We start from the raw sequence: 72,089 nt of genomic DNA, 5'->3' as shown, positions 1-72,089 counted from the left end.
CTCATTTGCGTGAGTGTCTTTATCTGTACTACCTGTTGGATTTATTATTAAACTCTGCATTTGAACTTTATTCCTGATCCGTCTTTCTGATCCATCTGTCTGTCTGAACCTTGCTAACAATACATCTGTGACCTTGTCTATCTAGTGTTAGGGATTAGTTTAATTGGACAGAAGTTTAAATTATTGAATTCAAACCTAAAATGTAGAATTATTTATAAATATTTAATATTTTGGTCGCAGTTTATTTTAGGGTCCAATTCTCACTATTAACTAACTATTACCTATGACTTTTGCTTCAATAAACCTATAATTACTGCTTGTTAATAGTTAGTAAGGTAGTTTAGGTATTGGGTGGATTAAGGGATGTAGAATATGGTAATGCAGAATATGTGCTTTATAAGTACTAATAAACAGCCAATATTCCAGTAATGTGCATGATAATAAGCAACTAGTTAATAGTGAGAGGTGGACCCTTAACTAAAGTTTTACTCATTTTTTTATTTAAAAATACAAACTCAATCAAAACTGTGCAATAGGTAAAGCCCTCAAACAATTAACCCCAGACTGTAATTTTAAAATTAGCCCAGTTTCCACAAACAAAAATGCAAAAATAAGCTTTTCTATGTTCCATCTAGAAAAACAGTCTGACCGGCTAAACGGTTTGACTATTTTGTGTGCGGAGAGACAGATGTGGCGTTTTCATGGGAGAACTGAAATATACATGCTGTTTAATTACATCTGATATGGTACTGTTTCCGATTTTGGCCATTACAGCATACGAGGTCTGACCACAATAAAGCACTGAGCAGCGTTTAGTGGTTCTGACTGAGACTCTGGTGTTTTGCTGTTGTCTGACCACTCAACCATGACCCACCCCTCCGTCTCCCCACCGGCCGTCCTGCCCAGAGAGCGAGGGGGCACGCTGTGGGCCCAAACCTTTCAATTTGTCTTCCACTGGCTTGTAGTTGCGCTAATGAATCAGACTTGCGAAACCCCAAACCGTTGGGGGGAAAAAAGAAGGACGTCACCACATTTGGCCCGGTTTATGTGAGCGTGGGAGAGAGAATTTTTAGATGATGAGTTTAGTTAGGGTGCACACACGACCAGAGGGCAATTTGCCTATTAAAAGTAACTTCCAATAAATACCAGGGAAAAAACAACACATTTGTAAAAAAAAAAGAGAGAGAGTATCTCGGGTTCCTGGATGAAAATGACAGGGTGAACGGAACAATCGTGTCCCCACGTCTGACTCGTTCACGTCACGTTTCCACTTTCTCCTGTCGCTCCCAGAAAGGTCTGGAAAGCGGGAAATATTGTCTACCGAAGCCAGGCATTTGGAAAACTGATTTTGTGGGGTAATGCCACATCACAATTCAGACATGTCAAAGGATAGACACACTTCTCTTAAAGTCTTACAGAGCTGACATCACAAGCTTAAAGATCTTGAAATATAGGACACTGACAGGGAGAGGAGAATGAGTGATTGCGCAAATATAAAAATGAAGGGTGTGTGTTATAAGATGTAGGCTAAGATACCCCATTTGTAGAGACACCCAGAGACATACAGTCTGGCCCCTAATGCTCCCAATGATGAGGGAGATGTGCCTGACCTCAAAGGCAGCTCGGAGCCAAAGCCATATGTAACATTACATTTTAGGCTGCTGGCTTTGCGGTGGGGGCTCCTCTCGTGCTCATGACATCACTTTCCCTGCCGCCTGTGCACATACTCTCACAAATATAATGAAATTATACGTCTGGTTCATAGCGCAAACATGTTGCGATTCAGTGAGGCATTTCGCCCTATTCCAGACGTGTGCTTTCGTGGGAGTTGCAAACTCTTACACTCACCACTGAAAGGTTGGTTGAGAAGATGAGGGCAGAGGTCATTTCGAGTGGTATGACGTGAAAATAAATCGGAGCTCTGGTACAGCTGCTCCAGATGTGGGCAGCCTCATTATCATGAGGTGAATTACAGTAAAACATTACCAATCTCTAGCCTGTAATGAGCTTTACAGATGTGGCTCAAACTCGTGGTCTTGTTTCCCTACTGAGCACTCATTCCGAAAGCTCATTTTACCTGGTTAACATGCCCCTCGGGCTCAGGCAGGGACAGGACAGCGAGGGAAACCCTCAACAATGGCATGCATGCATTGCTTCAGAGAAATATGGGCTCTGATTAATGCAACTAAGTCATGTTGCTTTAAATATCATTGTACTTATATTCATCGACAGTTTGTCTGAAATAAGTGAAATCACATTCAAAGAGTTCACATGCACAGCCAGCGGTATCGCTTGTGGTCGGTGCCATTTCTGAAGATGATTGTTCAGTTTTAGACTTATTTGTGAGTTCAGTTTCATCTCAAAGGTCACTGTCACCAGAGTTTTCACAGAAACTGATTGGCTGGATAATCCCTGGAATGTCACTTGTGGCACTTAATCTGTGACCTTCAATTTAATCTTCCTGGAAACTGGGTCTATTTAATTTAATTATTTTCCAGTAAACGTACAGACATCTACAGTATCAACTGCATTTAAGTTCCATATCATTTTGCCAAATTATTTCAGTTAATTCAAAGGTCCTTACAATTTGCAACAGCAAATTAAGCAAAAACCACAAAGAGATTGACCAAGCAAACAATGTTTTGAGGTGTGGACACTTCATGCTGTGGCCTTGGAATTATTGGTAACACTTTATTTTACAGTGTCCTTGTAACACGTTACATGTACTTACTGTACTATAGCAATAATATACTATAACTAGCAACTTACCCTAAACCAAAACTTAATCCTAACCCATAACCGTAAGTGCATGTTGTTAATTAATATTACTCAGTACTTTACTGTATAATTACACTATAACAAGGACACTTTAAAATAAAGTAACCAAATTACTTTTCAATAATTCAAAGGCCCGTTGTCAGTTTTTCCTTATAATTTACAGCGTCTGGCTGGCTTGCAATGCTCAGATCTGAATGCCCATTAATATCAACCTTACCCGGCTATTTATTGAGTGGCAGTCCAGCTTAAATGGCACATGCATTAGTGGACCCTCGTCATCTGGGTTATAATATGTCATATTTGGTGGACTGAGAATGATAACCAAGATAATAGGATTCAGCTAGGATAACCTGGATTTAGGATTGCAGATCAATCTGCTTCTAGACACAGAGGCCAGAGCTGCTCTCAGAGAGTGGGGCTCTGGCACATCCACACCAATTTTTCAAGTTCAATGACAGAGGATGTAACCAAATATGCATTAGGGGAACCAAAAGTAAAATGTTGTGAATTGGCTATTGAAAAACATAATAATCTATACCAATACAGTTTATGGAAGTTACCAAGGGGTAACAGTTTGGCTAGTTATAATGGTCTAGTTAGCCCTGAAGGTAGATGGGATGTGAGGCTGCGCCAGCCAAGCAGCTGCTATTGAGATGAATGGGAATGCTAGCTTTCTCCAGGAATTATTAACCTCATTGGAGGTTCTAGCCTTGGCCAAAGGTCCTCATCTGAATCAATTGGATCTGATTTGAAACTGTGATCCCTTCAACCTTGTGTCTTGATTCCATATACATTCACTGACATTATCTATGTACCTATGTGATGATGCCCTTGCATATTGCTTCATTTTTAGTGTTTTCACACTCAGTTGTACACTTAGAAGTCTTCGTATCGACATCAAACTCTCATATTTGTTATGTGCAGTTTCCACTTTACTCTTTTGAAAGCTTGTAAGGACTTTGTTATATGTTTACAGGCACGCATGGTTGGTCACACCCTTCCTATATTACATTAGTAAAGATGTCAGTAATCATCTCTCAACATATGAAATGCATTAAATAGCTTTTCACGTTAAAATGGCTTAAACAACTGCTCCCTGTTAAGAATGTATTACATAACAGTTCAAGTTTTTATGACACTTCTATAAATAAAGCAAAAATAAAAAAGAAAATGCTCTGGTAAAACCATCAGTGGTCTCATAAACAACACACCCCTGAACGCCCTGTGAATCTGGCTCTGAACGTCACAGCCCATAGAACCTGGCAAAGACGGCCTATCAAAAATCCATGACAAATACAAGAACAGTCTGTCTGTAATGCAATGCTGTGTGTCAACCACTGGCTGGATTCAGACTGCTGGAATGCTCTCTAGAATGTCTACAACTATTGGCCAGATCACTTGTGCTATTAGTCAGGCATTATATGATTGGCTAAAGACATTATCCCAGCAGCACTTTGTATTTTTAACTCATTCTCAATAGGAGTGGCATTTCACAAATCTCCATGTGGTGTATCCTACTGTCTAATCTTTCACTGTTCTTTCATTAATCAAGTCAAGTCAAGTCACATTTATTTATATAGTGCTTGTCAGGGTTTGACATTAACACCCGCCAACCCGCCAAAATACGGGTGAATTTCAGCATTGGCGTGTAAGGCAGTCACTCCTACTAGCCACTTCGGCGTCTGAAATAATAAACTAAGTGCAATGTATCGTTGTCACAAATATAGATTTTTCAATATATATTAATACTGAAATATCTGAAATGCTTCCAATACTCATTTCCCGCAGAATAGATCCACGATACCAGCTGCTTTCTCGCTCTCTCATCTTTCCAGCAGCGAGTTACACATAAACTCGCCTTCCCTCACAATTTTTTTTTGCTCCAGATGAATATTTCTGGTGTTACAAGCTCGGATTTCTGCGTGGGATTGCACGTATTGCGCATAATTGTACTCATTCCCACAGATGTTGCGCTCACACCCAAAGTGTGCGCACATAAAGCCGCCTCTCAGGACTAAATTGAGTTCTTTTTCACTGCTTATTGTGCTTAAACAGTCAAATACACACAAAATAATGTCAAAATGCTGGTCTTGGCAAGTATTCATGTAAATACAGTCAGTTTAGGTTAGCTTAGGTTTTAAGTGATCAGTTGAGAAAGACAATGCATGTGTAAAAGTATAATGGATCCGTGCGTCAGGTCTTAAAGTGACAGCAGCCTAATAAACCTGATGCCAAATTATGAGATAATATAAAAAATATCTATATTGCATTTTTTCCCTATGGTATCAATATCAAAATTGTGGCCAGTGAAAATGCTGAGTGGCCAGTAACTTTGGAAAAACAAAAGCCACAGTGGCTGGTGAGCAAAACAGTTATGTCAACCTCCTAAGTGCTTTATACCGGTGGTGGTGTCAAATATTATTTGTCCGATAATGTGCAGGTAAATCAATAATATTACTGAATATTAATTGTCTTTTAAATCGAGCAAACTGAGCAAGCCAATGGCGACAGTGGCAAGGAACCAAAACTCCATCAGGTGACAGTAATCAATGGAAAAACATATTGCGGGGAAAGTTAAGGTAGAATTACAGAGTGCACCGTACCCATTGTGTAAATTCAAGGCTATAAAAAAGGCTTGCCCGCATGACTTCACCTTACATTGGCAGCGAGATCAGAAGAATGTTTGTGTCGAGGTGCGAGGGGTGTGATCTTACTCAGCCATATATTTAGGTTAGAAATGCACATTGGAAAGGGAAAATAGTGCATGTGAGCTACAGATAAACAAAAAACGGAGTGTTAAAAGAAAACAAGTGGAGTTAAATGAATGGCCGTATAGCTGAATGTGTGCACCACATCAAAGCCTCGCTGGATTTGGTTGTGCGGCATATGATCGCGCTGGCTTTGTATTATACCACAGACCTTAAATGGGGAAGGCCATCTATAGCATCTCTGAACACAGTGCAGGCACTGTCTCATGATAGCACAGACTGTAGAAAAATATGTGTTTTGGAGGAGTGCCCACAGTTAAAGAACCTCCTTCAGGCACTAATGGAAACGTTTGGGGACTTCTACCATCTCATTGTGTCTGAAATAGACACGCAGAGGGATTGTCTTCCATGAATTTCATGATAACATGTTGAGAAATGAAGTGGGCCATCCTGAGGCCAGTGGTGTATGTTTCAGGTGGGTCCAGCCGATGTGCAAGTGTAGTGCAGAGCAAAGTAAGTTTTACATTAAGACAAGGCAATGACCAATTGGCAATTGGCTGTTGTATAAGTTGGGGCTTACTTTACTAGAGCTGTCACATTAGACATTCCAATTTCTGCCATTTCTTGTAATACCATTGGTCCGTTTCAGCAATAGGTCAATACAGTCTACTGATGTATTCGTCCCAAAATGTTGTTCACATTTTAAATTTGTGCTGTTGCAATTTTTATATTTCAAATTCATCTCAACGATGGTCTTGAATTGCAAAAGAAAACTGCACACTGTTTTAGAATACCACCTAATGGGGTAGTTGACTTTGTTATCCTTTATTGTACTTCAGTGTTATTGAAAAACTCATCAATGAAATGGGGGAAAACACTCAATTATAAGCCACCAGCCATTGTTGTAGTCAAGACCAGCTCATTCGAGTACGAGTCCAGGCCGAGACCTGAACAGGTTGAGTTTGAGTCAAGACTGAGATAAGAAAAGGGTTCGAGTCCGAGTCTTGAGTTCAACTTTGAGCGATTCACACAGTGTAAATATGCTTTGCTTTCTATTAGGGTGAATGAAGCCTGGTGTTGCGCAAATGTCATGTGAACATATTCAGTGTTAGAGTCATGTCTCAAGTATCGAACCCTGTTCATGACATGCGGGGAAAAAACGAATTATTGCGGCCAGGAATTAAGGATTTGTTCCCATGTCTTAATTTATTCAAGTCAAGTCACATTTATTTATATAGTTCATTATACAATGAAGATGGTTTCAAAGCAGCTAGATTCACAATAATAAACAAGAACATGTTAATGTTGTAAAATTCATCAATTATGAACCAAAATCAATTTCAGCTGTCAAGAAGACAATAGTGTCATTATTCAGCTCAATTCATCTGATAGTGTCAGTGCAGACAAATCAATAATATTATTGAATATTAATTGTCTTTTAAACTCAACTGAGCAAACCAAAGTTGACACGGTGACCTCATTTTAAGTAAATCATGACCACGTTGTGTTAATTCATTTCCTCAGTTTAGTTCAATCACAGCCATACATTTAAAACAAAGGACAACAAATGAGTACAACATGGCCCCAAATTAATAGGTAATAAATTCTTAATTCATGGATGCAAATCTCATTTTTGTTGCAAGGCTCTGTACAGTAGTCCAAATGCCTCCGAATCCTCTGTAAATGTCATGAATGTCATTAGCTCAGAAGTTTACTTTTAATTTACCTGAGCTGAAACCATAATTTCAAGAAATTTGAAGTTCATTTAGATTCAGAAATGACAGAAAGTGCCGATGTCCGACTGGCACTGGACAGTGTTACTAGAAAAAGGAGTGTTTTACACACAATTTGATCTCATATTTAATCATTTTTGTTGTGTTATATTTTTGTAATGTTGATTATTATCACCTCAGAATCCTACTATGAAGTCAATGCCTCCTCCCGCCTGAGGCCTGCTGTAGGGCACTACATTAAAAGTAATGTGTTTAGCCATTTGATCATGCTTTGAAATGTTAATCGAGTGACATTTGAATGTGATCCGTCTTCAACATAAGCAGCTTCGGGCAGCATGTATTGTGATTGGAGAGAGAAGTGTTTACCCTTGTGCTAAGCCACAGTCTCTGCAAGCAAGAGGTTTTCTCTGGCAGCGATGGCCCCACGCAGCCCAAATAAAGCGGCGGATGAATAAAAAAAAAAAGGTTGAGTAAGTTTCTGTCACCCTGAGTGCTCCAGCTGCCTGGCCCCAAAACACCGAATGAAAACATGAGCGCCCTCACGGGGCTCTGAGTCAATATTGCCTCCTTCCGCTGGCGGACGCTCGCAGCTGCTTTTGTAATCACAGGGAAAACTATCAGCAGAGCTCTACGTGAACCAACAGTCACAAACACATACACATACTCCATAATGCACAATATTATCAGAGTTGGAGAGTAACTAACTAAAGGTGGAGACACTGTCAACTGAACCACTTTATTCAGTGGTTTGACCATTAAGCTTTTCCAACAGTTAACTATTTTTTCCAAGTGAGCCATTTGAGGCATAATCAAATATTGAGGCAATAATCAAACATTGTTCAGTCAATGTCTAGACTGTGTCTCTCTGTTGGGAAGTCTGATTCATTTTTACTGAGTTGATTTGTTTGGGTGGTTCATTTGAATGAACTGGTTAAAAAAAAGCAACTCATTTGAATCATCACTCCTGTTGTGCTCCTGGAAATCCTTGTGGTGCATTAAATGAATATGTAAATATGTAATATATGTTTTTGATTCAGCTATATAGTGTTGGTGGAAATGCTTTACAATGTGAGTTACGTAATTAGATTACTATGTTCAAGTAATGAGTAAAGTCAGGCATAATGAGTCATGCACAAAACGGCAGTCTTAGTTAACATTTAGGGGTAAACGAAGGCCACATCCACAGAGCCAGACCCCCTTAAATCAATCAGGCTTCATAAGCATAAACTTTCAATGAAACATGTAAAATGCCCCAAATCTTCAGTGGTGGTGGTTGAACATGGTCATCCACACACACAGTAAGTGTAGGCCTACACTCAGACACACACACACACACACACACACACACACACACACACACACACACACACTCTCTCTCTCTCTCTCATATACTTTCCACCGCCACGCTGAAAAGAATTCCTCATTTGCATTTAGAAAGGGGCTGTAAGGGGGCAGGTATAAAAGTGTGAAATGGTTATGGTTGTTGAACCAATCTCGGACCAGAGCAGCCCGGTGGAAACTAACATTATCCCCAATGACAACAAGCCTGGGCTGCTCTGGTCTGTCCTGCACAACCACATGTAGTGCATCTAGAAATGCAACGATCTGTCCTGTATTGCAGGGACCTAGAGTGGCATAGTGATGCAGGACTACTCGGACACTAATGGCAGCACACAAGCTGATATTTCCCCCACGCTGCCCAGGGACATTTACAACAGCCCTTTGTCCAACTACAATGTCTATATTTTCACACAAGTAGGGGCTGGGTGGGGTCAGTATAGACAAAAACTACAAGCTACAGGCAGGGCAGGTGGCAGCATAAACCCTCATTCCCACATCACAATATATATTATGTAAATACCTGCACATAATCATGGTGCAGATCCTTGACCCTGACACTGTTCCTCTGCACCATGTACAGCTGCTTCATTCTGAAGTTATGTTTCTGTAGGATGCGACTTAGTGTAGAAATGCTGACCCTCTTGATATTGTTGAATACATTTCTATTTGCAATTATGCGTTTGTTGCAACTCACAAAGTCGGATTGCATTATTTTCTCGCACCATTTCAATGATGGCAAGCTCTTGTTGTTGAGTGAAGTGCTGTTCCCTTCCACCTTGAGGAGGTCGTCCAACCGTTCTGTAGAAAATGCCACCACAAGATGTCATTGGTTAGGTTCTTTTTCACATACTGTACTTTCAAACTGTACACAGTACTGTAACATCACAATGGTATTCCTTTACATATAATTCACAGCACTACCCATTTTTGTATAGTACAGTAATACTATAATATGATACAGAATCATGTGACACATACAGTAGGTATAGTCTGGAGTATAAACTTGAAGATATACCTGTTCTCCAGTCGGAATATCCTTATTATCGATGCTACTGTGTAGCGACTGAGGTTCGGGTGGACTCTTTGCCCAGCCTCCCTCATGGACAGGCCATGATTTATCACATGGTCCACCAGAGTAGCCCTGATGTCATCTGATACACGTCTCCACAATGGTCCTCGTCTTTGTCCTCGTCCTCCTCCACGTCCGACTCCTCTCCCACTTTGTCCTCCTCTTACTCTGACTTTCATTGCCTCCATGTTCTCAAAATAGCTTACCTGAGGCCTATTTGTAGTGCTAAGGCTCATACCGATTGGTGTTCTGCTTTCTGTGCAAGTGTTTTCAGGTGTGTATGTAAGTGCCTACAATTGCCAGATGAGTTTTGCATTTTGAACAGAGTGTTTTCCCAATGATAACAGATGATTTCGTTTTTGAACAAAGTGTCTAATGTAAGAAAACGTGTGTAGTGTTTCGCAATAAGTGTAAAAAAGTGCAAAGTTGACAATGTGTTCAAGCTATGGTTACACTGTGTTTAAGGTATGCTACAAGAAGTTTAGGTATTGAGGCTTTGGTCTAAGCATTCGGTTTTAGTGTGTAAGCAATGGCCAAAAACTGTAATACATAGTAAATAGGAGTTTATTGAGGAAAAAGTTGTAATTAATAGTGATAATTGGACCCTAAACTAAAGTGTGACCTGATCTTGTCAAATCATACAATCTGCCAATTATAACATTGAAAAGATTTAAAGCCCCTTTATCAACTTATTGTTAATGTAATAGTGGCTCCATCTGTAACTTAAAAGTGTTGAGGCTTCTGATGTCATCCGCAATCATAAAACACACTGGTTTGTAGCGCAAATAGTTCTACCGTTTACAAAACTTTGTTATTCTTAGTTCTTTACCAACAGTGGCTAATGAATAAGTTGTATAAAAGTTGTACATACCTTTAATATATTTAATAGTTATTTACCTACAGCAGCTAATGAATAAACAAGTTGCATAGGTGTATATACCTTCAATATATTTAATCAACTTTTTTAAAAGTGTAGATTATCTACTTAAAATGAAAATGATTTTGACAAGCAATAATTTCAAAGCAGTTTCCCCAACACAAATTATTCTATAGATCACACGTGACTGGCGACTGTTGGACGACTCCGTCCACGTAGACTAACGTGAGTCATCTGGTTAAGTGTGCTCACAAATTCCCCAAACTCTCACGATGACACTCGTGTTTATACTTTCATTATTTAAAGCAGCATATTCCCTGTCTCCCAGTAAAATCCAGAAGCACTGACACAGTGAGTGATTCACAAAACTGTAATGATATCATTGAGTCTGAAAAAGGCTGCATGACTAATCTTCGTCGACACCGGTGCCATAGTGTGTGTCATCATCATCATTGTAAGAGCAGTCTGATCTGTTCAAGGTATTCACATCTTAATTCCAAAATTTTATACCATGTGTTGGCCGTCTCAAAGAAGGATGAGTGTTCTCTTGGCATGTGCAAATGTTTTCCAGATAAAAACTCACATAAACACACACAAAAATGATTGAGGGAAGAAAAACAGACAGACAGACAGACAGACAGAACATGAGTCATTTAGTCGTGACATTACCACATATGAGATATATGTGCTATATGACTAGTGAAATAGAACGGTCTCAAGGTAGATGCAAGTAAATTTGAGTGTGACATCATCATGTAAAGAACGTCTGCTACATGCTTTATCTCTGAAAGAGTTCCTGAGCTGTTCGCTCACACAGGATCTTAAGTCATAGCAGGGAATAGATTGCACTGGGTAGTTATTAGCATTAAACCGTCACAACTGATGAATGTAATCAAAACTATTAAGTTTGATCTTCATTTAGGCTCCTTTAAAGGAATACTCCGGATTAAGCTCAGTCTTCAGCATTTGTGGCATAATGTTGATTACTACAAATATATATATATATATATATATATATATATATATATATATATATATATATATATATATATATATATATATATATTTCCAAAAAAAAAAAAATACAGTGAGGCAGGAATGGAGTGAATGTGGCCACTTCATAAACATTAATATACTGACTGTTTCAATAATATATCAACAAGATTTATACAACAATATTGTAACACAAAGATGATAACTTAACGACAAACAGCTGTGGTGATTAGTAGTGTCCATGGTGACTGATCAGTGATCAGTTGCGGGAACACAAAGACAAAGAGAAACGTGATGAATGTAAACAAGCAGGAGTCAGTGAACTCAACTAAAACCTGAACATAATGGTGACAAATATTTGTTCAATAAATGCTTTTATAAAATTATAAGCAGAGTTTTTGTAGTATTATTTATATACTATCATAATATGTATTAATATGTTGAATTAGTTTTTATTTCTATATATTCAGTTTTCATTTTAGTTTAAGTAACTTTGTTGTGTTTTTGCAATTTTTATTAGTTTTTCTGGGGGTTTCTTCAATAGTTTTTTTTTTATAGATTTAGATATTTTTTTAATTGTAGTTATAGTACTTATAGTACTTCAGCTTAAACTTATTTATTTCAGTTAGTTACCATTTTAGTTAAATACATTTTTTTTCTCCAGCTTTTTTTCAATTACCGAAAATTATTTAATAGTTTTAGTTAAAGGAGTCATGACCTGTAATTTTCACTTTTCCACGAGAATCAATGTATGTTATGATTGCCTAACGATTATACACTGGCCGGGAAGCCGATATTTAAAAGTGAAGCGTTTGTTTACCCCTGGGTTCGTAAACCAGCCCACGTGCACGCGCACTCAAATACGAGATTTTAATTTCTGCCCCGACTTGACGTCGAGACGGGGCAGGATATACCATATGGACACCGCAGACCTATGCTGCAGGAAGCCCGCCCTGCCCCTCTCCCCCTCATATTCAGTCGCGAAAGATGCAGAAACGTAGTGCACACGTGAGTTGCTCTGTTGTTGACTGCCAGAATCAACATGTAACTTAAATGTGTGTTTTCTCTCCCAAGAACGGACCAAGCTGTCAGGGACCAGTGGATTAAATTCATTTTTAATGACGCGGTTCCTACAACCCTTCCCACTGGCTTAACGTTAGGTGTCTGTGCTAATCATTTTACGCCGGAATCGTTCACAAATTTGAATGTCTAAAAAACCACAACGTGAAACAAGGCAAAAACACCACATGATAGCAAACGTTGATCTCAATAACCACTGTAAGCTGATAAAAAAAAGTAGACTACATCTCCGTTAATGTAATCTACATTAAATAAAAGGTATAATGTATGTCTCAGTCAAAATGATTGTCTTTACCATTCAGAGACATCTTGATGTAGACGTCCTTCCATCGACTCTACATCTTCCCTTTCCAGCTCAGGTTCAGAGTCTGGCTCGTGCATATACGGTTGAATTCCGTAGGTCGCGGCCAGGTCGGGTTCATTCACAACTTGCGCCATGATGTCATTTTGGAATGATATGCTGAAGTTACCTGCAGTGTCAACCCCCCTCCTTCCTGACACCAATCAACGCTCCCCTCATTTGCATTATTACAATGACCGTCCACGACAGCCAAAATATGGCATCAGATCTCGCGAGACAATAATGCCTTCAGAAATAAGGGTCAGAGGAAATAACATACAGTTCTGTGTTTATTTTTTTTTCCACTTTTCTTTTTTAGAAGGGCCTGAAAGACTATAATAGAGCGTGGGTATCCAAGGTAATACTAGGTTATGACTCCTTTAAAAATAACAACACTGATTATACATTTTAAATGTATGATTTAAAATCCTCAAAAATTGGCCACTATTACTTCTATTGTAAGTGTATCACCGTGACCAGCCTTACCTTCAAGTTTTTTTTTTTTTATTGGTCAAATTTAGTTTTTTTTGTTGTAATAAGCATTAAGCCACAAATGCTGTCAACTGAGCTGAACACAAAATATCCCTTTTTAAGCGTTAGCTGACCCAGAAAATTCTGTCGTTTGCTTGTGCCTTCAATTCAGCTATCAGAAGACGTCATAAGATTTGGTTCACTAAACTTATACTATTAGGGCTTTCGCACCAGGTAGTTACAGGAACTCACCACCAGGGCGGTCACCCGAGAACTACATTTTCCTGGTTGCATTCGCACCGTCAGTAGAAACTTTGAGGTGACGTAAACCGACACTTATGTCCTACCGCTCTGGTTGTTGTGCGGGACTTTTATTTTGACGGCCCTGAGAACGACAGAACCTGAGCACACAGCGCACTCATTGGTCCATCTATCATAATTTGTCCATGTTCGTGGAGTAAATATGTAGGCTAAATGTGTGTTTACACTACTTTTTATAAATGCCGGGTGCCGGTTTTTCGCATGCGTTCGGCCAATCAACGTACACTTACGTCACTGGCAGTTTCTATAGTGCTGATTTAGACCCTACTCTGAAGTAGGAGCTAATTTAGCTCCTCCAAAAGGAGTTCCTATTAATAAAATCGTTCCCAGTTCCAAAAAGCGGGCACTTCCTCCAATAGTTCAAGGAACTATGAAAACGATCCTCCGGTATGAATGCCCCTATTGTTAGGATACCTTACAGTGCTTTTTAATCCTTTTTAGAGATTTTAGTGCACATTCTGTAGTAGTCTCCACAGAAGAAAGTAAGTCATACTGGTTGGAGAAACGATGAGGGTAAGTGAATAATGACAGAACATTTTGAGTGAACTATTCCTGTAGTATCAACATTTGGGTTTATTTTCATTGTTTCTCTCCACAGTAAAACAGAAATATTAGCTTGTTTATGTGGTTACCACTAAATGCATAATGGAACCGGCTAGTTTTTTAGAGCTTGTTAATATTGTACTCATAGTTATAAAGCCTATTCGTAAGAAACAGGAAAAGGCCAATTGAATTAGGACAATTAAGATGAGCTAAGCTAAAGCTATAATGCTCCTTAGGGAGAGGTGAAGGTGGGCGCTCGTATAGGGAGAGAAGTCAGCATGGAGGTCCACTTATGGTAGTTCTCAAATGCTCATGAGAAAGCTGGAGGTAATATGTTTTCATCATGTGCATATACTGTACTCTATAACATACCCTACGGGAACTCCCACTACATCATTTTGAGAGGCCCTGTGAGCCCACTGACAAACAGAGGTTGACAATTAAAAACATAGATGTCTTTGAGCTCAGGGGTGGCCTTCTTGTGCCAGCTGTGACTACATTGCACTGCCTTGAATATGGCAAGTCCCAGGAACATCGTACAGCTCTGCTGCGTCGGCACTCAAGACTGTAATAGCGTGAAAATGGAGCCATAATAGGAGGGCAAAGTCAGCACTGGGGGTTTGGAGTGCATGGGATCATGGGAAGAATTATGTGAGGTATAATAATTATGAGTGTAAAAAGACTACTGAAAGTTTTGTTCCCCCATAATTTCACATGTATGCATGAATTAACCACGTCAAATTTATTTGTATAGCACTTTTTACAATACACCTTGTTTCAAAGCAGCTTTGCAGCAAATCACGATTTTAATGTTTATAATATAATTTTCACACCCGGCTCATTTGGAGCGTTTGTTTCAGAACCTGGCATGTTTTCTCCCTTAGTTCGATTCGTTTAGGCATATATAAAAATGGCAAGCACACTCGAAAGTTGGATAATAGATATACAACTTTATACACAGAGTTTGCAAATAATACAGTTCACATTTTGCAATAATATAAACAATCATGTAGCTGAGATTTGCTATATACTGCTTTTTCTTGAGTAACTTTTAATATATTGTGAGGCAATAATATAGTTAACATTTTTCGACGATATAAAATCAAGGAGTTGAGATTTGCTATATAATACATACCGCTTAACGTGAGTCTACTGTATGTTTGCGGGTAAGGTTGGATACTTATAGTAGTCGAATAATTAATAATTAATCATTTATTTGTTATGTGGTGATATTGAGAATTATGAAATTTGTGAGGTTTTGTTCAATCTATAACAATTTGATGTAGTAACGAGCCTTATTACAATTTGGTGGTTTGTGTCACTGACATGGTTAACTGATGCATAGAAAAGCATACAAGAAGACTCGCCTACAAGTTGGGATGTCATGCATGAGTGTTTGTTGTTGTCTGTAGTTGTTGCATTTTGGAACTGTGGTAGAACTGGGGATGGTCAGGGCTTAAAGTCGGCGTGAAATGGAAGTTGAGATAGTCTTTTCTTCATATTGTGCCTTATATCCAAGTGAAATGGCTTCTGGAATGAGAAAAAATTTAGGGTGGGACTTGATTTGTCTTTGATTGGATGGCTGGATGGTTGTGGTTTGCTATTGGTGGATCTCAGGTGATTGACAGGTTGCCCCACCTTTCGCCTGTAAACACATCATCGGAGAAAAGAAGAGAAGAGAAGATGAGAAGATGAAGTTTTTTTGATTCAAGATTACAAGGGCATTTGAATAAAGTAAAAAAGACATAAAAAAATATGTATAATAAATAAAACATTTACAAAAAACACTGCAATATTTCATAAAAAATAGGAATTGTCAATTTTGATTTCATTGTAAACCAGATGTGTGTCAAACTAATTGAAAAACCTAGAATCGGATCTTTTGGATTTACAATACGTGAATTCAACCACCAGCGAGGTGATGTTCCACGTCCCTAAAGCCAGTTTCCGTGTCCAGAGATCGGGTCGTCAGGGCCCCCGCCTTCTGCTGGTGATCAGGTGGTGAGCCCACGGGAGGGCGGCCCCATGTCACTCCTTCAGGCTGAGCCTGGCCAGGCACCATGGGGGGAGGCCCAGCCACCAGTTGCTCGCATGCGAGCCCCAACCCCTGCGCCATGCCGGGACGTTTCGGTCATTGTTTTTATTTGCTTCATAATGGGCTTATGAACCGCTCTTAGTCTGACCCGTCACCTAGGACCTGTTTGCCTTAGGAGACCCTACCAGAGGCATATAGCCCGGGACAACATAGCTCCAAGGATTGTTCGGGTACTTAAACCCCTCCATCACGATAAAGTGGCAGTTCAAGGATGACTCAGCACCTCCAAATCAGAGGCCATGGTTCTCAGTCGGAAAAGGGTGGCTTGCCCACTTCAGGTTGGTGGAAAGTTCCTGCCTCAAGTGGAGGAGTTCAAGTATCTTGGGGTCTTGTTCATGAGTGAGGGAAGGATGGATGGAACGGGAGATTGATGGAACGGATCGGTGCAGCTTCTGCAGTAATGCGGTCGATGTACCGGTCTGTCGTGGTGAAGAAGGAGCTGAGCTGCAAGGCGAAGCTCTCGATTTACCGGTCAATCTACGTTCCTACTCTCACCTATGGTCATGAGCTGTGGGTCATGACCGAAAAGACAAGATCCCGGATAAAGGCAGCCGAAATGAGCTTCCTCCGCAGGGTGGCGGGGCGCTCCCTTAGAGATAGGGTGAGGAGCTCGGTCACTCGGGAGGAGCTCAGAGTAGAGCCGCTGCTCCTCCACATCGAGAGGAGCCAGCTGAGGTGGCTTGGGCATCTGTTCTGGATGCCTCCTGGACGCCTTCCCAGGGAGGTGTTCCGGGTGCGTCCCACCGGGAGGAGACCCCGGGGAAGACCTAGGACTGGAGGGATTATGTCTCCCGGCTGGCCTGAGAACGCCTCGGTATCCCTCCGGAAGAGCTGGAGGGAGTGTTTAGGGAGAGGGAAGTCTGGGCGTCTCAGCTTAGACTGCTGCCCCCGCGACCCGGCCCCGGATAAGCGGAAGAAGATGGATGGAATTCATCCACTTCTCCCGAAATACATGAAAGTAAGTGGCCAGTGAACTGGGAGAAGAATTGAGTAAACTTTAAAATTACTTACAAAATGTGTATCTGATATGAATAATAAGACATGTCGTCTAATTATAATGCAAAGGATTATTATTGCCGCTTCCATAGTCGTCAGTGTGTTGCTCTAAATGTATTGCTTTTTTAGTACTTATGTGAATTTAAATGTCTGAAACATAAAATAAATAGTATGTGGTTGAAAACACTGAATAGTTAATATAAATATATGACAAGTGCTGAGCGCATGCGTCCGTCTCTGGCTCAGCGCCAGCTAACACGCAAAAGCATATTTGAATTTAGCAGTTGATCACGTGATGCACTGACTGTTCTAGTCACATCAGTGTAATCGTACGTGCAAAATTCAGTGATTCCTCTGCGTACCACTAGAGGGAGCGAATCAGTGCACTAAATAAATGTTTTATTACAACTTTTATGCAAAATAAAGCTAATGTAAAAAAAAAAAATGCTTCATGCAAATGATGGAGACTTGAAGCTTGAAGCTTCGGTGAAGCTTCCTCTGTGACTTGAATCCGTTCACCAAAATGATTCATTCAGATTAGTTCACTCTTTCTTTCTCTCTCTTTTTTCTTTACGACTTATGCTGATATTGTTTGTGCCACAGTTTTGCGCAAGTGAGACATTAAATCATTAACACATCCAAGTTGTAAGAAATAGTGAGTCGACCAAAACAAGTCTTAAAACCTTCATTTCCTTTATTAAAATGTATGTGTGTACAAATCGAGACTGCAGAAAATACTGAAAATGACAACAGCTTTATTTCATTCAAATAAAGGATTTGTTCAAAACACTTTTTTGTTAATGAATGTCACGCATTCTCGTCCTAGGGCGTCATATACTGACGCTTTTGACATTTCGTCTACATCCAACGCAAATGGCACCCTTTAGCGTCAATATGACACGCACAGAGCTTTGTTCGGTTATGGGTAGGTTTAGGTCTGGGGTAGGGTTAGGGTTAGACCGCTAGGAGGCGCCTTCTGGCCCATATCTATCTGCGTCTCATATTGACGCAAAAGGGTGCCATGTGCGTTGGATGTAGACGAAATGTCAAAAGCGTCAGTATATGACGCCTTGGGATGAGATCGGGCTGCAATGTCACCTACATGAACCATCCAAACCAACTGATTCAGGTCAAACTGATTCATTGATTCCAACGAACTCTCTGCACACTTTTCTATAAAACTGCTTGTGCAAACAATGAGACAAAATCAGCGATGTAGCGTTTTGTCATACTACACTGCTGCTTGTGGTAAAAACAACCTGATCTCATAGGAAAACGTAACTATTTTTGAAATGTTGTGTGAATTTATAGGATGTGAATCGTACAAATATGTATAATATATTTATTTTGAAAGTAAGCTTTAAAAGCTAGTGTAGGCAACTTCAGAGAGGCTATAGCAATAGCAAGCTAGCTTTGAAAGCATGAGATCCCACTCTCCCCTCAGAGCGTCTACAAGGCCACGCCTCCTTCAAAACACATGAACACACAAATAACCTCATGTCTCAAAGCACATAACATTACATTAATAATGAACGTTATACCACCTGACTGCTGCAGATTCATTTCGGAGTTGATAGTGTTGACAGAAATTCAGAGTCCGAAGATGTGAACAGCTCTGGGTAGAACATCACGGGTTGTCATCTCTTAATTGCGATAATTACGACATGGTGTGAAAGCAGCATAAACTCGTTGTTTTGGTTCAAGAAGAAATGTAAAAGGTGTTTGCTCGTTTGTAGCACTCAGTATCTGTGTTTCCATTACCTTTCAAATTGCGCAATTTGAAATTGCGAATTAAAAATAAACCCAATGGAAACACGTTAATTTAGAAAAAAAATCACATATATCGCAAACAAGTTTTTATGCTCGCATGAGGTGGTTTTTCAGGCAATTCGAAAAAGGAATGTTTTGCAAAACTGGTCACCTGGCATCCGTAAAAGACACAAAACCATCCTTTAAATATCGCTACAAGAGGCCCTTTTGCATTGCACAACTCAAAAAAGGTTGATCTGTTCATCCAGAAATTCTGACTCCACAGTTCCTCTGTGAAATCGCATACTATAACCTCCCAGAAACACCTCATACTTGGCCGTTCCCAAGTATAAGGGGCTTTCCTTGCCATTAATGCTTGGATAACATGCCTATGTCTCCTTTGGTTAAAAATAATGGCTAGTGCGGTGGCTGGGATATACGTAAACGTACCAACATCCATCGCCATGATATTTGGAATGACTAATCGCGCGAGAAAAAAATTACGTTTCAATCGCATAATAGTTTTTTATCGACATTTAGAAAATATTGCAAAAGTTTAGTGCAAATCTGTAATGGAAACCAGGCTGGAGACTGGGTAGCTACAACTCTGCATAGCATGAAACGCGCTGATGATGTGCAGATCGAATGCAATGATTGGATGAAGATTTCTTGGTCCTGAAACTTAGACGGAAGATATCATTTTTGAAAAACATTGCCTACCCTACCTTTAAGGTTCAACCCAAAATCCACCCATAAACATAAACTTTGGGGTGTAAGCAGAAAAAATTAAAACATACAAATGAGATTGTATGAATTCATACAAATTAGCTACCAATTCGACCAAAAGTAAAATAGTTGCGAATTGCTATGAGATTGTTTTAGGTAAAAAGTAGCTTGTAACTGGAATACCTCTAATAATAATAATAATAATAATAATAATTAGTTACATTTATATAGTGCTTTTCTCTGCACTCAAAAAACACCTTATATTGAAGGGGGGAATCTCCTCAACCACCACCAATGTGCTGCATCTACCTGGATGATACGGCAGCAGCCATATTGCGCAAGAACGCCCACCACACACCAGCTTATTGGTGGAGACAGAGTGATGAAGCCAATGAGTATATATGGGGATGATTAGGAGGCCATGATGGACAGAGGCCAATGGGCAAATTTGGGGATTTTTAATGACATCTGGACATCTGGAGGACGGTGCTTGTTACAGTATAGTGTCCCCATCACTATACTGGGGCATTGGGACCCACAAAGACCACAGGGTGAGCACTCCCTGCTGGCCTCACTAACAGCTCTTCCAGCAGCAACCTGGTTTTCCCAGGAGGTCTCCCATCCAGGTACTAACCAGGCTCAGCCCTGCTTAGCTTCAGTGGGCAACCAGTCTTGGGCTACAGGGTGATATGGCTGCTGGCCAATATAATACATATAAAACAGTGCAGATAAGCATTACAAGATAAACACAAACACACACACACACACACACACACACACACACACACACACACACACACACACACACACACACACACACACACACACACACACAATACAAAGATAGAAGACATAGCCTCTAGGATGGATTAAAATCCAAGACAAAATAATGTATTTTATGCTTAGATCTAAAATCATGGATTGTTGTTGCTGATCTAATATAAATCAGTGTTGTTCCACAGTTTAAGCCTTAAGCCACAGTTTAAACAGTTTAATAAACTTAAGTTTATTACTAAGTATCTGATAAATTTACCATTCAGGGCTTTTAGAGTGCAAACTAAAAATTCTCCAGGGTAAAATCTGTTGACGGGTGAAGATCAGGAAACCTGGATCTCACATATTTAACATCTTCATTCAGAATCATGATCCTCCATTCCAGACTAAAGGTTTGATTAGTCACTGTCTGACAGATGATTTAGATGAAATACGGTTTGGGTTTCAAAGCTCTGGGTTTGGGAAAACACACAGTGTGATTGTATTAGCGTTCATTTGAACTGCAGATCTGGATCCTATATTGGTACAGAAGTTAAGGTCAGTTGTCCAGCAGAGCCGTGACCCTCTGATGGGGGGTGTGGCCAAAGGGCTGATCTGGGATCTGTCAACACCTCTGTTCCCCAAACCGGCTTCTCCTGCCCGGAGCCTCTGGAGCGGCACCACATGGAAAGTAAGTGCAGAGTGGAAACTGGCTGCCAAAAAGTCCAAGCTCTGCACCTCTTCCAGATTAGCATTCCTTCCATCTGACACATGTGCTGTGAAGCAGATTATCATCTAAGTGGACAAAGCACAATTTAGAGAAAGGTGGAAATCTCAAAGGCAGGGTGAGGAGGAGGTACCTTATAACAACACCATTCACTGAGGGTAATTGCACCATGGGAAAATGAAGCAGTTATGTGATTTGGGAAATGGTCACTGGGAGTTTCTGGAATGTAAATATTACACGTCATCCGAGTTGAAACTCAGGTCGGGAAGCCATTTTTTTCTGAAATACTGGAACCAAATTATTTTCATTTCCGTGAACATTTCTGGAACGTCTGCATTCTTTCACTGATGCGAACGTAACACCGTTAAAAAATATGATCCTTGTATCACAGGAGGCTGATGCCACTTTGGTTCTGGTTCTTAATAAAGATCAGTGTGCATTGTTTTGTGATTTTTCTTATGGAGTGTCTATTTACACCAAGTGCAAATAGCCCACCTTGTTGGCAGAGGCTATTTACACTAACAAAATTACAAAAGACATACCATTGACAACATGACCAGTGGCTTCGTGAGTAAGGCTTTAGCTTTTGACGCGACAACCCGAGTTTGAATCCGCCTTTTTCCGAACTCATTCTCCCTTTACCATCGCAAATCAGCTTGAAGAGGCATTGATTTTAAATAAAATGAAGAAAATATCTGAAAAGTGTAAATTAAGTCCCTAATGGGTATTTACTGTAATAGTGGTAATAAAGTGTTTATCAGGTACAGTTAGGGGTAGGTGTAGGGGAGGGATTTAGGGACAGGGACAAGTAATGTCCCAATAAGGCAGTATCCAATATGTTGTTATTATTGCATACTGTTTTACTACTGAGGTGCAAATAGTATCTGACACTACTACTTTACACTTAATGCAAAGAAAATACTGCTATTTTCATTGTGCAAATATAATTTTTTAAGTGCATAAGATGATATTGATATTATATGCTGCCTCTGTACACTGTATATCTCACAGAAAAAACTAAAACCAAATTAGAAGTTTACATGAGACAGCAGTGTTGATATATGCAATCAACAGCTTAAGGATTGGCTGGATAGCATGGACCAGTTATTTCATACTGTTAACTGTTGTAACTAAATCATTCTGTTGACAAAATGCATCTTTCTTTATTCTAAAGGATCTGTGTATTTTGACGATTTTGATAATTGTATCCATTATGTTCGAGTAGATGTTTTACCAGTGTTTGTCTCTTAAAACTGGACTTTATGAAATGGACTTTATAATCTTTGAGATCAGATGAGAAAAGCACAATATAAATAAAAAATATTATTATTATATGTCTGCTTTGTCTTTGATTTCACAGACCTCGATAGTCTCTAGTTAAACTGGATCTTCTGTAACTAGACCACTAATTCAGTCGTTCTTCTGAACTAGTTCTGTTCAATAAACCGGGTGATCCAGACTAATTTGTTTACAAATGTGACTATGAGGCAGCTCTTGAGGATGACTCATGTTCCCACTGCGGGAATATGACCATCTCGGGGTTGAGATCAAGACTCGCCTTCGTTCACGAAGGTGGAGTCCCCACTCCCATGCCCCGCTCTAGTCTTTCTTCTGGGCCAACTTCCCAGAAGAAGACTGGAGTGCCGCATGGGTTGGGTGATCTGAAGATCACAGTGAGGGGTAATCCACCCAGCAAAGCTCCCAGAGGAACGCGCTGGGGTCCCTCTGTAGTGGACCGACCAGCCATTTAATTTGGGGCCCCCTCCAGAGGACAGGATGTCCATCGCAGCATCGGAGGGAGAGCTGGGCTCTGGAGATGACGACTTGGCTCCGCTGCCTCCCTCTGGGAGACCAGTGCTGCCTGAGCCAGATCCAGAGATGGCAGCTATGCTAAAAAGGGCCGCCGATGCGGTAGGGCTCGCCTGGAATCCTCCACCGTGTCCCGAACCGTCTCGGTTGGATGTTCAGTTCCTTTCTTCCCTGAAGTGCATGAGGAGCTTACTAGGTCGTGGACGGCACCTTTCTCTGCCCGAAACCATCTTAGTAGTTCCTCCCCCCTCACTACCCTTGATGGAGGAGCGGCAAATGGTTACGAGGCTATCCCTCCAGAGGAGCGGTCTGTCGCAATGCAACTGTGTCCGGCGACCGCTACCTCATGGAAGGGGGATCCTCGTCTCCCCTCTAAGGCCTGTAAGTTCTCGCCCATCCTTACGGGCAAGGATTACAGAGCCTGTGGGCAAGCCGCTTCTGCTCTGCATGCCATGGCGCTGCTTCAGGTCCACCAGGCCCAGGCACTCATGAAAATGCACAAGGGTAGCCCAGACCGTGAGCTCATGGGTGAGTTCTGCACTGCAACCGACCTCACCCTCCGGGGCACGAAGGTTGCAGCTCATGAGATCGGTCTGGTGATGTCCACCTTAGTGGTCCATGAGCTCCATCTCTGGATCAACCTGGCGGATATGAGGGATGCGGACAAGGTTCGATTCCTGGACTCCCCCATTTCACAGGTTTGGCTATTCGGCGACGCAGTGGAGAACTTCGCCCAACAGTTCTCTGTTGCCCAGAAGCAGACGGAGGCCATCCGGTACATCCTGCCCCGGCGGCCCACTGCTGCCTCCACCCGTCCGCCTGGGGCAGATCCTCCGCCTGCTCAACGACGAGGGCGTCCGTCTGCCGCCGCCTCTGCACCCTCTGAGCCACCGCAGCAGCCTCCACCCAGGTCTCAGCATGGACCCGGCCACAGCCCAGCCAGCTCCAGGAGCTGCCAAGCCAGGTGGCAAGCGTCAGCGCAAGCGTTCCTGAGCGGGCCACTCAGGGATGGAGGAAGGAGCTCTTGGAGATGGTCACCGATCCACTCCCTCCCCCCGGTGGAGGGCCAGGTGGAGTTCTTTGTTTGTGTGTGTCTGTTCCGCCCGCTGGCTCCCAAAAAAGCATTTTCAAAGAAAGAGCAATCTCCTCTGTTCCTGGGTCCAAAAGGGCCAGACTGGCTGTGTGCGACCCTGTAAAGCCTTGCACCCTTCAGCCACCTCTTGTATCGCCAGCCAGCAGTTGGGTGCGGTTCGAGGACCCAGTCACGCTAGAGCTTAGATTCTCTGCCTGAGACCAAGCCCGAACTTCGGGCCGATATTTCCCGCCACTATCCTTGGGCCGGGCCGGGATTTTTAATCATTACTTTATTAGACTAATTGGGTGGACAATGCAACACGTCACGTGTCATGCACAGCGTCTTCTCCACTTGCAAGCATCACACCGGGCCTGCTGTGCTGTATTGTGTAGCTTAAGTGCAACATGGAGCTTGAAGATGTAAATAATAAAATAAAAAAACAGGAGAATTAAGTTTGAGCAAGTTTGGAGGAAAGTCGGAGGTATGGAACCATTTTAAACAAGTCGTGGGCAGTGACATCATACAGTGGGGAGAACAAGTATTTGATACACTCCCGATTTTGCAGGTTTTCCCACTTACAAAGCATGGAGAAGTCTGTAATTTTTATCAAGGGTACTCTTCAACTGTATTCACATTGTATGATTTTTAAGTAATTAATTAGCATTTTAGTGCATGACATAAGTATTTGATACTTCAGAAAAGCAGAACTTAATATTTGGTACCGAAACCTTTGTTTGCAATTACAGAGATCATACGTTTCCTGTAGTTCTTGACCAGGTTTGCACCATAGACTGTAAAAAATATGGAAAAGCGTCTGTGACGTCACCCATAGACTTCTGAAGAACGGTTTTGAGGCCGTTTATGGGGGGTATGGGCGGCGCCATATTTCAATACAAATGTACAGAAAGGATAACTTACAGGTATGATGTGTTGTGTCAGATCATGGCCGAGACGTCACATTTCAGGAATTCCACTCGGCGCAGCCTATGCTCGTTGTCAGCTGTCAATCTAGCTGTCAATCGCGCCCTTATTTGTCATACATTTTATATCTAAATACGATCTAAACTAACGAGTTAGAAAAAAAATCACCCCCCTCACAGTTGTCAGGCACTCGGAACCTATCGATAAATACAATAAAAGTCCATGGGACCAACCTGTAAAAACATGAATTTATGCTGTGAAAACTGACATTTTAACATGGGGGTGTATGGACATTTGCTCCCTTTTGGGACCTTCCCCAAGCGGATTTTCGATGTATTGCAGTTTTTCGCACTTCCGGGTAGGCTTCATTTTTCAGATTAGAATGTTGCCGCTTGGTTTGCACACACTGTGCACACACATACAGACCTTCTCCAGATCCTTAAGGGTTCGGGGCTGTCGCTGGGCAATATATGGACTTTCAGCTCCCTCTAAAGATTTTCTATTGGGTTCAGGTCTGGAGACTGGCTAGGCCACTCCAGGACCTTGAGATGCTTCTTACAGAGCCACTCTTTAGTTGCCCTGGCTGTGTGTTTCGGGTCGTTGTCATGCTGGAAGACCCAGCCACGACCCATCTTCAATGCTCTTACTGAGGGAAGGAGGTTGTTGGCCAAGATTTCGCGATACATGGCCCCATCCATCCTCCCCTCAGTACGGTGCAGTCATCCTGTCCCCTTTGCAGAAAAGCATCCCCAAAGAATGATGGTTCCACCTCCATGCTTCACGGTTGGGATGGTGTTTTTGGGGTTGTACTCATCCTTCTTCTTCCTCCAAACATGGCGAGTAGAGTTTAGACCAAAAAGCTCTATTTTTGACTCATCAGACCACATGACCTTCTCCCATTCCTCCTCTGGATCATCCAGATGGTCATTGGCAATCTTCAGACGGGCCTGAACATGCACTGGCTTGAGCAGGGGGACCTTGCGTGTGCTGCAGGATTTTAATCCATGACGCCGTAGTGTGTTACTAATGGTTTTCTTTGAGACTGTGGTCCTAGCTCTCTTCAGGTCATTGACCAGGTCCTGCCGTGTAGTTCTGGGCTGATCCCTCACCTTCCTCATGATCATTGATGCACCAGGAGGTGAGATCTTGCATGGTGCCCCAGACCAAGGGAGATTGACCATCATCTTGAACTTCTTCCATTTTCTAATAATTGTGCCAACAGTTGTTGCCTTCTCACCAAGCTGCTTGCCTATTGTCCTGTAGCCCATCCCAGCCTTGTGCAGGTCTACAATTTTATCCCTGATGTCCTTACACAGCTCTCTGGTCTTGGCCATTGTGGAGAGGTTGGAGTCTGTTTGATTGAGTGTGTGGACAGGTGTCTTTTACACAGGTAACGAGTTCAAACAGGTGCAGTTAATACAGGTAATGAGTGGAGAACAGGAGGGATTCTTAAAGAAAAACTAACAGGTCTGTGAGAGCCGGAATTCTTACTGGTTGGTAGGTGATCAAATACTTATGTCATGCAATAAAATGCTAATTAATTATTTAAAAATCATACATTGTGATTTTCTGGATTTTTGTTTTAGATTCCGTCTCTCATAGTTGAAGTGTACCTATGATAAAAACTACAGACCTCTACAGGCTTTGTAAGTAGGAAAACCTGCAAAATTGGCAGTGTATCAAATACTTGTTCTCCGAAGTATGTATTGGCTTCGACGAGTGTTCACTTTCATTTTACGTTCCTTCATTCGGATCCATTTGCGATCCATTCCATTCTGAATAAACAAACAACACAGTTTACATGCTTCATCCTTGTTGCATTATTACTTAAGATAATTCTAAACAGATTTCTGTAATTCAAAGTTCAAATTCGGAATTGTAGTTGAGAACGTCAGTTATAACGGCTCATGTATTAAAAAATGGTCGGGTTTAATTCGGGCTCGGGCTCATAATTACAGTTAATGTGTCGGGCCGGGCCGGGGCTCGGACACAACGTGCACGAGCTTGGGTAAGGTGGGGCTTGATTTTTTGGGCCCGATCTAAGCTCTAGGTCAGGCCTTCTCACACACTCTATGCCGTTATGTTGCACTACACTCTCAGACCCCGCTACGGGCCGCCTTTGGGCCTTCCTAGCCGGGTCCCTGTCCTCTACTTCGCTGCCTCACCCCGAGTACGTCTGTGGTGTCCTTGGTCCCCCTGGGCTGGTTCGTTGAAGCACTAGAAAGTGCTCCCAACCGATCCAACTGGTTCCTCCGTACCAGCAGACTCGGCTAAACGATTCAGTTCGCCCGGCGTCCGCCCATGCTCAGCACTATTCGTTAAACTTCGGTGTTCACTGAATGTGCGTCTGTCATGCGCGCGCGGTCATCGCATTGCTACTGGCGAAGGATGCGGTTGAACCGTCCCTCCAGACGATATGAAGACTGGCTTCTATAGCCCGTACTTCATTGTACTCAAAGCTTCCCTTTTCAAAGCTTCTGTTCAAGTTGCAAACACAGAACCGCATTTCCTAATGCTCTGTCCCCGAGATTGGTCTGCAGTGTTCGACCTGAAGGACGCGTACTTCAGATCTTTACCTTTCCGCACGCAGGCCATGCCTGTGTTCTTGCGTTCGAGGGGTCGAAGTCTCAGTACAAGTTCCTCCCTTCGAGTGCTACATAGCCAGTTGGGTTTTCAGGTCAACTGAGGAAGAGTAAACTCATCCACGGACTGAGGATCTCTTTTCGGGTTTGGAGGTGGACTCGGTCTACATGTCCCTCAGCAGGAACGTGTCTGTTCGATGCTAGACAGAAGTGAGAAAGGGTCCCACTGAAACTTTTTAGAAGCTCCTGGGGCATGTGGCAGACGCAGCCGCAAATGTCGGCTTCCTCCATATAAAGACCACTTCAGCACTGGCTTCATGGCAGAGTCCAGAGTTGGCCGTCGCCGAGCGGCATGCTACGTGTGACAAACACCCGGCCTGCCGCCAAACTCTCAGCCGTGTTCAGACCTTTTGCTTCTCCGGGCCAGACGCCCCTAGAACAAGTATCTGCTAACACCAGGTGAGGGGCCACTTATAAAGGGCATGCAGTAACGGGGGTCTGGGCGAGCCTCCAACTGCATTGGCATCCACTGCCTCGAGTTGTTAGCAGTTAACCTTGCTTGATGCTGCTGCTCAGCAAGCCTGCAATGTTCCTTCTGCTCCATGCGGTTATAACGGGACAGAATGCAAAGCCTCACGACCTCAACCAGCTCTTGTCTGTTATGGAGACCAGCAGAACGGAAGGCTGTTTCCAAGCAGAGGTTGGCCCACTATATAGTGGTTGCTATCATCTTGGTGTGTTTACCCAAGGTGCACCGTGCCCATCCACTGCCTCGAGTTGCTAGCATTTCACCTTGCTTGATGCCGCTGCTACGTTTCCCTTGCATGTTGCAACTCACCCGCCACCTCCTCCTATGGAGTCAGATGCTTCTGAGGTCGCTTTTTCCACTTTTCCCACACAGTTCCGGCCTGCTCAATCATGCTGCCGACGAGGCCTCACGACAGCATGTGGCCGAGGAGAGTGGAGACTCCGTCCCCAGGCGGTCCAGCTGTTCTGGGATCACTTCGGGGCGCAGAGTTACATCTGTTTGCCTCTCCGAACTCGTCCCTTTGCCAATTGTTTACTCCCCGACTGAGCGGAAGCCCCTTGGCATGGAGACACTGGCATACAGCTGGCCCCTGGGCCTATGCAAAAATGTGTTTCCCCAGTGAGCCTTCTTGCACAACACTGTGGTAAGTCAGGAAGGAGAAGGAGCAGGTCTGCTTAGTTGCCCCTTAATTGCCCAACTGGACCTTGTTCCCCCGAACTTATGCTCCTCTCAACAGCCCCTTCCTGACCCATTACCCTGAGACATCTCAGGAACGGGGCACTATTGGAACCCGCGCCAGACCTCTAGGAACTCCATGTCTCGATGCCGAGGTTCAGGTGTCTACCTCAAAATGATCGTAGATATCATCACTTCTGCGAGAGCTCCCTCTAAAAAAGTGAGGCTTGCTTACGACTGAAGTGGAACCTGTTCGTTGAATGGTGTTCTTCTCACCGAGAAGACCTCCGAAAGTGTTCGATCACTTCTGTGCTTTCTTTCCTGCAAGATGGGTCTGAGCGAGGGCTGTATCCCTCCACCCTCAAAATGTATGTTGCCTTTATATTAACGCACATCATGATGTAGTGGATCCAAATCCACGGGGAAGCACGACTTGATCGTCAGGTTCCTGAGGGGAGCAAGGAGACTGAATCCGCCTTGCGCCCCCTCTATACCTTCTTGGGACTTATCTCTGGTGCTACTGCACTCAGAGACCTCCCCTTGGGTCACTGCAGGCAGCTGAGTTAAAAATCCTGTTTTTAAAGAAACAGTTTTCCTGCTTGCTTGCCTCTGTCAAGAAGGTAGGGGACCTGGATATGTGCCCAAGGTTCCCACCTCTCCCTTAAGACGGGACCAGGTGGTGAGCTTGCGAGCGCTGCCCCAGAGAAGCAGACCCAGCCCTGGCTTTTCTCTGTTCCTTCCGCTCCATGCGGTTATAACGGGACAGAATGCAAAGCCTCACGACCTCAACCAGCTCTTGTCTGTTATGGAGACCAGCAGACGGGAAGGCTGTTTCCAAGCAGAGGTTGGCCCACTATATAGTGGTTGCCATCATCTTGGTGTGTTTACCCAAGGTGCACCGTGCCCACCTGGGTAGTGAGCCTCTCCAAAGAGTGAGTGTAGCTCCTTCCTGGGCGTTGACACAGGGTGCCTCGCTGACAGATCTTTTTAGAGCTGCGGGCTGGGCGACACCACAGAGAAAAGGCTAGAGGCTAGAAAAATAGCCTATGCGTCGAGCCGGTTACTTTCCGTGGGCTCCCTTCACATGAAGCCAGCTTCACTGTTAGCCTGGTTCGAAGTGTCGGCTTGCTGCGCTATTCCCCTCCTATGGACTGGATACGTGTGCCATTCTTGCTCCAGTTGAGTTCCCCTTTAGCTGAACCCTGTTGAGTTCCTCCACACCCCTTCAGCATTGGACGTGGCGGAGAATCCGAAGCTAGGCCTACCACTTGTATGCACTGGTGGAACTTGTGCTAGGCTGGGTCCATATGTTGTGATCCCTACAGCAATCCCATATGTGTATTTTTCCACGGTACGGCTCCCTGCGGCGAGCCCGTGTCTTCCCTTGGCAGAGCCTGCTCTGCCGTTGCTGACCGGTTGCGTCTCCCCGTTATAGGCTGGAGCCACCTCAGTGACATTCCATATGTTGTACTGCCCAGTAATTCACTCAGTCCATATGTGTTATTCTCCACATGCTACCTCCCTACGGGCAGGATGTGGCTTCCGCAGTGTATTCCTTCCAACGAAAGGTTAACGCTTTCCCAGTAGCAGTGACTTCCCTGGCCTAAGCCCTGTCCTATCTCCGCCTCATTATGCAGGAGGATCAGGAGGCTTTTGTCTAGGCACTGGAAGGTGGCAGCACTAGTGGGGTTTTAATAGGGATCCCGATCAGTCGTAGCGTCGACTACGTCGAACGTGAGCGACTGAAAGGGAACGTCCCGGTTACTTACGTAACCCTCGTTCCCTGAAGGAAGGAACAGAGACGTAGTCTCGTCGCAACTATTGCTGAACCACCGCTGACTCCGGGCTCTGCTCGGCTCCTCAGCGAAAAACAACTGGTGCTTGCATCCACTTCCGTATTTATACCTGCGCTGCGGGGCGGAGCGTGTGATGCAATTCACCCACGCCAATGTGCATGGCTTGTTTTAACAATACTTGAAGATGACAGGCTCCCTAAGCGTGATCCCAATCAGTCGTAACGTCGACTAAGTCTCCGTTCCGTCCTTCAGGGAACGAGGGTTACATACGTAACCGAGACATTTCAACACACTACTAACTAACTCAACCAGGCCCCGCCCCTTTATTTTGCGTATGCCTTTGGCAGCAATTATTTAAATGAGGAATATTGTGACGTGTTCGTTCCCAGAAGAAACTCAAGACTACAATGAAGATGTTTCAGGGAGTTCAGAAACAGTGACACTGATATAGAGAATAACTCCCAATGGAAGGACTTTGTGCTTTGGAACTTTTTCATGCACAAACAGCAACATTAAACACTAAAGAAAGAAACGTAAAAAAGCATAATAGGTCCTTTTTAATGGTGTTTTAAAAGCTTGTCAGCCATGTTTGAACTGTCCTTGTATTGACAAAAACTATGAAGATTCTTCAAAGCAAAAATAAATTCATACCGGTTTTAACATAAGGTTGAGTAAATTATGACAGAATTTTCATTTTGTGAGAACTACTCCTTTAAAGACATCAACTTTAATAGACATTGATGTGTGTTCATTTCCTCACCTGATGTTACCCCATGAGGGGCAGACGGTGAGGAGCCGTCTTCATTACCGTCATCTATCCCTGCAGTTAAATCATAAAATGCCTGAAGTGCAGTCTGGCTCCAGCGCTGGATAAGGAGGAGCTGAGGGAGTGTGGGAGAGGGATGAGGGAGTGAGGCATGAGGCGGGGCGGGGAAGAGCTGCCGCTGGACACCCTACTGTACCATTCTGTGTACACACAGCTGGAAGTGTGCGAGAGAGAGAGAGAGAGAGAGAGAGAGAGAGAGAGAGAGAGAGAGAGAGAGAGAGAGACAAAAACAGAAAAAAGAAAAGGACAGAAAGTCCAGGAGGAAAGTATTGAGAAGAGAACAAATGTGCGGATATTATGTGTCATAACTGGTTTAACCCTTAATGATTGCCTTCACTACTAGGAATTGATATATTATTATACAAAGAAAAAAAAGAAAGAAAACAAATCATTATATATATATATATATATATATATATATATATATATATATATATATATATATATATATACTCAAGTCAGTTTAATGTAATTTAAGAAATTATCTATACATCTAAATTGATACTTAAAACAATTTAGGCAGGATTTTTTTACAGTGCTATTTATTTTGTCAATTCGAATATATATATATTTTTAAATATGTCTAAATAGTCTTTATTAAGTTTTAGTTTTATTTAGTTTAGTACTTCATTTTAAAACATGTCTAAATAGTCTATTAAGTTTTAGTTTTATGTACTTTAGTACTTCAATTTAAACTAAATAAATGAGAAATGTTGTTTAAAGTCCCTGTAAAGTCAAAATTAAGTATGTGTTCTGAGTATGGCAAGCCGTTTTAACATTTAATCATTTAAACCGACTAGTCTCTATTTTCATGCTACTAGTACTTATTTTTTAGATACTAGTATCTATTCCATTAAGTACTAGTACTTATTCATTAGCTACTAGTGTTTATTCTTTAGGTACTAGTGCTTATTCTTTAGATACTAGTGCTTATTCTTTAGGTACTAGTACTTATTCAATAGATACTAGTACTTATTCATTAGATACTAGTACTTATTCATTAGATACTAGTACCTATTAAATAGATACTAGTACTTATTCATTAGATACTAGTACTTATTCATTAGATACTAGTTCTTATTTATTAGATACTAGTACTTATTCATTAGTTACTAGTACTTATTATTAGATACTAGTACTTATTATTAGATACTAGTACTTATTCATTAGATACTAGTACCTATTAAATAGATACTAGTACCTATTAAATAGATACTAGTACTTATTCCAATAGTGACTAGTAAGTATTCTTTTGTTACTAGTAACAAATAAAAAAATGTGCCATTGACTTCTATGGGCATCTGTCATTCAGATATCAACTATTCAGTTCTGACTAGTATGTATTCCAATTGTGACTAGTACATATATATTAGATACTAGTAGTTATTTATTAGGTACTAGTACTTATTTTTTAGATACTAGTAACTATTACTAGATACTAGTATGTATTCAATAAACACTAGTACTAAGTCATTAGATACTAGTACCTATTAAATAGATACTAGTACCGATTAAATAGATACTAGTACTTATTCATTAGATACTAGTACTTATTCAATAGATACTAGTACTTATTCATTAGATACTAGTACTTATTCATTAGATACTAGTACCTATTAATTAGATACTAGTACTTATAAATTAGCTACTAGTACTTATTCAATAGATACTAGTAACTATTTATTAGATACTAGTATTTATTCCAAATGTTACTAGTAAGATTTTTTATTTTACTAGTAAGATTTTTAATTGAACTATCCAGTGGCATTTCTGACTAGTCATAACATAAGACGAGTAAAAAAGCAGTTGTTACTAGTAAAATAAAAAATCTTACTAGTAACATTCGGAATAAATACTAGTATCTAATAAATAGGTACTAGTATCTATTGAATAAGTACTAGTATGTAATTTATAAGTACTAGTATCTAATTAATAGGTACTAGTATCTAATGAATAAGTACTAGTATCTAATGAATAAGTACTAGTATCTATTAAATAAGTACTAGTATCTACTGAATAAGTACTAGTATCTAATGAATAAGTACTAGTATCTAATGAATAAGTACTAGTATCTAATGAATAAGTACTAGTATATATTGAATAAGTACTAGTATCTATTGAATAAGTACTAGTATCTAATGAATAAGTACTAGTATCTAATGAATAAGTACTAGTATCTATTGAATAAGTACTAGTATCTAATGAATAAGTACTAGTATCTAATAAATAAGAACTAGTATCTAATGAATAAGTACTAGTATCTATTGAATAAGTACTAGTATCTAAAGAATAAGTACTAGTATCTAATGAATAAGTACTAGTATCTAATGAATAAGTACTAGTATCTAATGAATAAGTACTAGTATCTATTGAATAAGTACTAGTATCTAATGAATAAGTACTAGTATCTAATAAATAACTACTAGTATCTAATATATATGTACTAGTCACAATTGGAATACATACTAGTCAGAACTGAATAGTTGATATCTGAATGACAGATCCCCATAGAAGTCAATGGCAAAAAAAATTATTTGTTACTAGTAACAAAAGAATAGTTACTAGTCACTATTGGAATAAGTACTAGTATCTATTTAATAGGTACTAGTATCTAATGAATAAGTACTAGTATCTAATAATAAGTACTAGTAACTAATGAATAAGTATTAGTATCTAATAAATAAGAACTAGTATCTAATGAATAGGTACTAGTATCTAATGAATAGGTACTAGTATCTAATGAATAAGTACTAGTATCTAATAAATAAGAACTAGTATCTAATGAATAAGTACTAGTATCTATTGAATAAGTACTAGTATCTAAAGAATAAGTACTAGTATCTAATGAATAAGTACTAGTATCTAATGAATAAGTACTAGTATCTATTGAATAAGTACTAGTATCTAATGAATAAGTACTAGTATCTAATAAATAAGAACTAGTATCTAATGAATAAGTACTAGTATCTAATGAATAAGTACTAGTATCTATTGAATAAGTACTAGTACCTAAAGAATAAGCACTAGTATCTAAAGAATAGGCACTAGTACCTAAAGAATAAACACTAGTAGCTAATGAATAAGTACTAGTACTTAATGGAATAGATACTAGTATCTAAAAAATAAGTACTAGTAGCATGAAAATAGAGACTAGTCGGTTTAAATGATTAAATGTTAAAACGGCTTGCCATATTCTGAGTTTGTCACACCACAGAAATTGTTATTAGCCACCCAGCCAAATTTGAATGAAAAAAAAAGCCGGCAAGTACATAAAATAAGCTATCAAAATCTTGAAAAAATGAGCAGGAGTCTCTGCTCTCAAACACTGGGGGCGTGTCCGCTGCGCTGAAACCACGCCCACTCGCGGGAAAGCTACCGTCGCCACACTCAACTGTCTGTCACCGCTACAGCCGGAATGGATGCTCCTAGCAGCTTAATTGTTTTTACAAAGCCATACATGTTCGAGCCTGGACTACCTACTATAATTATAACATAAGCACACAAGGCAACTTACACTCATTGGTGGGCACGCACTGCCAACGATGGCACCAGTTGTCGGCGCGACGGAAGGATGAAGGCCGAGGCGGGAGATAGTCGGCTCGGCCCCATTCACCAGTAACAGCGGATTATCAGTGAATCCCAGTTGTCTCCGACGAAAGTTTATAAAACTATCCCGTGTAAAATGATCATTACAGAGGCAGGTTTTGGCGGTGATCCTGCAGCTCTCCATCAAGGTGGCTCTTCACAAAATTAATCCACCTCTTGTTGATGTGATACGTTAGTTTTTCGGAAATTTAAATAAGGACACCGATCTGTTTTGTACGTGATCGCATCCAGGTTATATGCATTTCCGTGATGAGGCATAGCTAGCTAGCAAACTGTAGGCTGAAGTAACCATAGATATCATATAAAGCCTTTATATGATATCTATGGTAGTAACTAACAGTACTGACAGTAACTCTCGATCGGCAAACTGATGTGAATGTGCTCTATTTATATTGTTAGGGGAGGGGACAGCGTCAGGGGCTCCAGTGCGTCATCAAGTAGGGGCGTGTCCAGGAGCTCAGGGGCTTCAGTGCGTCATCGAGCCCCCGTTTTAGCCCCTCCCAAAAAATCCGGAACACAGCAATGGTGAAAAACTGTTTAACGGTCTAACTCCACAATTCAGTACTTCACAGTTCACAGTGTTTGTAATATGTTTTAGCAAAACATTTCTAACATTTATAATGTGTTTAGATTTTTTTTTTAGAATTGCCTTTACAGGGACTTTAAGGTTTTTTATACTTTATTTCAGTTAGTGTTTATCTTAAGTAATGTTTTTTTTTGTTTGTTTGTTTTTTTTTTTGTTAATGCTTCACACAGCAGCAGAATATTGTGTTCCAGCGCATCCATGCCGAGTGGAGACTTGGTCAGGGAGTACCATAGTGGGCAATGGGATGGACCACCTTGGGATGGTGTCTCCACACTCCTCGAAGCCTCACTCGTCATGAGAGCGCATCCGCTGTGCGATTGAGTTTGCCTGGGATGTGAGTGGCTCGCAGTGACCGCCGAACGTGAGGAGACGAAGTACTTCATAACGTTCAGGCTGCAAATGTTAACGAGGGCCATAAACATTGTGTGTGTGACCAAGAGAAGGAGGGAACCACACTCTGGGCGGTAGAGCTGCACGATTAATTGTTAAAAGATTGCGATCTCGATTCAAACACAGACACGATTTTATCCCTAAATAACAACAATTCAGCTATGTCTATTATGCCTGATTCACATCACAACCGGGGAATATCCGGGGGAGTGGCGAATGCAAATTCCACTTGCCAATTCTCATTGGACTTTTCTGAAAGTATCAGAGGTGTTTGGGGCTCCCAAGTGCGACCCCTAGTGTCAGTACATCGACACAATGTTAAAGTGAGTGACAGATAGGGAACCTTAATCTAACAGTCTAATACTCTTTCACGAGTTCACACTTACATATAATCAGATAAAGTAAAGGTTATGCGTATTTGGTGGGCTGTCGAGAGGAAGGCTCCGAGTTCATAATTTGGCCCGAACCAAATTATGTACCAGAGTACCAGGCTGGGATAGGAATAGTTAGGAGTGAGGAGATGGGGTGGTGGAGGGATGCTGGAAAACTGTCATGGGACAGAGGTAAATCATATACCTCCTGTCGTGCTAATCGAGTTGATTAACTGAACGTGCTCCTCCTGTGCTAATTTAGCTGATTATCTGAAAGTGCTCCTCCCGAACTTTGTTAATAAAACATCATAATGAGAGTTAGGGCGCTTTCACACTGGCAGTTTAGTGCGGACCGGGGCACGGTTCGCATGAAAAATCGCTAATGTGAACGCTGTCATCGGACCCGGGTGCGCACTAGAGTACCGAACCCGAGACTACCTGGAGGAGGTGGTCTGAGCTCGGTTGCTCCCGAACCGTGGCGCGGTTCGCGTTAATGTGCAAGCAACACGGACTCGGGTGCGTGCTTGTTCAGGAAGTATAGTATCCCGCGCATGCGTATCACTGTCGCATCAGTGAAAAATCTTCTGCGAGCAGCAGAAACACGGCGTCCCCTGGATATGTGCTGAATTACACCATGTAATGAACATAAACGTAGTTGTCTCTCACTATGTTGTGCATAATAGCACCAAAAAAACAGACAAATTACAGCTATGCTCAGTCGAGTTGTATTCTCCATGCGTTTTCCGTGTGCGTTTGCGATGACGTAAGATCACTGCAAACGCACCTGGGTTCGATACAACTAATTGAGTGTGAAACCAGACCAACGCTGCGGGGGGTGCCGGGAACTAGCGCACTCGGGTTCGGACCGCAGCAAACGAACCCAGTGGAAAAACGCCCTTAGTTGACATGTTGACAAAGTAATTTATAGTTAGTAGAATGACTAAAATTGACCATCGAAATTAAAGTGTAACCGCATCACCATAAAGAATTGCAAAAATACTTTCAGGTCAATCTAATCGGACAAAATGATAGTTCTGCCCCAAACTTACGCCATTGGGAGTACATGTTTCTGTGTCAAGCTGGTTGTAATGTTTAGAGCAATGTTAATTTGGACAGTGCTTTACAGTTTTACACTTTTTTGGAGTAATCAACTTACAAAAAGCGTAATAATGGGAACAGAACAGTATTCTTGCATAACGACAGGTCTTATAACATGCTGGTACTCTCTCGTCAGTAGAACCCCCAAACAACCACCATACATGCCGTGAATGGGTGCTGTGTGTGAACAACAGTTAAAAACTGTTCACCACCAAGACCCACTGTTGCATTTCTGCATTATTCAGAAAAATTGTCTAGAGTGCAGGATTTTTTCAGAGCGACTGACGCAGCTCTTAAAATGCTACTGAATAGAACAGGATGTTACATAAGTTTCGGAACTCAGTTGAATTTAATAAGCCTCACTGGCAGAGTGAGAAATGGCTTCCCATTGCCAAAGCATTTTGGATATACAATTTGTACGTTGGAATGAAAGTGGGCATATATACAGTAAGTAATGCAAATGTTTACAAACAGTTTGCTTCATGATTATCCAACTCTTTCTCCAGCTTATGTGTTTCTGTGTTCGGTGTACTGAAGCAAAATATGGAAATCAAAAACACTGAGTTGTTTTATAAGTGTACTGACTGCAAAAAATCCAGCTGACTGTGCAAACTGAGAACTGCAAGCTCTAATACTGTCATGTGTGGAGGAAATTATGTGAAAAAAAAAGTACAGCGAGATTTCCATTACGCCAGAAACAACCTTTACGCAAGTACACAAATTCAGATGTGAACGCTTGCAGTCCGGTTGAACATACGTGTACTCTTACTGAGTGATGCATAGCCTTCCCTTGAACCCCCTAATTCCAGTCCTGCCTGTAAAAACAGTCATATTTGTAAATATTATTAACATGTATATAAACTTTTTTTTTTTTATCTGAATATTGTAAAATGTAATTTATTGCTGTGATCAAAGCTGAATTTTCAGCATCATTACTCCAGTCTTCAGTGTCACATGATCCTTCAGAAATCATTCTAATATGATGATTTGATGCTCAAGAAACATTTCAGATTTTTATCAATGTTGAAAACAGTTGTGCTGCTTCATATGTTTGAGAAAACTGATACATTTTATTTTGCAGGGTTCTTTGACAAATAGAAAAAAGAAGAACACATTTATTTGAAATAGAAATCTTTTGTAATATTATAAATGTTTTCAGTCACTTTTGATCAATATAATGCATCCTTGCGAAATAAAAGTATTCATTTCTTTTAAAAAAACTGATACCAAACCGTTGAATCGTAGTGTTCATGTGAACAACTTCCATAATATTTAAAAGCATCCCAGAATACAACTCATGAAGCTGGTTGAGATTATATCTAAAGTGAGCAGAGCTGGGTACTGACAAAGAGGAAGCTCAGATATGAGAAATTTGGTTACTACATAATTCTCAAGCTTCCATTTGTGTAATTTCATACTTTTGATGACTATTATTCCAGCATGTGGAAAATAGTCATAATAAAGAATGAGTCTGTGCGTTTGCACTCTTGACTGGAAGTGCAACTCTTGACTCAATGTGCCCCATTGCAAATGATATTTGCAGTATCTTCGAATGAATTAAGGCCATTTAGCATTGTCGGTAAGTCAAAGTCCAGATGGTGCATGTTGGTACTGGCCTGTAGCCCCACTACACAACCCAAGCAGAACATCTACAGAACTTTAAACCTGCTAACCACTTCCTCCCAATAACCATTAATGAAGCTACTGTTAGGGACTACCAAGTAAACCGAGCGAACCTCCAAACACATGTACAGCAGATTTCATGGCAAGCAATAATGGTGTGGAGGGAAAAAGGGGGTAGAACAGGAGTGAGAGATACCTCGCTCTACAGGAAACGGGACGGTGCCAAACAGACCGGATTCCGGATCCAAACCACAGAGCCGAGTGGCATTCCTCCCCTCCGGTGTGATAGTTCTACCTGCCGCTTCAGCCTGACCACAGGCACTACGGGCCAAACCAGACTCCATGGAACAGTCATCACAGCCTGCAGAATGTGCTTCACTGAACACTTTAAAGTGGTTAGCGCTACAGGCAATGAAATGTGCACAAAGAGTCAAGTCTTTGTGAGGTGGAACACATGCGGGTGAATCCAAGGTTTATACAGCTATATTAGCTCTGATTAAGCACGTGGATTGCGGGCAAAAACGGCAGATTTTTCACAGTAAACACAGTAGTACAGGTGCAATGGCCAAAGATGGAAAATAGTGCAATTAAAGATTAATAGTTTACTTAAAAGTTATACTGTAGTTCACAAAAAATAAAAATAAATAAAAAATTATGTCATTTACTCACCATCAAACTTTTATAACCCCTTTTCTCATTTTGGAGCTTGACAAATATACATTGTACAGTATATAAAGTGTGGCCAGGGTATTCTTCAAAATGCACATTCTGAGACCAGTTTGAGTTTTTTTTCTTTTTGAAAAAAAGTATTATTTTATTCAGCAACGATGCATTAAATTGATTAAAAGTGAAAGTAGACATTTATATTGTTACAAATGATTTCAAATAAATGCTGTTCTTTAGAACTTTCTATTCATCAAAGAATCCTGAAAAATTAAATACATCACGGTTTCCAAAAAAATGTGAAGCAGCAGCCTAACTGTTTTTAACATTGATCATAATCAGAAATGTTTCTTGAGAAGCAAATCATCATATTAGAATGATTTCCGAAGGATCATGTGACACTGAAGATGATGCTGAAAATTCAGTTATTTTAAATTGTAATAATTTTTCACATTATTACTGTTTTTACTGTCTTTTAAATTAAATAAATGCAGCCTTGGTGAGCAGAAGAGAATTCTTTCAAAAACATTTAATAATCTTACCAACCCCAAACTTTTGAACAGTAGTGTATGCTGCACACTTGCTTGGTTTTCCTTTTCTGTTTGACTAAAAAAACAAAAAAAAACAATTACAACATAAGGAAGAGTAAATGATGATTATTTTAGGTTGTATATGGGCAAGCAGTGGTCATTGTCCAGCATTAAGGATGCTCTAAAGGGAAAGTTTCTTAAGGATCCAGGACCGTAGTAACTCCAGTTCTTGTCGACACAACTGATGGTTGAGGTCTGGGAAGGAATGGAAAGACGTGTTGAGGCCAGCTTTCTCCAATAGTGAGTTGGTCTCCTTGCCCCAGCTATGGAAAACCAGCTCATCCGCTGTGCCGTGACACTGGAGGAGCTCAGGTAGGGGGCGCTGTGTTGCATTTTCTACTGCCTATGCGTAAGGTAATATCGATTATTTCTGGTGTTTGACATCATGATATGAAACTTGCATTCTGAAGAATATTTACTACCTGATATACAACCGAGTCTTTGTTAAGAAAGCTGGACAGAGCGAAGATGCCAGCAACATCCTGCTGGTACCTGGAAACCAGATGTAGTGCCATGGCACCACCCATAGAGAAGCCACCTTGTGTCAAAAAGAGACATTAGTCTCAATCACACTGATTTTGAGACATCATAATTTTTAGAAAGTATCCTCTGGTGAAACAGAAGTCCTTAATTGTATTGAATGTGTAATTTACACTTGCAGATCTACTTAAAAGATTTTATTTATTTTTTTAAACTGTACTTGCAGATAAAGTTAATGAAAAAAACTGTACACTTTCATGACTTAAAGTGTTAATTCACCCAAAAAGGAAAATGATCCCGTAATTGACTCATCCTCAAGCCATCCTAAGTGTATATGACTTTCTTCTTTCAGCCAAACACAATCAGAGTTATATTAATACAATTCCTGGTTCTTCAAAGCTTTATAATAGGAGTGAATAGAGCTTGAGATTTTGAAGCCCAAAAAAGTGCATCCATCCATCATAAAAATGCTCCATACGGCCCCAGGGGGTTAATAAAGGCCTTCTGAAGCGAAGCCATGTTTTTTTTGTTAGAAAATTATTCATACTTGTAACTTTATAAACTATAATCACTGGTTTCCGGTAAAGGCCGTACACAAGTCTAGTTCCGATGGAAGAGTGACCTCTGACCTGACAGAGGTCAGAGGACACTCTTCTGCCAGAACTAGACTGCTGTTACCAGAAGCCAGTGATTATATATTATATATTATAAGTTATAAATATGAATATTTTTCTTCAGAAGGCCTTTATTAACCCCCTGGAATCATATGGATTACTTTTATGATGGATGGATGAGTTTTTTTGAGCTTCAAAATCTAAGGTACCATTCACCAAAGCTTGGAAGAGCCAGGATATTTATTAATATAACTCAGATTGTGCTTGGCTGAAAGCAGAGCCGATCCTGACCTCCCTGGGGCCCTAAGCAAAATTCTGTTTAGGGGCCCTCATACCTGACCCGTGAGCCATGAACTATTTGCCATTGCCACACAGTCACACATGACACCCCAGTGTTCCCACTACAATCCCTCCTTTAACTAGTTCTAGTGAAAATGTAATTCCTGATATCAGAAGACATTGTTACTAGTAAAAAGTTCATTCTTAATATCAAGAATTCACATTTTAAATAGTACAAATTGAATTATTGATATCAAAAATGCATATCATGTGAATGAATAAAAGCTAAAATGGCGCCATAGCATGTCACTGTGTTTTTAAATGATAAAAGTAATTCTTGATACTCTTGATTCTTGATGGTTATTATTTACTGAGGGATGTGCATCCATATTGACCAGAATCTCCAGCCAATCAACATTTTAAATTCAATGGAGCCTATCAATAGTCAATGTCAATACATTGCTTTCCATATTGCATTAGTGCAGAGTTGTAACTAAACCTTGACTTAGCGACTAGATAATCATCGTCTTGTTTTAAAACTATAATGAGGAGTGCCATCACGCCCATATTGTACTGGTCCCAACTCACAACAGATGTTTCTGCTGGAAAGTGCGCGTTTCATTTCATGCACGCGCATATGATCGCATGTTAACGCGCGACGCGGTTATCTTTTCCGAGCTGCAGTTTATAAACAAACACCGTTGTCCTTTGTCGTTTATTAAACATAATAAATCAACGCACATCAACTTAACTTTAGCCTACTGTTCTTTGCTGACATCAAACTTTGAGAGGAGAGCACACAAGTCTACCTGATAACTGTTGCCGCAATTAACTCTCATGGTGTTTTTTTCTCTCTCTTTTCGTGACCAGAAAGATAGTTCCGCTTCATTTTCTCATCGATATTGTAAACATTGATTGACGCGCTTTGACACGAGGGGAGGCGGGGCCTTGAGTAATTTGCGGGGCCCTACGCACCTTGCGTAGTGTGCGTATAGGGCTGATCGGCTCTGGCTGAAAGAAGAAAGTCCTATACACCTAGGATGGCTTGAGGGTGAGTAAATTATGGGATAATTGTTGGGTGAACTAACCCTTTTAGTACAGTTTTACAGTGCACTTTGTAATAATGCCAAATTGTATGTATGTTTTAAATCATTGTCATAATAAACTTTTGTCATGCTTTAAAGTACACTTATTTTGATGTGTTGACTAACATACTAAAGCACATGTGAAGAACTTGATTATAATTTTAACTGTAATGTGTAACGTGATATTACATTTTAAGTTAATATATTTTAAATGTTTCAAATTGCAATCATTACAAAGTGTAATTACAAATACATTTAAATACATGACATACAAGTTTCAATAGAAATGACATTAAAGTATATTTTAGTTTACTAGTTTCGTTTTTTAGTTTTAGTTTAGTTTAATGGTAATGCTTGTCAGTACATTCAGCAGTGCAATTTAACCATATTTCAAAGACAGTAGAAATACTTTTGTCCTACTTGAGTGGATCAAAAAAGCACTCTAAAGTTCAGCTAATTGCATGTAATATAAATTTAAACTAAAATACAATTTCATTTTAAGTGTCCAAAAACATTGCAAAAGAATACACTCAAACATACTCTTTTCAAAGTAAACTCATAGTAAAATATGCTAAAGTGTACCTTTTTTTTTCTTCCCAGAAGGAACTATCTACCTTGTATCATATAACAGAGCCAAGGTCTCAAAATGAAAGACTATGGAAATGTGAAACCCTAAAGGCCATTGCACACTGAGTCCGAAATTCGCATCCGAAATGTTCGCACGTTAAAAAAAAAATTCGACCTCACGTTATGTCAATCACGCTTGCACACTGTCTACGAAACTTTCGTCCGTAATAAAAAAATTCGGATCGGGTTCGATTTTCTGCGTTTTTCGCATCCACAGCCAGTATTTGGAGAGGTTTTTTGGACAATTCAGAGCCACCGTACAAGCGAACGACAAAATCCACAATGGATTGAGCAGCCAATTAATCATGTGTTATTTGGGTATAAAATATAACCTGTATATATCTGTTCTGTCTGCCCAGCGCTTCCGCCGGCCGTGTGTGTGCGTGTGCGTGCGTGTGCGTGTAGGCTATGTGTGTGTGTGTGTGTGTGGGCGCGCGCGCGCCCATACCTTAGACTGCCAGTCTCTGTTCAGGATCGATTGGTTCACGGAAATTGGTGGTCTTCTTTTTGGCTCCAGTATCGCTAGCAAAGCATCAAACTGTTCCACTGACATTCTGAGGTAAATTTTGAATCGTTTGGGATAATTTCGCAACTCCTTGATAAGGACTCCTTCCTCTCGGCGCAATCTCAGGATTGGATGGACGCAATATTTCCTCTTTCTTTTTCTCTTTTTAAGAAGAAAGAGGGCAACAAAAACAAAATCATCCTCACTGCTTGACGAATCCATTTTGTATTTTTTGCGTTTTTTCCCGCAAAGGTTTAATAAATACGCATCGGACTCAGTGTGCAAGGTTTCTGTGCGTGACGAATTTTAAAGGCCATTGCACACTGAGTCCGAAATTCGCATCCGAAATTTTCGCACGTTAAAAAAAAAATTCGACCTCACGTTGTGTCAATCACGCTTGCACACTGTCTACGAAACTTTCGTCCGTAATAAAAAAATTCGGATCGGGTTCGATTTTCTGCGTTTTTCGCATCCACAGCCAGTATTTTGAGAGGTTTTTTGACAATTCAGAGCCTACCGTACAAGCGAACGACAAAATCCAGAGTGGCGTCTGACCATAAGACAGTATATAAACGCGTCTGACAAGCAGACAAGTGTCTGTCACACGCCAGCCGTGTGTGTGTGTGTGTGTGTGTGTGTGTGTGTGTGTGTGTGTGTGTGTGTGTGCGCGCGTGTCCCCGTCCCCGTGTGTCCATACCTTAGACATACTGCCAGTCTGTTCAGGATCGATTGGTTCACGGAAATTGGTGGTCTTCTTTTTAATATGTGGAGTATCGCCAGCAAAGCATCAAACTGTTCCACTGACATTCTGAGGTACATTTTGAATCGCTCGGGATAATTTCGCAACTCCTTGATAAGGAGGTGAAACTCTCCTTCCTCTCGGCGCAATCTCAGGATTGGATGGACCCAATATTTCCTCTTTCTTTTTCTCTTTTTAAGAAGAAAGAGGGCAACAAAATCATCCTCACTGCTTGACGAATCCAATTTGAATTTGTTGCGTTTTTTTACGCAAAGGTTTAATAAATACGCATCGGACTCAGTGTGCAAGGTTTCTGTGCGTGACGAATTTTAAGGCTGACGAACACGAAAAAACGCATACGAAAATTTCGGACTCAGTGTGCAATGGCCTTAAGGCTGACGAACACGAAAAAACGCATACGAAAATTTCGGACTCAGTGTGCAATGGCCTTAACATTTCATGATTATGGACCTAAACTTCTTAGATGGGAAAGGAATCACTGTAATTGTAAATGTATCTATCATTTTTGTGCTATAGTTGACATGGGAGTTCACATTTAGCTTGTTTTCAATGAAAGGCATGCAACAAGTGGCAAATCGCAGGTGGTTTTGCTAGTAGCGTGCAGGCATTGTTTGTAAACCTTTTCCTTGTAGAGCCATCTTTTCTCATTTGGCAGTGGCAGACACATCGGATTTGATGAGTCATTGATTTATCAAACTACAATTTTTATATGATATGTTTTAAATTATATATTTATAACTATATTCACTTCCACTCGTGTCAGTGTCTGTGCTTAAAATCTGTGAATTATTAATTGCATTATACAGGCATGTATACACTATTTATTGTCAATAATGGCATTATTGGTGCACATTGTAAACAGTCTATAACAGACGTTTTATGTCTGAGTGAACTGTTCCTTTAGTAATGAAACACTTCTCACTCTGGAGCGATTAAGTCATGACGGCATTAATAAGTGTATGTAATTTAAAGTGGTCTACAGTAGCAAAATCTGGAGTCCAACAAAGCTAAAAAACTTCTTCTTTTTTTTTAAGAAAGAGAAAAGAAAGCTAGCCTTGAGTTCCACATCATCAAAACTCCATTTTTCTTCTTTCATGCCTGTGCTTAATCTTACACATCTGGGCAAATCTGGGCACTACATCTGGGAAAGTGAACAAGTACCCATCAGTCTGTCAGAGTGGATGGGAGGAGTCATGTTGAGACAAGGGATAGATGGAGTTCACATGTTCTTTAAACCTCTCGTAGAGATGATGTGACCGCTTATATCTCCAGGACTAATAACAGGTCTACTACTTTCCCCTTTATGCAGTCCTCATCTAATCAAAGAGACAAAAACTTGAGAAATCCACATACTGTAGTTGTTTGGCTAAAAAGAATCTGTGCATGCATGTTTGACTTGGGCTTTTCCCATTAACTACGACACCTAAAAGATTGAAAAACACAATCCATATATGAAACCGTTTTCCATGGAAAGTTCTGGCGCTTGTCAGTCCGTCAGCCTGGGAAGTGGACTCAGCGTACAGACCACTTCGTTTCTCCAGCGTGCAGAGTGACTCCAATGAGTATTTATAGTTAATGACAAAATGTTATGATTTAGGAAGATAATATTTCAGCAGTCTCACAGGAACATGTGTTTTTTGAATCAGTTTCTTTGGAACTGAGTTCAGGGGCTTTTCTGTCCTTCCACACAAGCCTTTTCACACAAAGACTTTTTTTTGTTGTTGCACTTTTCACATTTTATTCGCAACTATTTTAGGGTATTTATGTGTTATTGGCTTGTCGGTTAACCCTTCCTTAACTGTTGCCATTGGGTTTAACTCTCTGAGCAAAACGTAACTTCCTTTATTGTCTATCCAGCCTACTTCACATGCCCTGAGGGAATTTGCCTGGGTTCTGCTAAGATCTCTTTTTACTGAATGATTTTCTGCCACTTTTATCTCATTGTGATATATTTGTGAACCCCATAACCCAAATATTTTGAGATAAAGCTTAGCAGAAACCTGAGAATCATCCAGAAATTCTTTTTGGCCCATTCTGGCAACAAATGAAAGGAATAAGAAACTTGATAAGTTTCATTCTTCATTTTACACAACGAGGGAGAGACTTATGAGCAGTGGTCTGAGACTCTGCTTAATTTGGAACAAGTGGAGTGTGAGAGTGTGTAAGTCAGAGAAAGCAATAAGGTAGGGAGAGATAGATGGATGGGGAGAAGAGAGAGAGTTGTGGAGAGGACACGGGAGAGATAAGCCAGTAGCCATACCAATAACCATCCTGTGTTTAGGTATCCCGGCTCGGATCTCATCTTGGACAATGGTGCTTAAATTATCACACATGGAGTCTATAGACTCCAAGTGTTCCGGGCAATCCTGGGAAATCTTGTGACGATCAAACCACACATGAGACAGAGCCCCTCGCATGGGTGTGTACGGCCTAAAAACAATCAATTACAGCAGTAAAACAGACAAAGTAATAATTATAATAAAACAAACAAAGTTAATTATGTTAATTACTGCATTCATACAGTTGTGGAAAATGCTTTGTAAAATGTTTGGAATTAACTGAATTTCAGCTTTAACTGTTCAGAAAATTGTATCTTATCTTCACTGAACTCTTTCCCCACCATTGACGAGTTTTCCCGGCAATTCCTGTTTTCACTGTTATATGATAGGGGGCGCTATTACACATCTTCTGAAAGAGTACAGAATCTCCAGGTTCAAAAAGAAGCAAAAATCAGGCCCATATTAAGAGGGCTTTATCCCATCCAGCCCCCCTAAATATCTGCGATTAACTGGTGACCGCCTCAGTACCCTTGAAAACGGGCTCCTCCCTGTATTTTAGTCAGCGTTTTTCAGCGTGTTCCTCAATCCGTAGCGGCACAGCGCCAGCGTCAGAAGCAGAGAATGACGTGTGTGCATTTATTGATAGATTATTATGATATCTGCATCTGTGTAGTTCTTTGTCATAAATGCAGTTTACATAATATGATGCAGGAGCAATTCAAGATGGTTCCCCATCCACTGTAAAATTCTATGAAATTCCTTTCATCTAAATGGAATTAGACTTTATGACTTTTCCTATAAATGCTGAAATTTGTTATAATATAAATTTTATAATAAATCCAAAAGCAAAACACGCGAAAAGACCTGTACAAGAGAGTGGAAATGGCAAATTAACTAATGAGTGTTCCTCTGCAGCCATCTACTGGTTATAGTGGTAATTTCATGTCATTTTCATGTTAAAAGTGTGTTTGTTTTCCACCAGATGACAGAAATCCTCCACGAAAGTTCAAAGTTAATTGTACTGCACAAATGTAGAGTTAAAAAAATAATAGTGTTTAAAACATTACATTACGATTAATCGCATCCAATATAAAAGTTTGTGCTTACATATGTGTGTGTTCTGTGTATAATTGACCCTTTGCTAAGCCCCACCCTCCTTAGTTACTGTTGCTACGCCTGACAAGCTTCCGCGCCTGGCACGTCTATTACAGTATGTATGCACCGGTGTCAGACATTCCCAAGGAGATCATTTGTAATTTTTGGCGAACAGGTGAAATATCTGAGAGAGCAAGACAAAAGGGACTGCAGCATGCATTTGAGGGATATATCCACGACATAATACGCAACCGATTAGAGAATAATTTAATCAAAATTGAAGCTAAAGCCTATAGGTCCCAAGCGCAAGCAGCATCCGCCTCATACGCTGATCGTTCAAATGGGAAACACACAAATTGAGGAACAGCTATGTTCATGCACAGCAGGGTAAGCAGGGGCGTTTCTAGGCTTTAAAAACATCAGGGGCTGAGCCCGAAACGTCAGGGGCTAGGGTGGGTAACAAGATAACATGATTCGATACAGAGAATAATGTATATTTTAGGCCTATATGCAGGGGGGCAGACTGGTTAAAAAATTCAGTCCTGGCACTATAGCCACACCAGGCCATACTACCACACAGACACACACATTCAAATGTGAGGTAGTTAGGGGGGTTCGGGGGCATGGTCCCCCGAGAAAATTTTGATTTCTCAGACCTACATATGTGCATTTTAAGGTGTTTGACGGCCAACATTTTTTGATAACAATAGCTTTAAAAGCATGTCAGTGGGCAGTCGCATAAATTATTTGTCAAGCAGATAACAGATTCTTAAACATGAGAATGAGGATAAATGTTTAAATGAATGATCCACACTAGAAAATGGAAATGCAGAATGTTTCTGCTTATTGTTGACAATACACAACCACATATTCCAAACAGGAATGGCCTTAAATGAGAAATCTTTCAAGGATTATTTTGCATAGATGTAAACTTTTTAGCAGTAAAGATTGGTTTCAGCAACTTGTTTCTTTCTTGAGTTAATCAATGTTTTTGGCACTATTAAATCAGTTCAATTAAATTTCAATTGTTCACTCATAAAGACAGTCACTTGTCACCATTACTGGCCTAATGATGCAAGTTGTGCAAACACAGACAAGCGGAGTGATAGAAACTGTGAAAAGGCTGATGCTGGTGAAATATTCGAACACATTCGAGGACCTTATATATACATATCAGAGTTAAATAGGAATACATTGTAATAATGTTAATCAAGCAGACTAAATCACACGACTGCGCAGCAATATTTAAGCTCATTATACAAAGGAAATAATACAGATCTAGATAAATTGGGTTGCTTATAGTTAAAAGAATGTCATGAACGATCATTTAGGCTAGATGTAGGCCTATTTTTCAGTCAGTTTTGATGACTTTGCAATATTGATAAAATGTTAGAATATTAATAATGAAAATTGAGTAGGCTAAGGCTACGCCAAAATGTGTAACATTTATGTAGCCTACAAAGGAATACAAAAGCCCCGACATAGAGTTTTGACGCAGCTTTAATCTCCCTTTTGGTTATTTCAATACTTAATTGACGATAGAACACGACGTTACATGCTAGTTTATTTTGCGTGATACAGGGCGCGCCGCATTTGCGCGTGATTGAGGCGCGAGCAAACGGCTGGCACGACGTAAGTAAGTTCGTTTTTCTGAGTTTTACTGACATATAGCCTGACAACATCTGGTGTGACTGAAGACTGTGCGGCGGTGCTGACTGCGTTATTCTTTTTAAACCGGTGCGGCGCGCGCGCCCCCGAAGTTCATCCGTGAGAAACTTGAAACCGGTGCTTGAACTTGAATTCAGGTGACTCATTAACACTCACGCCCTGCACTCACGGCTCGTGGACTCGTGCTGCTTGCCACTTTGCCTAATAATAATTATCAATAAATAAAAAAAATTGAGATCCGGGGCTATAAAAAAAACATCCGGGGCTCCATGTCTAACGACGCGCCTGAGGGTAAGTGAAATTTGAAAATAATCTAATAATTATAAATCAAACAGCTTATCCATAAATCTTGTGGAATAAACACAAGACATTAGCCTGACCACTTTGCGATGATTCATCATCATTCATGATCATTCTCCCGCTTATATTTTTCGTGCGCCAGGCTACTGCTCACACTGTCACACATCGGGGAGCAAACGTAGGTGTTTTTGTTAATCCTGTCAACATTTAGTTGTGAATGGGGCCTCCCACACTGCTTGATCCACGCCCGGCATTTCTCCCCTTGGGTTTTAGGTTTCGGGAAGGAAAAAAAATTCCCTTGCACAATCCATACGCACAACGCTTCGGCATGTTTCCCTCGCTCGAAAGTTTGCCAGACCTCCCGCGCCTAGTTACGGTTGCTAAGCCACGATTGGCGTGTGGCGGTTTTCAGGCGTGGCTTAGCGAAGGGTCAATTATTTTGTAGATATAAATAAACACACATGCATGTATATATTTAAGAAAATTTTGTTATTTATATATAAAATATTTCTATTTATATATAATATAACTTATGTGTAAATATATATACAGTATATACATGTTAATATTTCTTAAATATATACATGCATATGTGTGTATTTATATATACAACATAATTATACACAGTACACACACATATATTATGCAAACACAAACTTTTAATGGATGCGATTAATCGTTGTCCAGCACTAAAATATGTATATATACTGTATATAAAATATTCTACCCACACATTTTAAATTATTAAAAGTGTGTCTATATTCTTAATGAATATTAATGAATATAAGTTGGATATTTTAAAATTATTAGAAATAATTTTAATGTTCAGGGATTGTAGAACCTACTGTATTGTTCATGCCTAATCTAGTATACAAACAATGTATTAAATTATATAATGTATATATAATTATTGTATAATATAATATAATATAATATAATATAATATAATATAATATAATATAATATAATCATACCCTCATTGGGGGCTGAGCCCCCCTAATACTGACATCCTAGAATTGCCCCGGTCGAACCCATGAAGAGATATACGACCGTGCAAGCAATGGACGCGATCTGCTCCATCTATGTTTTGATCATCGTTCTGAATCCGAAGTCTTTGACAAAAACATGATTTTCTCAGCTTTTTGTTTGAAAAGTTAGTCCAAAAATGCTGGTGCTGGCTGGCAACTTAAAAATAAAACGCAGGCGGGGAAAGAGTTAAGTTATAAAATTGTTTATATTAAGGTTTTTATTTAAGAAATAAAATATAGTGCAAGCCCTGAGCCCTCCCAAATATAAGTTTTACATGTTTTTTTATGGTTCAGTAGTAAGTTTGTAAACAATGAATTCAATTAATGCTGTTTAAATAATAGTTTGAGTTCTTAGTGGGCTTATTGTCCACTTGACAAAAAGCTTGACACTTGACATAAAAAGTTGTATGAATTATAATGTTCAGGGTGTTTACCTGGATGGTGCTGTGGGATAAATCACCCGGATGTTTTCAAATGCCAGGTTTTGTCCCAAAACATCACAAACCCAGCTGAGCAAACCTGGCCCTGTGTCTCCTAAATGAAACTGAAGAAAGTTATTATACTCAGCCACACTGGATTAAATTATTCAATTGTGTCTAAACTAAACTTGTGTTTAAACATATTCAAACAGTACAAACACAATATTTGCATGAAACCATATCTACAAGAAAATATTAGTTGCATGTTGAATAAGTATATGGCTGTTAAGGTGTTCTGAGTTGCAATGCGTGTTATAAGTTGTGTCCCAATTCAGAGGCTTCATTTATCCGACCCGCACGTCATTGATACGCGAAAAACGTCATAATTCTGCGTTGAAGTAGTCGTCGGTTTGAAAACGGACTGCATATTCGTCGAGCTGAGGTAAATCTGCCGAACGGGTCGACCTCGACGAGCCCGTTAATAAAAAAAATAAATAAAAAAAAGCCCACGGCCATTATATATATACGTTATGTTAACTTATTTGTGCTGAATCTGATATTAGATAGGTCAGCGGCTGCTGTCTGGCTCTTGTGTAACGGTCGCTGCGCGCGCTCGTGTGTGTGTGTGTGTGTGAGAGAATCACAGTTAAAGTTTAGCTACTTCCGCAAACAACAAGTGACGTCGTTGACCGTTGAGTACTCTTCTGCGCATGCGGGTCACTTCTGGGTCATTTCACGTTCACACAGGAGATCACAAAAGGTCGCATTTAATTGGAAATGTGAACGGCCTTGCAAAAAAATCTAATTTTTTCAAAAAATCGGAATTGAGCATTAAGCCCTGCAGTGTGAACGTAGCCTAAGTGGTTGATGGTGCTCTTAGCAGCATGAAAAACAAAACTTTTATTCTTAATGTTAATGTATTATACATGGATTTCTCGGCGACGTCATCACTGCATGCGCACGCAACCAGGAGGCAGAAAAGACCCGCGGCCTTCGTACCAGAGTAACGTTAAAGGGTTTAGGGTAGGCTAGTAGCATAGTGGTGGTGTTGTCGCTAAGTCAAAATGCTAATTAGTAATGTAACAGCCAATGTTAGCAGTGCAGCATCTATAGAGCCCGAATTTGCTTTTATATAAGTTAACCTTGTTTACGTTACTTTACGACCTGCAACATTTCATGACTTCACACATATAACGTGGCGATAATATAAAAAAACTTACTCTCAGCAATGGTGAGATCTTGCCGGATCCCTACGCAATACATGACGATCTTTGGATTGTGGATGACAAGTGGCCAGCAATTGTATGGCCTGATATATATATAATTATTTTATTCGAAATCCATGTATACACTACTGTTCAAAAGTTTGGGGTTGGTAAGATTTTTATTTTATGTTTTTGAAAGCAGTCTCTTGTGCTCAAAAATTCTGTAAAACAGGAATATTATGAAATATTATTGGAACATACATTTTAAAATGCATTCAAAAAGAAAACGTGTAATTTATTAAAGCTGAATTTTCAGCATCATTACTCCAGTCTTCAGTGTCACATGATCCTTCACAAATCATTCTAATATGATGATTTGATGCTCAAGAAACATTTCTGATAATTATCAATGTTGAAAACAGTTGTGCTGCTTCTTATTTTTGTGACATATTTTATTTAGGATTCTTTGATGAATAGAAAATTCAAAAGAACAGCATTTATTTGAATGTTTTCTTGTAGTATACTACACACTTGGTATACTAAATGTCAAATTTGCGATCTAAATAGCTGTTTGAAAAAATAAACATGTATTTTTTTTTCACTGTTCATAACTGGTTGAGCAGTTAAACTCTAGTATGTGCTCATGACAGCACATAAGCCATCGTCAAATCTTCGATTTACAGTAAGTAACGTTATATGTGTGCAGTCATGAAATGTTGCAGGTCGTAAAGTAACGTAAACAAGGTTAACTTATATAAAAGCAAATTCGGGCGATGCTGCACTGCTAACATTGAATATTACATTACTAACTTAGTCTAACATGATAATTCATACATGCATCACAGTATGTCCGGATTTTGATTCGTAAACAGTTGGACTTTTTACATAATGTTATATTAATATGAAACACAAACAAACAGATCCAACTCTGAAATTGCAGTTTATTATTGAGTCAACAAAAAATTACAAACAATGCGAAATCTACGTTAATTACAATGTTATTTTATTCTTTTATTACAGAACTCGGCATAACAGATAGCGGTTTTTTGCCTCCTGGATGCGCGCGCATCCGGTATTGTTTGTATACAAGAAACCCGTGTATAAACAGAAAGCAAGCAGAGAGCGCTACCATTACAAGCTGTCGTTACTTTATTGAACTCACAGTGGATCTTTTATATATCGTGTTTACAATATTGGTTATAATTAGAGGATTTGACTGTTACTGAATGAAAAAAAAATATTTTGGATTCTGACCAAATTAAAATGGATTTCTCGGCGACGTCATCACTGCATGCGCACGCAACCAGGAGGCAGAAAAGACCCGCGGCCTTCGTACCAGAGTAACGTTAAAGGGTTTAGGGTAGGCTAGTAGCATAGTGGTGGTGTTGTCGCTAAGTCAAAATGCTAATTATCAGAGCCGGACAGTAACGGAGTACATTTACTTGAGTACAGTACTTAAGTACAATTTTGAGGGATCTGTACTTTACTCGAGTATCATTTTTGGGGAGTACTCATGACTTTACTCAAGTACATTTGAGAGGCAAATATTGTACTCTTTACTCCGCTACATTTCTATCCATAACCGTGAGTACCCGTTACTTCTAAAAAAAATAAAAAAAAAAGGAAAAAAGAAAAATCTTCTTCAAAATCATCTCACGAGTTCACATCTACATATAATTATTACGGTAAAGGTTATGCGTATTTGGCGTGCTGTCCGGGTGGAGGGCTCCGAGCTTGGAATTTCTGCCCGAACCCAGAGTACTCCCCCCGTTGGTAAGAGTCGATGGAACTAAAAGTGAGGAGATGGGGTGGAGGTGAGATGCTGAATAAACTGTCAAGGAACAGAGGTGGGTTCTGCTGTTATTTATATTGTCCTGAGTTGATTACTGATTGATCTCCACTTGTGCTAATTGGGTTAATTATCTGCACCTGCTCCTCCCGAACCTTGTTAATAAAACATCATTTGTTGTTTCCCTCTCAAACGTGATTGGATTGTGCAGACGCCACTGATTGGGACAGCCTATCAGCAATCACCTTCAGCTTTCAGCCAAAGTCAACTCCATGGTCAGATTTAGATAAGAGACGAAACCATGGACGAAACAATGGATGAAGACGCAGCAGGTCCATCCCGGGAATGTGCCAACCCGTGGCCCCACCTCGCCAGACTATTTACATTTTCTGAACAAGTTAATGATAGTTTTAGCTTCAAGTGTTTGCTGTGTTTACCAATGTAAGCACTGTGGCAGTAGTAATGCGATATTTAGAAAATGTACTCTTGTACTCTTGATACTCAAGTACTTTTAAAAACAAGTTCTTCAGTACTTTTACTTAAGTAGACATCTGACTGTAGTACTTTTACTTGAGTAAAATTTAGCAAGGGGTATCTGTACTTTTACTCAAGTAATGAAGCTGTGTACTCTGTCCGCCTCTGCTAATTATCATGTTAGACTAAGTTAGTAATGTAACAGCCAATGTTAGCAGTGCAGCATCTATAGAGCCCGAATTTGCTTTTATATAAGTTAACCTTGTTTACGTTACTTTACGACCTGCAACATTTCATGACTTCACACATGTACGTGGCGATAATATAAAAAAAACTTACTCTCAGCAATGGTGAGATCTTGCCGGATCCCTACGCAATACATGACGATATTTGGATTGTGGATGACAAGTGGCCAGCAATTGTATGGCCTGATATATATAATTATTTTATTCGAAATCCATACACTACTGTTCTAAAGTTTGGGGTTGGTAAGATTTTTATGTTTTTGAAAGCAGTCTCTTGTGCTCAAAAATTCTGTAAAACAGGAATATTATGAAATATTATTGAACATACATTTTAAAATGCATTCAAAAAGAAAACGTGTAATTTATCAAAGCTGAATTTTCAGCATCATTACTCCAGTCTTTAGTGTCACATGATCCTTCACAAATCATTCTAATATGATGATTTGATGCTCAAGAAACATTTCTGATTATTATCAATGTTGAAAACAGTTGTGCTGCCTCTTATTTTTGTGACATATTTTATTTAGAATTCTTAGATGAATAGAAAATTCAAAACAACAGCATTTATTTGAATGTTTTCTTGTAGTATACTACACACTTGATATACTAAATGTCAAATTTGCGATCTAAATAGCTGTTTGAAAAAATAAACATGTATTTTTTTTCACAGTTCATAACTGGTTGAGCAGTTAAACTCTAGTATGTGCTCATGACAGCACATAATCCATCGTCAAATCTTTGATTTACAGTAAGTAACGTTATATGTGTGCAGTCATGAAATGTTGCAGGTCGTAAAGTAACGTAAACAAGGTTAACTTATATAAAAGCAAATTCGGGCTCTATAGATGCTGCACTGCTAACATTGACTATTACATTACTAACTTAGTCTAACATGATAAATCATACATGCATCATGTCCGGATTTTGATTCGTAAACAGTTGGACTTTTTACATAATGTTATTAATATGAAACACAAACAAACAGATCCAACTCTGAAATTGCAGTTTATTATTGAGTCAACAAAAAATTACAAACAATGCGAAATCTACGTTAATTACAATGTTCTTTTATTATTTTATTACAGAACTCGGCATAACAGATAGCTATTTTTTGCCTCCTGGATGCGCGCGCATCCGGTATTGTTTGTATACAAGAAACCCGTGTATAGAGCTAATAATTAATAATAATGAAACCTTTGTAAAGCAACCCCGAGTATAAATGGGCACTATAAAAAGTATTAAAAAGGTGCAATGGAGTATAAAAAAAGTGCAATGTTTTGGTCTTACTGACAGACTCTCTCAGATCAGTGAGCAGCCAGACCTGAAATTACTTGTGAAAACAGTGCAGATTTTTTACTAAGAATAAGGACTTCTTTTGATCAGTTCTTAAGTTAATTTGCTCAAGAATGTTTTTCTTTATGCATTTTTTTCATACTCTGCATATTAATGAATTGTTGCAATACAGCAAGACAAACTATTAAGCCTTTTTTTATACATTTTTTTTTCATGTTCAGTGACACTTTAAATAGGACAACCATTAAAGGACCAGTAAGACTTAGCTAGATGATAAACTGTAAATACTCAGTAAAACTGCAACTATTGTCTTAAGTATGCCTAAATAAAAGTCTTACGATCCAAGTTTGTGGCCATTTGCACTTTATGTGGTTTAAAATGCAGTCCTCTTGACCTCCGAAGTTGAGTAGCCCTGATTTAGATTGATATAATACACATGCTATGAGGGTGAACCGAGGGATTTGTGTGGTCACATAGGCTACCTATGCAAGAGAGATAGCCGTAGTTCATTAAATTATTGCGCTCTGTCTGCACTAATTCTTTTAAATGGTTGTCTTTGAACAAGTCAGACGAAGTTTCACATCAATCGGTGCGTTTTGACGACATTTGATACAGTTAAACCGCGTCTGTTGCGTTTCATTCGGCTCTCATGCGTGAACTGCGTGAAAGAGCGCCGTTCCGGTTTGTAAAACTTCTCTTTTCAAAGGTGTGAGCACAATGCATCTGCATGAGAAAGATTTTAATAACTCTTCAAATCACCTGAGCCATGAAGAAAGATAACAGAAGCAGTGTGTTTTCCAGTCTGACTCACAACACTCTTCTGTAGTTTAACTGCAGCCATATTCATCCCGTTTTATCTCGCGATATTACAACGTCATCCACGTCACAGATTGCGTTCAACTTTTAGGCTACTGTATAACTGATGTACAGAAGATGTTGTTTTCCTGCTGTATGTCCTATCTTTGAATAAAAGTTATAATAAAATAAAATAAAATAAATACTACTGTAGGCCTATAACTCACTTTATTCACAAAAACTAATTTCTAAAGAATTATGATCATATTTTTCTCACTGGTTGAGGTGTCATTTGTCTGTATTTTTCTCTCTCTTTCCTTTTCAATTTATGTTAATGTATTAAATGCAGCGCTGTTTGTTTTCTTGCAAAACATAAAAAAAAAAAATTGTGAATCTCCTCACAAATGAATGCTTGTTTGGTTTTATGTAGGCTATAACATCCGAGGGCAAATTCGTGCGTTTCATGTTTTCTGTCGGCAAGGGTGAGTGCTGCAGTCAGGGGCACTGCTAGAAATTTTGGACCCTATGAAAGAATATTGGCCCAAAGTGTGTGGACCTTTAGAATTGTCCTAAGAAAACAGGTCTGTAATTAAAATGAGTTTTTACTTTCAATACACAAAATAGTCATTTTAAGTAGCCTAAGGGAGGTGAAACCAGGACATCTGAATACCATTTATTTGTGTTATCTTTGTTATAGCCCTAGTGAAAAATAAATATACCAAAATGTATTTGAAATACATTTATTTTATGCTAAGTAAACTACAAATATATTTATATATGTGCTTAATATAAATACCCTGCAATGCAATTGTGCTTTTGATATAGCCTACTAAATTGATATAAATAAAGTCTGCCAAACTGGCAGTTAATTTCAAAATTAAGTTAATTTTTTTAACTTAATGCACTTTAGTTATCCAGAAATAGTGCTGAGGTCCAACTAAAGGTATACTTAAATATGTTTGACTGTGCTAACTTCTGCAATTATACCTTAGGTACAATTTAAATATCTTGCATTTTAAGACAGATGTCATACTATCCTGCTAATAGGGATATTAAAACCCCTTCCTCATCACCCCCAATTTTGGCAAGTGCTGCATACATGACATACCCAAAATAAAAAGGTTACAGCTCATAAGTAATTCTGAATAGAAACATAACACACATACATTTAGAAAGCCAACCCTTGAGAGTTTATAGTTCAAGACTCAAAATTAACCAGACTGTTATTAATATTGAGATATATAAGCTCAAACATATTTTGAACTACAATAATCCGGGATCACCAGTGATCCCTGACGGGTAAGGGGTTAAAACACATTTTAGGCTTAATATAAAGAAATGTGCATTGTGCAATAAAGAAATACTCCAAAAAAAGATTAATTATAATATTTATATCAGTAAGTCTCAATCGATATGTAAGTAAATATTTGTTAATGTATATGCAATACATTTTGGTATAGGTTTTTTTCACTAGGGAGGCTACTTCTATTCAGGGGTCAGGACCAGCATCCAGTAGCCCCCTTTTTTTAAACTCCAATTGTTAGTAAAAAATGACTTTGGCCAATACATTTGACTTTGCTGGACAGTTGGATGGTTAAAATTATGCATGGTTTAAATTGCAATACTTTGACCCGTTCTCAATTTTTTGAAAGGTGAATATTTATGTTATTACAAGAATAACACAATGTAGTGTATATTAAAATAATGCAGAATATAGTTTTATGGCTGCTATGAAATATATAGTCGGTTACTTTTCTTAATTCACACCCATTAAAAAAGTAAATTCTGGACCTGCTCGGGACCCTTTAGCTGAAGAAGAAAGCACTACTTACATAAAAATCCCTGTCTAATAAAAAGTTATACAGCTCTGTTACATTGAACATCATTGTTTACTCAAAGAGATTTAGGGGATGTCTACAAGTTACTTTAAACACATACTGGGTCTTATCTTTCATAAACTAAGTGCCGTATCACTTTGATTCTGGTACATTTCATTTGCTTTGAATGCTCAGACCACACATTCTGCGTCCTAAATCTCACCTCCTTCCACCTTTCCTCTCACTGTGTGGGAGGGATGGGCTACACATGTGTATAAAATAGTGTCTCTGTTTCCAATACTGACAAATGACTGGAGAAGATCCCCCCACAAATCAATCCTGTATAACACTGTCTGTTTATGCCTGCCTTCTATAGGCAGCCTGATAGTGGACCTGTTACATTTAAAAAATGGGACCCATTTGTTTATTTTTTTTCATAATATCTGAACTGAATGTTTTCGCAAGTACATCAAATACTGTAAGAAAAAGATGTCATACGGTATTGACTGAGATAATATAATTAATCTCAATTGCAACCGAAGAAAAATGGTCATGTCTATGATTGTTTATAGATTTATTCTTTTTTTGGCTTTCGAAGTTTTGTATTTGACATCACAGCATAGGATACTAACAGAATGAGACAATTTATTATAAAAAATCATACTATAAAAGTGGAAATAAAAAACCTAAAACACTACACAATTGCAAATACAAAACATATTCTTTCATATACTTTCTCCTTTAAAATGGACTCTTGGATTCAACCCCAGTGACGTTTTGCTGTTGTTGGTGTTTCTTCCTGGCTGTGTTTTAGGGAGTGGCTGTGGATATCGTGTGTTTGAGCTTGACACTTGAGGTTATGGCATTTGTCCTTTCTCTGTGTGCAGTCGTGGTTTGCTTCATTGTTCCAGCAGGGACAGTTTGTTTGGAATGTTTAATTGCAATGGTTGAACTGTGTTTAACTGCACACAACCCGACTGGCCCTGTGATCTCAATATAGTGGCCCTCTTTAGTGTTTCATTTATTTTAGCTGCTAATTAGGGATGCACTGATACGAAAATTTTGGCCGATACAATAACCGATAATTCTTTACATTTGAAAGCAGATAACCGATATATTGGCCGATAAATCTAAATTCAAATTTTTATATACTTTGAAAGCCTGTATACTAAACCCAAAGAATTTACAACTTTTTATTACAATAGTCATAGTGTATACAATTATAATGAAATGACAGTCCGAATCATAGCTTTTAATGTTTTGCATTGCTGTTTGATCGCGTGCGCTGAAGCGGAAGAGAACGAGCACCGGGAAACTGAAGAACTGTTCTAGAAGGTTATTTAAATCAACGAAATGCATCCTATGTGAGATTAATCAGATATTTATATTACATAAACTTGCACAAAATGACGTGAATGCACAAGCGAACTTGACTGTGCTGGTCGGAACGTGTAATCCCTGTTCTGGACACGCTATTTCCACAACAACGCGCTGAAACACGGCAACTAAACCCAGAGAATTCGCAACGTTTTATTACAATAATGTGCCCATTATAATGGCATGTAGCCTATGACAGTCCCAATTATAGTTATTAATGTGCATTGGTGTTTGAGCTGCGCACGCTAAAGATAAAGATGATCACTGGTACAATTAAGTGCTTTACTGCATCGTTCATTACCTCAACCAAACGCATCTTATATTAGATTAATCATATATATATATATATATATATATATATATATATATACACACAAAATAAACATATTACAACTTACAATGGCACAAAATGCTGCGAATGCTCAAGCGAACTGACTGTGCTTGTCATGAAGGCTTAACTCCATAGATGCGCTCTTTCCGCCACAACGCGCTCGTCGCGCTGAAATACTGGCGAACAAGAATTCACAACATTCTTTTACAGGCATGTTCTTATTATAATGTTATGAAGCCTATGTGACAGATTTGTACTGCACATGTTACACTTAACAGTATCTTCCTTTTCGAAGTGATTCGAAGCACACATCTCTCAACTTAAGTAAATAATCTATTATCTATCGGCTTTGATATATCGGCCTAATTTTCTTATCGGATCGATAACGATAACTTAAAAAATGACCATTTATCAGCCGATATCGATATGTGGTCGATATATCGTGCATCCCTACTGCTAATCCTAAACTCTTCATTTAGGGAACCTTCTATCTGGGTGATGTTGTGATTCCCTCTGTGTGTTCGAAAAGCATCTTCTGGGTTTCCAAAAGGTGCTGTTTGGGCTTGACTGAAGCTTGTGTGTAAACACAACAATTTTATTGGCCAATGACAGTCCATGACATCATTACCGAAGCGCCTGTGAGTATAAGAGGGCATCTGCAAAGTACTGTGTGTCATCAACTTCCTTGTCTGAAGGAGACGAGCAGGCAGGCCGGAGACATTGCAGTGAGATGCAGTGTCTCGATCCCCTTTTCAGGGAACCATGGTTACAGTCATAACCTGAGACGTTCATGTAGGCTGTCAAGTGGTAATATTCCCTCAGCCAATTACCCAAGCTTCTATGCTCCGTGACAAGGAAAGTCCTGTCTCTAAAACCATGCTGAAAGGATATTGAAAGGATATTGTACAGCAATATCCTGTATGAAAGATATTCATACAGATATTCAAAGATATCCCAATATGAAAGGATATTGTACAGCAAGGATATTGAAAGGGTTAAACCCTACTTTAAACCCCCTACAGCGGGGGGAGGGTTCCACTCTGCACTCAACCCTGAAGAACCAACCTACCAAAGGAAGCCTGCTAAGTGGTAGCTACAGCATTCAATATTGCTGCCCTTCTAAAAGGGAGCCAATGTGAAGCTTTTCTACTTAAAGACCTTAGAGTCCTGAGAGAGGCAGCTCAACCCTCTTAGCACACTCATCTTAGACCTGCTATAGCCCGAACTTGATTAAATTTGCACTAGCCATAGTCAGTGACAGAAAACAAGGAGGGACGCCGCCTCAGGCAAACATCCTCAAGTCGTTAGCATTGTCCACTATCAAGGTCAACTAGACAGGTCTATTTCTTTAAAGGGAATCAATATCCCTACTTAGAAGGGAAGGAGAAGGGATTATACTTCAATCCTGTTTACCAAATTGCTTCCTATCGATTCATTCCCTCTGATCTAGTCTTTTCCTACTAGTGTCCTTCTTCCTCTGTGCTCTACTCTTCGAAGGAGTAGTCCTCAGTCCTCAGACTGTGATGGACCAGGTCCCCCAGAGATTATAGGTAAAGATGTACTTCCTAAAAGCAGCTGACGTGCCCTCGCCTCTCTAAACTTCCCCGACCACCGTCTCTAGAGACATGTTGAAAAGTTTTGAGGATGAGACTCCTTGATGTCAATCAAGTTCAACCACAGATGCTTCTCCGGTGCCACAGTTGCCGCCCTTGAATGACCAATTGCAGCGGCTGTTTGTTTGGTGGCCCTAAATCTCTCAGGAACAGGACAGGAACCTCTCGTTGAGTCTGCCACAAGCGATTTCCTGTCTTGCGTTCCCCCAAACTAGATCCAATCTAGTATGGCATGGGCCATCACCTCCAACAACTCCTCGTATTCCGGGCTGGCAGGCTGAGAGGGCTCACAACAAGCGATATCCTCACCCTACTTAACCACATCCTTGCTCGATGGTGCCAGCAACATGCTATTTGCTGGATCAGAAGACTCAAGAGACAGTACATCCTGATCCAGCAGATCATCTGAGTCAGTGACTGAGGAATGCGATAGAGCCATACCTTTCTCAAACTCCTTAGCCACCTTGACCTGCGATTCACATGACTTCAGTCTCCGCTGTGCCGGGGGCACAGGCGCCTGTCTCACATCCCTAGAGAATAGGGCCATAGCTTACTCATTGTGAATTTTTCCCAATGGGCACATTCAGATCCCTCGAGAACTGAATGCATGTGCTCCTCAACCAAACACATAAAACACAGTTTGTGTGTGTCCTCAGGTGCCAACATTGGTGTAAAAAGTACAGGCTGATTAATACCTTTGGCTTATTCCAAATACTACAAATTGCATACTTTGTCTTCAATAACAAATGTACATTATTAGACAAATACAACTATACTTTGTACAAAATACTATTGTATATATAATGTATTTTGAAAGTATACTTTCAATGCATTGTTACAATGATCATTTCCAGCACACAGTTAAAATAAACCTAAAATATATTTTTCTAAAATATATTTTTTGAAAATATACTACAGTACAATTATTTTAAAGTGTGTTAAAAAGTTGTATTGTGAAAATAGGTAAAATCATGATGCTAATATAATTTTAATATATTTAAAGATAGTACAATTTTTGTTAGTATATTTGCAATGTACTATTGAAAAAGGGAATATATTTCAAATACAATATAGTATACTTTTTTTTTCCCACTAGGGCAGTAATGACATCGTGGACTGTTGTTGGCCAATACAATTGTTGTGTTTACACATGTGCTTCAGACACCGGTCACACTGATGACGTTCCCCAAAGCGTCAATCCAAGATGCAGTGTTGAGTTCCACTTTGAAAGGAACCCAGGTATGTGCTTTCCACAGGACGGAAGACTACTGCATTTGTTTTGTCCCAATTTCTTTCTGGTTGGCCTGCCCGTTTACAGTCCTGACACAGAAAAGACAGCTGGAAAATGTGACATGGACCCAAAAGGCTGAAAAAGTGTTCATTATGTTAAAAGGGGCATTTACCTCAGAAAAAGTTGTGCTGGGTGAACTAGACTTCTCTCTCCTTCATCTTCCAAAAAGACACGTCAAACTATTGAGAGTCAAAGCTGTCATTTCCCAGGAACATCTAGTGATCTTTATTGGCCAGAAGCTCAGGTCTCCCATAGAGTTAGAGTATTCAGCTATCGGGAAGAAAGGCCTGGCAATTAACTGAGTAATCCTGGAGTTATACTGTACTTGGTCACAGTTTATACTGGACATGCATTTCTGCTTTCAGTGGTATGGATGACACAAATCCAAGAATGAGGACATGCTTCAAGACTTCCACTTTGCCATTAGATATCGGATGGAGCACATAACAACAATGCATATTCATGTCTTGTGCATTACTGGTGACAAAAGGCTCATGGTTGGCAGAAAAGTGATTGAAAGATAAGAAGGTAAGCATCTGTTTATATATCTTTGCGTTGAGATTAGTGGGGATAAATGAGGATGCTTCTCTAAAACTTTCATATGGAGCCGTGAAGCACATAGCAACAGTGCCACACTGCAACAGTGAAATTACTGTACAGTACCATTGGCAAAAAGTGACAAGGAAACAGTTTAAAGGCACAAATCACCTCCAGATGTATTTTAGGGATGCTATTTGTTCTTTCTGGTTGAGTAAAGAATACTTTACCACACCACATTAAAATTAATTTTGGCCTCATTTACACTGCAGGTCTTAATGCCCAATTCTCAACTGTTGACTATATCTGATTTTTTTGACGACCAGCTTACAACTTCTTTTAAAAGTGACCCATATCCAATACCTACATTTACACTATTCACTTGGCGAAACAACCCAAGGTAGACGTACCGAATCAGAAAAGCGGCAATGGACGCAGACAAAATGATAATACAAGCTTTTTCTTTCCGCACCATTTTTTAAAGTCAGCAAAAAAAATTGGTCTCTTAAGGCAGAGAAAAAAGAGGAGAGAAAAGATTCATGTGATCACAGTTGGTGTCCAGTTGACGTAATTCGTCACAGTCGCTTTTTCAATGAAGTACAACTTGGCTACATAGCAGACGCAAATGCACATATCCAATTCATGTCCGATTTATTTCCACACATGAATGAGACCTGAAACCATACTGAACATATCGGAATCCATGTGCTTTTTTCCTGCTTACACGTTCGTTGGTCATATCTGATCTGTGCCACATGGGAGGAAAAAATCGGAATTGGGTCACTTCAACGATGTACTGTAAATGCGGCCACAGTGTCCCACTGTATTACCATTTTCCTGGATAACGGGTCAATGGCTGCATTTACACTTGGCATTTACATGTGATCACCATGATCCGATCAAGCAGATTGGATTATCGGCCACTCAGGACACGCTGCATTTACACTTGTCAACATCAAGCGGCTTCTGTATCTGGATAACTAATAGGATCTCTGTTTCATGTACAATATTTAAAATAAGTCTGTAGTAAAAAAATGGCCCAAGTGCAAAGTCGACCTGAAGTGGTGGGGTTTCTTTTACAAAGATTTCAGTTGCGGAGCTACGCGTTTCAAATCTCACAAAACGAGGAGAAGGAGGTTGCAAATAATAATACATTGCAGATGCCAAGATTGAAATGGTAAAAAGAGACATATGGGTCCAAAATCTTTGTCAGGTTGGGTTGCGCATCCTTTACAGACAGTAATCATGCCATGCCATAAAAAGGTCAAATTTTCTTAAGTGACAGCTTTGACCTTGATGCAGTCATGAGGGTTTATGTGGGTCCTATGTGTGATATTAAAATTCATTTCAGAAATTAAAAACACGTTTATCCTAGAAAAAAATTGTATTTGAATAAAAAAAAAAACCAGGAAATATATATATATATATATAAAGTGGGATAATAGGATGTTTTTCTTAAAAAAAAAAAAAGTATGATAAATGCCATTGTGATCCTGTACAAGCTTTTTGATGCACTGTTGTATTAATGGAATTTATGTATTGTACTATATATATATTCTATATTCATAATCCAATACAAATACCTATTTTTATCTATACATGACACACTGGACATGTAATAAAGCATATCACATCAACTAGCTTAATACCTTTCTCTGCTTTTATCATATTGAAAAGTTTAAGAGGGGAGGAACTGCACTTTGACGGCTGTGATTTTTCATCACATTGTTTTTCTTTGAGTTTTCTTTTCATGTTGTTCTTTTTTTAAACATGATCTCACTGGTTCATCCCCCATGAGACTCTCATGGTGCACCACTTAGTGCTCATCAGTCAGTGTTGATGAAAGACTTGCCACATTCATACTAAGCATAGCAATGACTAAAACAACTGACCACTCTGAGTCAGCCCATTCTGAGGTGATTTAAATTTGCAGTGCGAATAGGGATGATAGCCTCCAGATGAGTTCTCAAAGTTCCTGTTCCAGAGAGACAAAGCTCACAGGTCATCCTTTGGTTATTCACACATTTGAAGTCTCTCTTCAAACGAAGTGCACGTAATCACAATGTATTATGACTTTCAAGGAGGAATTCGCTAAGTAGTTATGGATTGCGTCTTTTATTTGCACATGCTTTCTGCATTGATTTAGTATGTGATTCGGCGAAAGAATTATGGAAATCAGGTAATGGTGCAAACATGGCCAAAAATATTCTGCAAGCTCATTCTTTCCCCCCATTTGATGAATAACTGCCGCCATGATTGCTAAAAAATGTTGGTTTCTTCTTGAGTTCACCTTCTTTACAAATTATTTAACGCTAGGTAATGCATTAACTAACAATAAGCAACACATTTGTTACAGTATCTTTGTTAACCTTGGTTAATAAAAATCCAACTGTTAACTTAGGTTGGTAAAATAAATTTAACAGATGCAACTTTTTATTTTAAAGGGGTCCTATTATGCCATTTTACTAAGTCCGATTTCATTTTTGTGGTGTACTAGAACATGCTTTCATGCTTGATTGGTCAAAAAACACATTATTTTTCACATATTTTATGTTATTACAGCACCTCTCTCCCCAGTCTGGCTCAAACGCACCTTATAGTTTCTCTTTCGATGAAGCCCCTCCTTCCGATATACAAAATGTGCTGTGATTGTTTAGCTGGCCCAGTGTGTTGTGATTGGCACCACTTAGCTTGTGTTTGGGAAATGTCACGCCCCTTACCACAACCTTGAGCTCTTCTCAGATGTACATTTTAAGGATGGCATCAATTTCAAACCAATTCAAGCCTTATTCAGACTTAAGAATGTTAACAAACAAGAGGATCATGCAGAATGGATTACATGAACGGACTTTGCAAGCACAGATTTCACAGGACATTTCAGAGAGGTATGTTTTTTTGGTAATCTTCTTATACATTTAGATACGACGTTATACACCATTTAATCATGATAGGACTATGGTGATAACAAACAATAATCTATCACAAAACGAGGGTTAATTTCCCTAAGAGGCGGTGAACAGTCTTACAAAAGCTACAGTAAACACTATATCAACACTAATGTTAGCTAGCAGGCGGGCGTAGCAACAACATAAAACTTATAATTGCAACTGTTAATAATTATTCATTCTCAGAAACGCAACTACTGTAGAAATAATAAGACGTACTTATAAGTTGTGATCCATAAACAACAGATTGTCATGACGAAGTGGGAACTGTTATGTTTTAGGATAAGCTTTTTTGTGTAGCCTGCTTTGTACTCTCTTGGCACACAGATAAACGATGGGGTTATAATGTTCAGGAACAGTGTTTAAAATAAATTTGAACAACTCTCTAAGTTTGTCAGCTTTAGGAAGGTCAAACAAATGAGTTTTGTAAATGGGGTGGGAAAAACAGTGCCTCTTTGGCATAGCAGCAGCTCCACCAGGTCTCATCCATTTTTTTTATTTTTTTTTCGTATTCCGAGCGGAGCTTATTTAAAAGAGTAACATTGTGACTTCACAAGTCCGGAAAAAATGCGTTGTAGTCCAAACAAGCCGTTCGTTGTAGTTCTTGGAAAGTGGATTCTGTTAAATAAAATATCTCCCTTTGGAGGGACTTTGAGCTTTGTAACCTTGCAGATCTTTTTTATGCTCAATCAGCAACACTACACACTAACTAAAGTTGAAAAAGGGAAAAAGTATTATAGGACCCCTTTAATAATGTATGAAATCAACATAAACTAAGATTAATAAATTATTTCATTGTTCATGTTAACTAATAACAAATGGTACCTTATTGTAAAGTTTTACTGTACCATATCTTTTAAATACATTTCTGTTTCAGTGTGACATCATGTAAACCAAATTTTCAATCCGGCAGCTTTACTTAAAACTAATCATGCACTAACCTTTAAACCCGTAAAAACACCTGCTAATATGTAAACAGAGTGCATTGCAGTCACATAAGCGCATGTTTCAAAGCAGTTACAGATCCCATTGTGATTATTCCACCTGTCTTTCATTTTGATATTTGTGATCCAGATCAAACTTTTGTGTGGAACAGTGTGCTACACTCCTTGAGAGGCGTTCTGGCGTGGCTAAAAAGTACGGCAGACTTTTATCTCTCATGTGGTCTGCAAAAGCTTGGAGTTCAGCTGGTGATATCAGGACGGCTTTAACACTCCTCCCCCCCCACTGACTACTCAAACCGGTGTCCTGCTTCCACCTCTACAGCAGCATGCAATGTTGGCCGCGTATACTCGCTGCATTTATGGCTCCACTTCAAAGCTCCTACTGTAACTCTGCCAGAGAGCACCACATAACTCAGCCAACATGAAAGTAAAGCCTGTCGTAAATTTTGTGAAAAAATTGAAACAAACTTACCGAAGCCAAACACGTTTATTAAGTAGGAGAACAATGCCATTGCCTTTTGGGCTTGTATATTTGGTGCGTGCCGTCAGCTGTTGCAGGTTTCACTCACTGTGTTTAGCAGCATTTTCCGTAAATGCCCCGGTCATAATTCCATAAACTTCCAGCTATGACGAGATATTGGGTTTTTAGGAATGTGCATGGAGGAGCCAAGGAATTTTTTTGCCAATGTGATTTTATTTTCTAGTTTGACTTTGATGTTGGTCAGCGTTTTCTCTGTTCATTCTTTTATAGAGGAAAATTGGAAGGATGCCTGTCAGCACAAGGGTCAAAGAAGAAAGTGAACAGTTACTACAAAGTATTGTTTAATAAGCTTATAAAACAATATCTACGAGCAAATATTGAAGTGAATTAAGATGTACCACTCTCTTTCTTTGGCTTAAAGGGTTAGTTTACCCAAAAATGAAAATTCTGTCATCATTTACTCACCCTCATGTCGTTCCAAACCTGTAAGTCTTTCGTTTATTCCAAAACACAAATGAAGATATTTTAATGAAATCTGCAATTTCTGTCCCTCCATTGACAGCTACTCAACTACCACTTTGACGCTTCATAAAGTTCATAAAGAGATCGTAAAACTAGTCTATATGAATTGAGTGGTTTAGTCCAAATTTTCTAAAGCGACTCGATCGATTTATATGATGAACAGATATCATTTAGGCTTTTATTCACATATAAACATTCATCAACTCACACATCAGTTGTGGTAAGAAGCTCAAGGATGTTCGCCTATATGTGCGAGAACCAATGAGGTTCATTCTCGTGTTACACAGCACGTTTGAGCTTCTTCAAGAACCAATGAGGTTCATTCTCGTGTTACGCAGCACGATTGAGCTTCAGCAAGAACCAATGAGGTTCATTCTCATGTTACGCAGCATGTTTGAGCTTCTTCAAGAACCAATGAGGTTCATTCTCGTGTTACGCAGCACGTTTGAGCTTCTTCAAGAACCAATGAGGTTCATTCTCGTGTTACGCAGCACGTTTGAGCTTCAGCAAGAACCAATGAGGTTCATTCTCGTGTTACGCAGCACGTTTGAGCTTCTTCAAGAACCAATGAGGTTCATTCTCGTGTTACGCAGCACGTTTGAGCTTCTTCAAGAACCAATGAGGTTCATTCTCGTGTTACGCAGCACGATTGAGCTTCTGCAACAACCAGTGAGGTTCATTCTCGTGTTACGCAGCACGTTTGAACTTTAGCAAGAACCAATGAGGTTCATTCTCGAGTTACGCAGCACGTTTGAGCTTCAGCAAGAACCAATGAGGTTCATTCTCGTGTTACGCAGCACGTTTGAGCTTCTGCAACAACCAATGAGGTTCATTCTCGTGTTACGCAGCACGTTTGAGCTTCTGTTTGTGTTCGCTGATCAATCTGTTCATCATATAAAGCGATCGAGTCTCTTCAGAAAATTTGGACTAAACCGCTCAATTCATATGGATTAGTTTTACGACCTCTTTATGAACTTTATGAAGCGTTAAAGTGCGTTTGCGTAGTTTCAATGGAGGGACAAAAATCTCTCAGATTGCATTAAAGATATCTTCATTTGTTTCGAAGATGAATGAAAGTCTTACGGGTTTGGAACGATATGAGGTTGAGCAATTAATGACAGAGTTTTCCTTTGCACTTTAAGTTTCATAATCAAGTTATATTAAATTTCACAAAGCTGATTAAGCTGAATAAATGGAAACTACAAGTAAGCTGTTTGTAGTTTGATATGGAAGCAGATATGCCTATTGGTACCTTTATCACAATCCATGTGTTGTCACTTCTCATTGTCACATTCCCAAACATGATTTCACCTCTTCTTTAGTTGGTTTCTTAGTCTAGCTTTCTAACAAACCTAACATTGCACTATGACTATTGTTTTTTCTCATTGACGAACTGCTTATGCTCCTTTGTAAGTAGCTTAACATAAAAAGTGTCTGCTTAATGGAAATAAATGGAAATGAAAATAATCACATCTGGTTGTAAATATGTCAGCAGTTTGGACAAACCTAGCTGAACTTAACAGGTTAAGAATAGTTCTCTCAAAAATGAAAATTCTGTCATTATGTGCTTCATGTTGTTCCACACCCATGTGTTGTTATTTTTTCAGTGGAACGCAACAGGAGAAATCAGTTACAATGGGAGGTGGGAACCCATGTTTCCTTCACACTTCATCTCTCTCATATTTGCTAATGTAACTCTATTTTTGGAAAATGAGGGTTAAAAAAAAACATTACAGAAATATTTGCATGAGAGAGTCATGGACTTTAGAGTTGACTTTGGAGTGCCATGGCACTCTGGATTCGATCTTCACACTTTGTTTTCATAGACCTGCAATTAGGAATGAACAAAGTAAGAAAAACAGCCGCAATTTGATGGCTAGGTCAAGGAGAAGGGATATAAAAAGATACAGAAGAAAAATGAAACATTCCAAAGCTTGACATTCAAGTCAAGGGCCTGAACGCTTTGTTGGGGTTTGTGTTGTGATAATGAGTGGCTGACATGTATGGAGGACCAAACCTGCAGAATATATATTTTTTATTATTATTATTGTTTTCAGTATTTATTTTTACATTTACAAATACAGACACTCCAAACCTGGAAACTAGCAAATAGTCCACAAAAAGAAACAGGAACATAATCCAAAGACCACAAAGAAAGGAACAAGACATCCAGGTACCCCGATGGAGACATAAATACAAACGACGACTCATGCCCCACAACTAAAACACAAGAGCTTAAATAGGCAAACTAAAGCCAGTAAATGATCAACGGGTGGGAGACATTAAACCATAATGAGTCCAGGCACAGGATTGTTGGGAATGTAGTTCATAATGGGAGAACAACAAAGTCGAAACTGTCCTCTGGTGGGGCTCATGGGCACTCCAGCTGGTGATCGTGACACTAACATACTAAAGTACTTCAGTTTAACTGTAGGGTTTTTCGTTATTACATTTTATTTTTTAAATACTGTACATACAATTCCAACTTAATCATTACAAGAGTGTGTAATACATATAAGTATAAGTTACATATATATTAAAATACATGACATACAATTTCAATAGAGATGGTGTATTTTAGTTTACTATAAATGCTTATCAGTACATTTGGCAGTACACTTTAATCATATTTCAAAGACAATAGAAGTAAATATTAAATTACATATAAAGATGAATTTTGGAATAAGCCAGGTTAAAAAATAATAATTTTGCTGACATATTAGATTCTAAGGTTTTTAAAGAGGGGATTTTGGATATCTCTTTTTATCACTCCATAAATCAGAAAATATTTTCAACAAATACATTTTCACTGATGATGCATGAACAAACCCCTCTGTATAAACATATAGAA

General features: G+C 39.6%; 1 protein-coding gene across 2 annotated transcripts; it reads right to left on the bottom strand.

Annotated features, from left to right (window-relative positions):
• Nucleotides 1-39,996: 39,996 nt before the first annotated feature.
• Nucleotides 39,997-57,468, bottom strand: lyplal1 (lysophospholipase like 1). Of its 2 annotated transcripts, none has more exons than XM_082150478.1 (5): nucleotides 57,345-57,468; nucleotides 51,595-51,694; nucleotides 47,051-47,220; nucleotides 40,863-40,978; nucleotides 39,997-40,783 (listed from the first exon to the last, which is right to left on the bottom strand). In XM_082150478.1, exons 1-5 carry the CDS (start codon nucleotides 57,430-57,432, stop codon nucleotides 40,562-40,564), a joined length of 696 nt encoding a protein of 231 aa, XP_082006604.1. In that variant the 5' UTR covers nucleotides 57,433-57,468; the 3' UTR covers nucleotides 39,997-40,561. The 2 variants fall into 2 exon arrangements, with proteins under 2 accessions (XP_082006604.1, XP_082006605.1); XM_082150479.1 differs by having other exon boundaries at nucleotides 51,595-51,704; nucleotides 57,345-57,455.
• Nucleotides 57,469-72,089: the final 14,621 nt, after the last annotated feature.

The sequence above is a fragment of the Leuciscus leuciscus genome, assembly GCF_965113295.1.
Source record: "Leuciscus leuciscus genome assembly, chromosome: 20".
Lineage (NCBI taxonomy): Eukaryota > Metazoa > Chordata > Actinopteri > Cypriniformes > Leuciscidae > Leuciscus > Leuciscus leuciscus.
Note: the sequence above shows the minus strand (reverse complement) of the source record. Positions and strands in the feature narration are given on the sequence as shown.

Bases quoted from the DNA above. Each gene is read 5' to 3' on its own strand.
- lyplal1 (XM_082150478.1), bottom strand. From the start codon at position 57,432: ATGAATATGGCTGCAGTTAAACTACAGAAGAGTGTTGTGAGTCAGACT. The intron at 47,221-51,594 runs GTAAACACCCTG...GATTGTTTTTAG, and splicing joins TATCCCACAGCACCATCCAG to GCCGTACACACCCATGCGAG. The intron at 40,979-47,050 runs GTATGGCTACTG...TTTTGACACAAG, and splicing joins TAAACACAGGATGGTTATTG to GTGGCTTCTCTATGGGTGGT.